Genomic DNA, 71,203 nt, shown 5'->3' on the forward strand with positions numbered 1-71,203 from the left:
CAAAAATACCGATTTCCGATTGTCATGAAAACTTGAAATCGTCCCCGATTAATCGGCCATTCCGATTAATCGGTCGACCTCTATTAGTGACTAATTATATCTCTATTTGGTCGGTTTTGTGATAGCTACCTATGCGGTAGAAACATTGTGAAAATATGCGGTTGAGTCTTTGGCTATTGTGGTTAGCGAATAGAAATACATATTGTGTTTTCGCTGTAAAACATTTTAAAAATCGGAAATGATGGCTGGATTCACAAGATGGTTATCTTTCATTTGCTGTATTGGACTTGTGATTTCATGAAAATTATATTATATGTTATTAAAGTATGCTAGACATTTATAGAATAAATCTAGTTAGATTTTTCTGTGAAAACGTTATTGATTTATATAGCTTTAAATTATAACGATGTGCGCTGAGAGTCGGGAAGCAAGTTCAGGGAGTGAGTGTTTTAATAAAATATACAAAATGCAAACCAAGAACCTCGAACAACGCACAGAGACGAAACAGAAACAATGACGCCTGGGGAAGGATCCAAAGGGAGTGACATATATAGGGCAGGTCATCAAGGAAGTGATGGAGTCCAGGTGAGTCTGACGACGCACAGGTGCGCGTAATGATGGTGACAGGTGTGCGCCATAACGAGCAGCCTGGTGATCTAGAGGCCGGAGAGGGAGCACACGTGACAGAAATGGCATTTTATAGATGTTATGTATTTCTATCAAGTCAGACCTTGAATGTTTACTCAAAGCAAAGGTTGTAAAAGTATAGTAGACATTTATAGAATAACTCATACCTATTTTGATGATTCTGCAACAAACTGTGAATTAGTTGTTATTGATTTATACCACTTTAAATTGAATTTAAAGATTTTGCGTATTTCCATCAAATCAGAAACATAAAAATAGATATCGTTTATTATTTAAATGTCTAGCATACTTTTACAACCTTTGTTTTTAATAAAAATTCCAGTTTTGTGACAATCAATGAATTAGTTATTGATTTTTACCATTTTAAATGGCTTTTGGCAAATTTCTGTTGAATGTTTGATTAATATCTGTTGAATGTTTGATGAATGTCTGTTGAATATCCGAATGTGTGAATATAAAACCAACTTTACCTCGGTTTCCTTGTTTGGGTGTGTCGTCACTTTCTTGTTTGGCCGTTGCTATTTGAAGAGATCCAGAAAGGATACTACATTTTTTTATTTTGAGTGCATGGGAGCATACTAGTTCGGTTTGCCTAACTGACTTCGGCTAGACGCCAGCCGAACTGAAGCTTGCGGACGCATTTACCCTGTCTTACACACTTTATTACACACCGTTATGATGATTATAGATAGTCTGTGGAGGAGGAACGGCACATGGATTAATTACACTCCTGATGGTTTCTTCTCCTCTGCTTTGAGCAGGGTTGCCAGGTCCAGATGAAATGACAATGACCCTTCAAAAACCCTCCCACGGGGTCTGAAAACTAGGTCAACATTTCTGTTGCAGCAAGAAATGATTTGCCACATTTCTCCAACAAACCCTTTCCCATAACGTAACCTAGCGAATTAAGAAAGAATATCGACGTAATTTGTAACGACAGAAGAAAAGTTTTCCATTAAAATGATTATTATTGCGAGCTTAATAATATGTCCCAACGTAAAATATACGTAAATTGCCCTTATTAAACTCACCACAACAATGGATGTCTGACTTGTTTGACTGCGATGATTCAGCAATAAGGCCCGAGGAGGCTTGGTAGGTTAAATGGCCAATATACCAAGGCTAAGGGCTGTTCTTAAGGCACTTGACAGCCCGCTTGGAGTTTGCCAAAAGGCACCTAAAGGACTCGCAAACCATGAAAAACAAGATTCTCTGGTCTAATGAAACCAAGATTGAACTTTTTGGCCTGAATGCCAAGCGTCACATCTGGAGGAAACCTGGCACTAAAACCTGCTCCAGAGCGCACAGGACCTCAGACTGGGGTGAAGGTTCACCTTCCAACACGACAACGCCCTAACCACACAGCCAAGACAACACAGGAGTGGCTTTGGGACAAGTCTCTGAATGTCCTTGAGTGGTCCAGCCAGAACCCGATCAAACAACCTGACAGAGCTTGAGAGGATCTGCAAAGAAGAATGGGAGAAACTCCCCAAATACAGGTGTGTGTGAAGCTTGTAATGTCATACCCATGAAGACTCCAGGCTGTAATCGCTGCTTCAATAAAGTACTGAATACTTCTGTAAATGTGATATTTCCGTTTTTTTTAAATAAATTTGCAAAAATTTATAAACCTGTTTTTGCTGTGTCATTGTGGGCTGTTGTGTGTAGACTGATGAGGGGAAAAAACAATTTAATCAATTTTAGAATAACGCTGTAGTGTAACAAAATGTGGAAAAAGTCAACGGGTCTGAATACTTTCCGAATGCACTGTAGGTGTCTCTATAATGACAAGCTAAATAGCCTACAATTGGTAAAAAGTTGCAAGGAGTGTGCTGCTCTGTCTCCATAAATCAGCTGCAGCGCTCTCTCAACAGTACTCTCCCCACACACACACACACACACACACACACACACACACACACACAACCCCCCCCCCCCCCCCCCCCTTCGGGCCCCCATTCCCTCCCCACCACTCTGTCACTCACTCACTTAGTTCAATTCAAAGGGCTTTATTGGCATTGGAAACATGTGTTTACATCGACAAAGCAAGTGAAATAATAAACAAAAGTGAAATAAACAATAAAAGATGAACACACTCAGTAACAGCCTGCTCACTGCCTGATAGTCAGCAGCAGGTCACAGTGAAATATATATAAAATAATATTATACAAAAGAAAGAGAAATGCCATGGCGGCAGCCGTGCATTTTAGAGGTAGCCAAAAACGTGTCCGCGACCAATACAGTTTTATCACGGACATGGCAACCCTGGCTTTGAGGTAAGCACACGCGCCGATGACGTCAAGTCAGATCACACCTAGTACACAGTGTGATCTAAACAGTTGCAGACGCGTCTCTCTCAAAGCCTGTGATTGGTCAGAAAGGGGTCGCCCGGTCGAATGGGAGGGGAGTGGTGAGTGTCCCAAGTGCTGCTATTAGTTGTCGAGAGAGAGAGAGCGAGACAAAGAGAGGATGAGATAGTGAGAGAGAGAGTTCATTGTGAGGGCTGACGCGCACACTACACAGAAAAACTTTTTTTGCTTCTTGTCTTTGACAGCAGAAGAAGGCTACTATAAAGTAGCGGAGAATGTCAATTTCCATATGGAATTCCGTATCTGCGCAGTAGGCTACATCTCCTCCAAGCCTGAGCAGGTGTCAGATTTTACTGCGTTCACTTGCTGAAGGGGTAAGAGTTTATAATCTCTATGATGCTGTCACTCAGCAAATCCGCTTGACTAATAGCTCATTGATTTTGTTGTGCAGGTAACGTTATATGTCGATTTACAACATGTCATGTAATTTTATAAGCATTATTTGTACGTTATTGGTAGGCATACTATAAGCAAATATGTTCGATCATGAAACATCTGACGTCCCGCAGCAAACTGTTCGCCAAAATGCGCGCCTATGGAGCAGATTGCGCTTCGCTGCAAACTAGGCATTCCCGCATTTCAGTGGCTCCCCCTGTGACTGTCAAGCATAATAATTAATTATTGCTGGTCCTTGATGTAGGCTATTATCAATGATATTCATCAAGTTACTCATTATGTAAACAATTGGTCATTTTATATACCACTTATAATTACATGATTTTACACTAGGTGTACTAATCTTATCGCATCAGACAGTGTCATGCTTCATTGTATCTGTGGCCAGCCCTGTGTCATGACCTACGCCTAATAGACACCACCCTCTCTCCTCATTAAACTCTTTATGCTCTTTAAGTGAGAGAACGTTGCTTTGTTTAACCGTTGCTTTCACTTTATTTCTGTCAACATCAGTATTTCAGACAGTGCCAGTGTTCTACTAATACAACTGCCTTGTAATATAGTTGAACTATAAGATAATGTCTCACTGTTGCTTAGTAACAACTCAAAGGGCCTCAGTCCAACATTCACTCTTTATCCCTTGTTGGAGTCAACAACCAGCTTTTAAACGTTCTGTTCTCCCCTCTTCTCTCTCTCTCTCTCTCTCTCCTTCCTCTTCCCCTCACTCTACTCTCATCTCCCCCCTCTCTCTCTCTCCTTCCTCTCCTCTCTCTCTCTCCCCCCTCTCTAAGCAGGCTTACACTGCATGTGTGCGTGTGTTTCCTTGACAACCTACAGAGTGTCTTTGGCTTCATCCCAAATGGCACCCTATTCTCATGTAGTGCACTACTTCTGACCAGGGCCCAGAGTGCACTATATAGGGAATAGGTTGCCATTTTGGGATGTAGACATTGTGTGGTCTGAGGCCCAAGGATAATGCTGTCATCCCACAAACAGAGTATCTAGGTTGCTGGGCAGTTGCCAGCACAGGTCAGGGGCTAGTGACGTTTAGCTAATGATTGATGTCTGTTTGTTTGCAGGTGCTGACGGAGTTGTCTTGGAATCCCTCTATTCTTTCAATCCATCTCTCATCAACCTGATCTCCCTCCTACTATCCCTATCCCTCATCCCTCCCTCTCTCCTCACCCCTCCATCTCCCCTCTCTCAGACGGTTATGGAGGACCCGGAACCCCCCTCTGTGGTGGATGGTCCGTCCCTGCTCTGGCAGCCTGAAAAGAGGCGAAGCAGGAAGTCGGGATGTTCCAACATCTTCGTGGGGGTAAACCTGCGTCAGCTAAGACGGCTGTTCCATGTGGCCGGGGACCGGGACGCAGAGCAGCGGGCAAGACTGGTGTGGGGCAGAGAAGAGCGAGACAGAGGAGGAGAGGAAGAGGAGGAGAGGGAGGAGGGAGAGATGGATGCAGGGCTGGCCCAGGCGTTGGTGGGGTTCAGGGTGAGAGCCAGAAGCAGGAGTGGTATCAGGACGGAGGGACACAGAGAACCCAAGTTGCTGAAAGCATTTGGACACCTCAGGTAAGAGAAAGAGAGGGATAGAGGGGAGAGAAAGGAGTTAGAGACAGATGGAGAGAGAGAGCACAACGAGAGAAGGAAAGAGGAGACAGACAGATAATTAAAGAGAGTGGAAACCAGGTCAAGGGTATTTGGTCTGGCATCAACAGACAGATCAGCTCAAATCCTTTAACTACATCCTCCACCTGACTAGAGACTCTCCACATTTAACTTCCGTTTAACTGACAAATCGACTAAATTAGTGGTAGTCAGGCTTCTAATGATCTCTATGGTCTCTTCTTCTATCCCATGTCAGTGTTTGCACATTTGAGGCCCTATGTATCAAGCATCTCATAGGAGGAGTGCTGATCTTGGATCAGATCCCCCATGTCCATCTAATCTTATTCTTTGTGATCCAAAAGTCAAAACTTGATCCTAAATCAGCACTACTACTTTGAAAGCTTTGATACATACAGGCCCTGAAGCAACCGCATAGGTAGAAGCAGGGCTGTGCCTGAAATACCACTTCCAGTTGTTTCCACTGTGACTTTGTTTTAAAGAGACTTCCCTCCCTCTCTCTCACTTTCCCTTCTCTCTATCCCTCACTCTCCCTCCTTCTCCTATTTGCACTCTCCCTCCTCTCCTTCCAGGATTAAGGAGGGTTTGGACCACCATGAGGAGGACAATGAAGAGGAGGGCCCCAGTGATATTGGAGAGCTGGACCCCCTCCCTGGAGGGTCGACAGGTGCAGAGGGGGGCGCCCCGTTGACGTACGCACAGAGGCCCTCAGAGAGACCCCATCTGGAGAGGCTGGGGGCCGTGACGAGGCAGGAGGGAACCAGGGACCCAGAACGCTACCTCCATCGCATTCTACACTGAGCCAATGGAGAGAAATGAGCGCTGACCTGCTGAACTTAAAACGTGTCGTAAAGCTGCTCTGTGTAATTGGTCCTTTTTCCATTCCCACCAATCAGAGTGAGGTGTCGTTCCATACAGAGTTGCCATGTGTGGAGTTAAATGAAGTATGTTGTCAACCTAACCTTACTTGTCGAGACGTTGTCACTTTAACCAAAGGAGGGGAGAGAACTGGCGACATCACAGTGACTGTTTCAGAACATTATCAATCCAGTCACTGTTCACTGACTGATCAGACAGATCTACAACAGTATCGGCAGGTGACTATGGCTGTGTTCGAGAGCATCAAAACGACTGCAGGCCACTGTCGAATCTACAAATCACCTTGCATCAAATAACTCATTATTTGTAGATCAGTCGGCCAGTTACAATTTACCCATGATACATTGCGGTTTTGACCCTCTCGAACACGGCCTGTGTGTGTGGTCCAAAAATCCCAAAGGCACGGAGTTCGTAGAAAAGCCAGTAACACTAGAAGTTGTTCTCTCTGTAACAAAGCTGTACCTGGTAGATATCCAAGTCCTTTCGGGTTTAGTTGTAGGCTAGGTGTAAACAACATGGGAAGACATTTACAGAGCATTAACTCATGACAGTTATCACTCTGTACTGAAAGTGGTCCAACAGTGGACTAATGAATAAAACTAAGATTTAAGTTTGAGTGAAATATCCATTTAAGGGTTATGGTTGACATGCAAATCTGTCGAGGTAAACTTGCATATATGTATTTGTGTGCATAGGTTTGTCTGACAAATAGATGAATGTCGTCACCAAATAAAGTGGGGGGAAATAAGAATAAAGTCTTCTCTCTAAATAAAACACATTTATCAAAACAAACGACAAGATACATGGTATTAATGTAATACAGTTTTGTTATAATCTTTCATTAAATATATTACATACAAATTATACAGTGCATTGTCACAATACATTTCAGGTCAGTTAGAATCTGTGGCAACAGCAGGAAGTCCTGATAGTGTGTTTTCAAAAAAACGTGTCCATCTTTCTCCCACAAGTCAGAAAAAATACCAGAAATCAAAGTAAACAGAAGCGATGGGCGACATCTTAAATGTATTTGACTACAGAATGGTAGAGAGAAAAATCTGTTCTACTTTTCCCCTGTTATTTTCAGAAAGGGGGGAAAGTAGTAGTTTCTCCAAATGTGGCCCCCTAAAACTTCAACGCGCTGCAGTACCTTGCAGTTCCTCATCCGAAGACAAAGGGGGCAGTAGAGAGCCGTGAGAGCAATGAGTCCGCATGGCTGTTGCTGTCCACAGAGTGGCCGTCATAAGGAATGCAACACCACCTCTCACCCAAACGGGGGGAGAAAGAGAGAGGGGCTTTAAAACTGCAGTGGCTGAGTTAAGTGTCTGTTTCCCAAATGGAACCCTATGGGCCCTGGTCAAAAGTAGTGCACTAGGGAATAGGGTTCCTTTTGGGACATAGACTGTGTGCAACTCCATAGAAAGGGAGTTTACTAAGCCCCTCATATAGACTCCATTCCTTATAGGAAGATATATCATCTTTGACATCCAAACAAGGCACAGAGACAAACTGACGGAGGGATATGCGTTCTCTTCCTTTGTCCTCAGTCCTCATCTTCCTCAGTCCTCATCTTCCTCAGTCATTCTCAATACCGTCTGTGTCCGTCGGGGGTAGGAGAGGGCGGGGGGCGGAGAGACTCCTCACTCGTTGGCCTTTACACACATACATTTGACGTACACACTTGCTCACTCCTCCTCCTCCTCCTCTACCACCGGGTGAAGAAGGGTCTCCTGCTCTGGAAGCTCTGTGTGTAAGACTCACTGTTGGCCCTCTGTGGTGCTCTGGCTGTTTCTACTATAACTGGAGGCATCTGGACAAGCTGGAGGGGGGTCTTACTGTCCTTCAGAGCCTGGCTGAGGTTCAGGATCTAGGCCACCAGAGGCGGTGGGGGGGGGGGGGGGGGGGTGGAGGAATGAGAGAGAGACCGACAGGTTAGATACTCTCCATAAGGGCATGACATCTGTGATGCATTGTGGGTCAATTGTGACTGACTGATCAACAAAGAATGGGAAGTTATTTCTAAATAAAATAGTTATTTCCAACTTCAATTAAAAATCAATCACTGAACACGACCGGCGCTTATTAGAGACAGGCTTCTATTTCCTTAATGCGCACAGCTTTTGCCCAATCAAAATGTTGAGAAGACTACCACACGGTTTACTGTGACCAGTATACACATTAGAGTAACACATCCAGGGCAGGTTAGGCTTGCAGAGACTGCCTAGTAACCCCAGAGTTCCTGTCTCAGCACCATTCTCTCACTCAGTCTCTCGTATCGGCTATAGTTGAGACGACCACGTCACACCACACTACTGTCTCATCCAAAGACGTTGCTCTGCTTTACGTTACTCACTGACTTTCACTTGTAAACAATTCATCTAGACCCGGCTTTTATTTGCTGAAATGTGTGCCGATGCCCAGGCTATTAAACATGGACAGGCGGCGTTTAGACACTCTGCGTTTAATTGAACTTTTCCGGGATATATTATTTAAAAAGAGGCTTGGCGTATTTAAAACATACCTGTCCTCTCATAACAGCTATCTGCCTGTGGAACTGCCCTCTGTCGAAGCCTGGGTCTTTCTGCAACACACAGGTCAAGGGTCAAAAATAGAAACACCATCAAAGCTTGGATAATCAGTTCAGTTTGAAGTTAGCTCCCTCCCTCCTCCTCACCTTAAACAGTTCGTACAGGTCTTCCTCCAGATCTTTGATAAAGTTGGGATCGGCCAGTTTGGGCAGAACCAGCTCTCTTATCTCCTGGGAGAACGGAACCTTGGCTTGGGACAGCCACGCCCAGTAGAACGGGTCTACGATTGGTCAAAAAATTAATCAACTTCAGTAAGAAATGCAATGATTGGTCACAGAGAAGGTGCATCTCTATAGGGTGCTCTGTGATTGGTCAGTGGGAAAGTGTGTCTCTACAAACTGCTCTGTGATTGGTCAGAGCATCTCTACAAGCTGTTCAGTGATTGGTTGAGGAGGCAGAGGGCGGTGCTTACAGGCTCTCCAGGAGTCGGGGTGTTTGAGAGGGAAGGCCAGTCCGTTGTCTATAGCAGCTAGTTGGATGATAGGATCCTTCACTACTACCCAGTCTGTGTCCTGGACAGAGAGAGTGGAGGGGAGAGAGAGAGAGGAAGGGAGAGAGAGAGAGATACAAGAGAGAGAGAGAGAAGGGACAGAGAGAGAGAGAGAGGAGGGGAGAGAGAGAGAGAGGAGGGGTGATAGACAGGGAGGGGGTAGACGGAGAGGTGGAAAGAGAGCACTCTGAGTCAGACATAAGTGCATAAGAGTACTACCCCCCCCAGAACAGACACCGAAAAAGGAACAGACACACGAGGTTTCGGTGCCTGTTCTGGTGTGTGTGTGTGTGTGTGTGTGTGTGTGTGTGTGTGTGTGCTTACCCTGCTTCCCTGGTCCATGGGACAGTCATATTTTAGAAGCCAGTTATCGTTTCCCCGATCTGTGGAGACAGAGAGGTGTTAGAGTTTAATGTACCTTCCACATCACCATTTCTAAAAGGGATTGACATGTCACATATTCACACAGGTGTCAGTCGGCCTGCTTGTCCTTCACTGTCATCGCCTTGGTTACGTACCTGTGTTCCTGATGATGTAATCGAGGACCACCAGCCTCTCAAACTGTAGTTGCATCTGTCTGTTGGTGTTCTCTGGCAAGGGGTCTGCCTCAAACCTCCGCAGCCAGAAGTCTGCATCCTTAAAGCCCTCAACGAAGATCTGGAACGAACCCAACTGGAGGACAGGAGGGAGAGAGAGGAGGGAGAGAGAGAGAGGGTGGAAGGGGTGGGAGAGAGAGAGGGTGGAAGGGGTGAGAGAGAGGGTGAGGGTGAGAGAGAGAGAGAGAGGGTGAGAGAGAGAGGTCATCATAGGATCTGTGATTTCCTCTAGATTTAATGGAGAAGTTTTAGAGTAAAGTCTAAACTTTAAAACTTTAATCTGCTAAATCTCTTTACTTCAATTAAGGATTCACTTTAAAAACCCTTCATCCTGCATTTCCCTCTGGGCGGCCTGTAGTTCAAGAATTAGTATGTGAACTAAGTAGTGCACTATAAAGGGAATAGGGTACCCTTTGGAACACAACCAGGAAGCAGCAGACGTACCTTGGGAGGCAGGCCGATCCTGTGGAAGTGTTGTCCCACTTTGGGTACCTTCTCCAGAGCCAGCCTCTTACCCCTGGACTTGACCCGGTCTATAGCGTTATAGTTAAACGTCTCACTGGCCAGGTACACCACCTAGTGGAGAGATGGGGTGGGGGCAAGAGGGTGGAGAGGGTGAAGAAGATGTAGAGAGAGAGCGAGAGAGAGGACAGGAGAGAGAGTGTGTGAAGGAAATCAAGAGAGAACCGTGACGCAGGACCTCCCAGTACCTGCGTGTCTAAGTGTGTGTGTACCTGCGTGTCTAAGTGTGTGTACCTGCGTGTCTAAGTGTGTGTGTACCTGCGTGTCTAAGTGTGTGTACCTGCGTGTCTAAGTGTGTGTACCTGCGTGTCTAAGTGTGTGTGTACCTGCGTGTCTAAGTGTGTGTGTCTAACCACTACCGTGGCCCCGGGGACTGTATTTAGTTTCTGATCGCACAGGCTTCAGACAGACAACCCTGGTTCAGTGTGTGTGTGTGTGTGTGTGTGTGTGTGTAACCCCTCCCTACCTTGGTCCTGGGTACTATGTTAAGCTCTAGTTTCTGGTCCACCAGACTGGCCCCAGCCTCAGACAGATAACCCTGGTTCAGGACCAGACAGTCCCGTCCAAAACAGCAGGGACAACACAGCTTCTGGAGCCACTTGGTCCACTTTGGGTTCAGCTGACCGTAAGGCTCCTCATTCTTAGGCTTGAACACACCGATGATCTTCTACAGAGAGAGAGAGAGAGAGACAGAGAGAGGAGAGAGAGATTTAAGTAGACATTTTCTTCTTGCAAACTCACCTGTGCTGTGAGCAAATGTAACATTGGTAAAAGATGGGATGAGTGAAGTTAAAATATGCAGAGGAGACAGAGAGGAATTTCTCCACAGGTGCTGCATGTTAACTACTACCATGCTTCATACTGTACCAACACTGTTCTGTTAACTACTACCATGCTTCACACTGTACCGACACTGTCCTGTTAACTACTACCATGTTAACTACCACCAAGCTTCACACTGTACCAACACTGTCCTGTTAACTACTACCATGTTAACTACTACCATGCTTCATACTGTACCAACACTGTTCTGTTAACTACTACCATGCTTCATACTGTACCAACACTGTTCTGTTAACTACTACCATGTTAACTACTACCATGCTTCATACTGTACCGACACTGTTCTGTTAACTACTACCATGTAAACTACCACCATGTTGTCGCTCTGGATAAGAGCGTCTGCTAAATGACTTAAATGTTAAATGTTAAACTACTACCATGCTTCATACTGTACCGACACTGTTCTGTTAACTACTACCATGTTAACTACTACCATGCTTCATACTGTACCAACACTGTTCTGTTAACTACTACCATGTTAACTACTACCATGCTTCATACTGTACCAACACTGTTCTGTTAACTACTACCATGTTAACTACTACCATGCTTCACACTGTACCAACACTGTTCTGTTAACTACAACCATGTTAACTACCACCATGCTTCACACTGTACCAACACTGTTCTGTTAACTACTACCATGTTAACTACTACCATGCTTCATACTGTACCAACACTGTTCTGTTAACTACTACCATGCTTCACACTGTACCAACACTGTTCTGTTAACTACTACCCTGTTAACTACTACCATGCTTCATACTGTACCAGCACTGTTCTGTTAACTACTACCATGTTAACTACCACCATGCTTCATACTGTACCAACACTGTTCTGTTAACTACTACCATGCTTCATACTGTACCAACACTGTTCTGTTAACTACTACCATGTTAACTACTACCATGCTTCATACTGTACCAACACTGTTCTGTTAACTACTACCATGTTAACTACTACCATGCTTCATACTGTACCAACACTGTTCTGTTAACTACTACCATGCTTCATACTGTACCAACACTGTTCTGTTAACTACTACCATGTTAACTACTACCATGCTTCATACTGTACCAACACTGTTCTGTTAACTACTACCATGTTAACTACTACCATGCTTCATACTGTACCAACACTGTTCTGTTATCTACTACCATGTTAACTACTACCATGCTTCATACTGTACCAACACTGTTCTGTTAACTACTACCATGTTAACTACTACCATGTTAACTACTACCATGCTTCACACTGTACCAACAATGTTCTGTTAACTACTACCATGTTAACTACTACCGTGCTTCATACTGTACCAACACTGTTCTGTTAACTACTACCATGTTAACTACTACCATGCTTCATACTGTACCAACACTGTTCTGTTAACTACTACCATGTTAACTACCACCATGCTTCATACTGTACCAACACTGTTCTGTTAACTACTACCATGCTTCATACTGTACCAACACTGTTCTGTTATCTACTACCATGCTTCATACTGTACCAACACTGTTCTGTTAACTACTACCATGTTAACTACTACCATGTTAACTACTACCATGCTTCATACTGTACCAACACTGTTCTGTTAACTACTACCATGTTAACTACTACCAACACTGTTCTGTTAACTACTACCATGTTAACTACTACCATGCTTCATACTGTACCAACACTGTTCTGTTAACTACTACCATGTTAACTACTACCATGCTTCATACTGTACCAACACTGTTCTGTTAACTACTACCATGCTAACTACTACCATGCTTCATACTGTACCAACACTGTTCTGTTAACTACTACCATGTTAACTACTACCATGCTTCACACTGTACCAACACTGTTCTGTTAACTACTACCATGTTAACTACTACCATGCTTCACACTGTACCAACACTGTTCTGTTAACTACTACCATGTTAACTACTACCATGCTTCATACTGTACCAACACTGTTCTGTTACCTACTACCATGTTAACTACTACCATGTTAACTACTACCATGCTTCATACTGTACCAACACTGTTCTGTTAACTACTACCATGCTTCATACTGTACCAACACTGTTCTGTTAACTACTACCATGTTAACTACTACCATGTTAACTACCACCATGCTTCACACTGTACCAACAATGTTCTGTTAACTACTACCATGTTAACTACTACCGTGCTTCATACTGTACCAACACTGTTCTGTTAACTACTACCTTGTTAACTACTACCAACACTGTTCTGTTAACTACTACCATGTTAACTACTACCATGTTAACTACCACCATGCTTCACACTGTACCAACACTGTTCTGTTAACTACTACCTTGTTAACTACTACCAACACTGTTCTGTTATCTACTACCATGTTAACTACTACCAACACTGTTCTGTTAACTACTACCACGTTAACTACTACCAACACTGTTCTGTTAACTACTACCATGTTAACTACTACCAACACTGTTCTGTTAACTACTACCATGTTAACTACTACCAACACTGTTCTGTTAACTACTACCATGTTAACTACTACCAACACTGTTCTGTTAACTACTACCATGTTAACTACTACCAACACTGTTCTGTTAACTACTACCATGTTAACTACTACCAACACTGTTCTGTTAACTACTACCATGTTAACTACTACCAACACTGTTCTGTTAACTACTACCAACACTGTTCTGTTATCTACTACCACGTTAACTACTACCAACACTGTTCTGTTAACTACTACCACGTTAACTACTACCAACACTGTTCTGTTAACTACTACCAACACTGTTCTGTTAACTACTACCATGTTAACTACTACCAACACTGTTCTGTTAACTACTACCATGTTAACTACTACCAACACTGTTCTGTTAACTACTACCAACACTGTTCTGTTATCTACTACCATGTTAACTACTACCAACACTGTTCTGTTAACTACTACCACGTTAACTACTACCAACACTGTTCTGTTAACTACTACCATGTTAACTACTACCAACACTGTTCTGTTAACTACTACCATGTTAACTACTACCAACACTGTTCTGTTAACTACTACCATGTTAACTACTACCAACACTGTTCTGTTAACTACTACCATGTTAACTACTACCAACACTGTTCTGTTATCTACTACCATGTTAACTACTACCAACACTGTTCTGTTAACTACTACCACGTTAACTACTACCAACACTGTTCTGTTAACTACTACCATGTTAACTACTACCAACACTGTTATGTTAACTACTACCAACACTGTTCTGTTAACTACTACCATGTTAACTACTACCCTGCTTCATACTGTACCAACACTGTTCTGTTAACTACTACCATGTTAACTACTACCAACACTGTTCTGTTAACTACTACCATGTTAACTACTACCATGCTTCACACTGTACCATGCTTCATACTGCACCAACACTGTTCTGTTAACTACTACCATGTTAACTACTACCAACACTGTTCTGTTAACTACTACCATGTTAACTACTACCATGCTTCACACTGTACCAACACTGTTCTGTTAACTACTACCATGTTACCTACTACCATGCTTCATACTGTACCAACACTGTTCTGTTACCTACTACCATGTTAACTACTACCATGTTAACTACTACCATGCTTCATACTGTACCAACACTGTTCTGTTAACTACTACCATGCTTCATACTGTACCAGCACTGTTCTGTTAACTACTACCATGTTAACTACCACCATGCTTCATACTGTACCAACACTGTTCTGTTAACTACTACCATGTTAACTACTACCGTGCTTCATACTGTACCAACACTGTTCTGTTAACTACTACCTTGTTAACTACTACCAACACTGTTCTGTTAACTACTACCATGTTAACTACTACCATGTTAACTACCACCATGCTTCACACTGTACCAACAATGTTCTGTTAACTACTACCATGTTAACTACTACCATGCTTCATACTGTACCAACACTGTTCTGTTAACTACTACCAACACTGTTCTGTTATCTACTACCATGTTAACTACTACCAACACTGTTCTGTTAACTACTACCACGTTAACTACTACCAACACTGTTCTGTTAACTACTACCATGTTAACTACTACCAACACTGTTCTGTTAACTACTACCATGTTAACTACTACCAACACTGTTCTGTTAACTACTACCACGTTAACTACTACCAACACTGTTCTGTTAACTACTACCAACACTGTTCTGTTAACTACTACCATGTTAACTACTACCCTGCTTCATACTGTACCAACACTGTTCTGTTAACTACTACCATGTTAACTACTACCAACACTGTTCTGTTAACTACTACCATGCTTCACACTGTACCATGCTTCATACTGCACCAACACTGTTCTGTTAACTACTACCATGTTAACTACTACCAACACTGTTCTGTTAACTACTACCATGCTTCATACTGTACCATGCTTCATACTGCACCAACACTGTTCTGTTAACTACTACCATGTTAACTACTACCAACACTGTTCTGTTAACTACTACCATGTTAACTACTACCATGTTAACTACTACCATGCTTCATACTGTACCAACACTGTCCTGTTAACTACTACCATGTTAACTACTACCAACACTGTTCTGTTAACTACTACCATGTTAACTACTACCAACACTGTTCTGTTATCTACTACCATGCTTCATACTGTGCCAACACTGTTCTGTTAACTACTACCATGTTAACTACTACCAACACTGTTCTGTTAACTACTACCATGCTTCACACTGTACCATGCTTCATACTGCACCAACACTGTTCTGTTAACTACTACCATGTTAACTACTACCAACACTGTTCTGTTAACTACTACCATGCTTCATACTGTACCATGCTTCATACTGTACCAACACTGTTCTGTTAACTACTACCATGTTAACTACTACCAACACTGTTCTGTTAACTACTACCATGTTAACTACTACCATGTTAACTACTACCATGCTTCATACTGTACCGACACTGTTCTGTTAACTACTACCATGTTAACTACTACCAACACTGTTCTGTTAACTACTACCATGTTAACTACTACCATGCTTCACACTGTACCATGCTTCATACTGCACCAACACTGTTCTGTTAACTACTACCATGTTAACTACTACCAACACTGTTCTGTTAACTACTACCATGTTAACTACTACCATGCTTCACACTGTACCATGCTTCATACTGCACCAACACTGTTCTGTTAACTACTACCATGTTAACTACTACCAACACTGTTCTGTTAACTACTACCATGTTAACTACTACCAACACTGTTATGTTAACTACTACCAACACTGTTCTGTTAACTACTACCATGTTAACTACTACCAACACTGTTCTGTTAACTACTACCATGTTAACTACTACCAACACTGTTCTGTTAACTACTACCATGTTAACTACTACCAACACTGTTCTGTTAACTACTACCATGTTAACTACTACCAAAACTGTTCTGTTAACTACTACCATGTTAACTACTACCATGCTTCATACTGTACCGACACTGTTCTGTTAACTACTACCATGTAAACTACCACCATGTTAACTACTACCATGCTTCATACTGTACCAACACTGTTCTGTTAACTACTACCATGCTAACTACTACCAACACTGTTCTGTTAACTACTACCATGTTAACTACTACCATGCTTCACACTGTACCATGCTTCATACTGCACCAACACTGTTCTGTTAACTACTACCATGTTAACTACTACCAACACTGTTCTGTTAACTACTACCATGCTTCACACTGTACCATGCTTCATACTGCACCAACACTGTTCTGTTAACTACTACCATGTTAACTACTACCAACACTGTTCTGTTAACTACTACCATGTTAACTACTACCAACACTGTTATGTTAACTACTACCAACACTGTTCTGTTAACTACTACCATGTTAACTACTACCAACACTGTTCTGTTAACTACTACCATGTTAACTACTACCAACACTGTTCTGTTAACTACTACCATGTTAACTACTACCAACACTGTTCTGTTAACTACTACCATGTTAACTACTACCAACACTGTTCTGTTAACTACTACCATGTTAACTACTACCAACACTGTTCTGTTAACTACTACCAACACTGTTCTGTTAACTACTACCATGTTAACTACTACCCTGCTTCATACTGTACCAACACTGTTCTGTTAACTACTACCATGTTAACTACTACCAACACTGTTCTGTTAACTACTACCATGTTAACTACTACCATGCTTCACACTGTACCATGCTTCATACTGCACCAACACTGTTCTGTTAACTACTACCATGTTAACTACTACCAACACTGTTCTGTTAACTACTACCATGCTTCATACTGTACCAACACTGTTCTGTTAACTACTACCATGTTAACTACTACCAACACTGTTCTGTTAACTACTACCATGCTTCATACTGTACCAACACTGTTCTGTTAACTACTACCATGTTAACTACTACCAACACTGTTCTGTTAACTACTACCATGTTAACTACTACCATGCTTCATACTGTACCATGCTTCATACTGCACCAACACTGTTCTGTTAACTACTACCATGTTAACTACTACCAACACTGTTCTGTTAACTACTACCATGTTAACTACTACCAACACTGTTCTGTTAACTACTACCATGTTAACTACTACCATGCTTCATACTGTACCAACACTGTTCTGTTAACTACTACCATGCTTCATACTGTACCAACACTGTTCTGTTAACTACTACCATGTTAACTACTACCATGCTTCATACTGTACCAACACTGTTCTGTTAACTACTACCATGCTAACTACTACCAACACTGTTCTGTTAACTACTACCATGTTAACTACTACCATGCTTCACACTGTACCATGCTTCATACTGCACCAACACTGTTCTGTTAACTACTACCATGTTAACTACTACCAACACTGTTCTGTTAACTACTACCATGTTAACTACTACCATGCTTCATACTGTACCAACACTGTTCTGTTAACTACTACCATGTTAACTACTACCATGCTTCATACTGTACCAACACTGTTCTGTTAACTACTACCAACACTGTTCTGTTATCTACTACCATGTTAACTACTACCAACACTGTTCTGTTAACTACTACCACGTTAACTACTACCAACACTGTTCTGTTAACTACTACCATGTTAACTACTACCAACACTGTTCTGTTAACTACTACCATGTTAACTACTACCAACACTGTTCTGTTAACTACTACCATGTTAACTACTACCAACACTGTTCTGTTAACTACTACCACGTTAACTACTACCAACACTGTTCTGTTAACTACTACCATGTTAACTACTACCAACACTGTTATGTTAACTACTACCAACACTGTTCTGTTAACTACTACCATGTTAACTACTACCCTGCTTCATACTGTACCAACACTGTTCTGTTAACTACTACCATGTTAACTACTACCAACACTGTTCTGTTAACTACTACCATGTTAACTACTACCATGCTTCACACTGTACCATGCTTCATACTGCACCAACACTGTTCTGTTAACTACTACCATGTTAACTACTACCAACACTGTTCTGTTAACTACTACCATGTTAACTACTACCATGCTTCATACTGTACCAACACTGTTCTGTTAACTACTACCATGTTATCTACTACCATGTTAACTACTATCATGCTTCATACTGTACCAACACTGTCCTGTTAACTACTACCATGTTAATTACTACCAACACTGTTCTGTTAACTACTACCATGTTAACTACTACCATGCTTCACACTGTACCATGCTTCATCCTGCACCAACACTGTTCTGTTAACTACTACCATGTTAACTACTACCAACACTGTTCTGTTAACTACTACCATGCTTCACACTGTACCATGCTTCATACTGCACCAACACTGTTCTGTTAACTACTACCATGTTAACTACTACCAACACTGTTCTGTTAACTACTACCATGTTAACTACTACCAACACTGTTCTGTTAACTACTACCATGTTAACTACTACCAACACTGTTATGTTAACTACTACCAACACTGTTCTGTTAACTACTACCATGTTAACTACTACCAACACTGTTCTGTTAACTACTACCATGTTAACTACTACCAACACTGTTCTGTTAACTACTACCATGTTAACTACTACCAACACTGTTCTGTTAACTACTACCATGTTAACTACTACCAACACTGTTCTGTTAACTACTACCATGTTAACTACTACCAACACTGTTCTGTTAACTACTACCAACACTGTTCTGTTACCTACTACCATGTTAACTACTACCATGCTTCATACTGTACCAACACTGTTCTGTTAACTACTACCATGTTAACTACTACCAACACTGTTCTGTTAACTACTACCATGTTAACTACTACCATGCTTCACACTGTACCATGCTTCATACTGCACCAACACTGTTCTGTTAACTACTACCATGTTAACTACTACCAACACTGTTCTGTTAACTACTACCATGTTAACTACTACCAACACTGTTCTGTTAACTACTACCATGTTAACTACTACCATGCTTCATACTGTACCAACACTGTTCTGTTAACTACTACCATGCTTCATACTGTACCAACACTGTTCTGTTAACTACTACCATGTTAACTACTACCATGCTTCATACTGTACCAACACTGTTCTGTTAACTACTACCATGTTAACTACTACCAACACTGTTCTGTTAACTACTACCATGTTAACTACTACCATGCTTCATACTGTACCAACACTGTTCTGTTAACTACTACCATGTTAACTACTACCATGCTTCATACTGTACCGACACTGTTCTGTTAACTACTATCATGCTTCATACTGTACCAACACTGTCCTGTTAACTACTACCATGTTAACTACTACCAACACTGTTCTGTTAACTACTACCATGTTAACTACTACCAACACTGTTCTGTTAACTACTACCATGTTAACTACTACCATGTTAACTACTACCATGTTAACTACTACCATGTTAACTACTACCATGTTAACTACTACCATGCTTCATACTGTACCAACACTGTTCTGTTATCTACTACCATGTTAACTACTACCATGTTAACTACTACCATGCTTCACACTGTACCATGCTTCACACTGTACCAACACTGTTCTGTTAACTACTACCATGTTAACTACTACCAACACTGTTCTGTTAACTACTACCATGTTAACTACTACCAACACTGTTCTGTTAACTACTACCATGTTAACTACTACCAACACTGTTCTGTTAACTACTACCATGTTAACTACTACCAACACTGTTCTGTTAACTACTACCATGTTAACTACTACCAACACTGTTCTGTTAACTACTACCAACACTGTTCTGTTAACTACTACCATGTTAACTACTACCCTGCTTCATACTGTACCAACACTGTTCTGTTAACTACTACCATGTTAACTACTAACAACACTGTTCTGTTAACTACTACCATGTTAACTACTACCATGCTTCACACTGTACCATGCTTCATACTGCACCAACACTGTTCTGTTAACTACTACCATGTTAACTACTACCAACACTGTTCTGTTAACTACTACCATGTTAACTACTACCAACACTGTTCTGTTAACTACTACCATGTTAACTACTACCAACACTGTTCTGTTAACTACTACCATGTTAACTACTACCAACACTGTTCTGTTAACTACTACCAACACTGTTCTGTTAACTACTACCATGTTAACTACTACCCTGCTTCATACTGTACCAACACTGTTCTGTTAACTACTACCATGTTAACTACTACCAACACTGTTCTGTTAACTACTACCATGTTAACTACTACCATGCTTCACACTGTACCATGCTTCATATTGTACCAACACTGTTGTGTTAACTACTACCATGTTAACTACTACCAACACTGTTCTGTTATCTACTACCATGTTAACTACTACCATGCTTCATACTGTACCAACACTGTTCTGTTAACTACTACCATGCTTCATACTGTACCAACACTGTTCTGTTAACTACTACCATGTTAACTACTACCATGCTTCATACTGTACCAACACTGTTCTGTTAACTACTACCATGTTAACTACTACCAACACTGTTCTGTTAACTACTACCATGTTAACTACTACCATGCTTCATACTGTACCAACACTGTTCTGTTAACTACTACCATGTTAACTACTACCATGCTTCATACTGTACCAACACTGTTCTGTTAACTACTACCAACACTGTTCTGTTATCTACTACCATGTTAACTACTACCAACACTGTTCTGTTAACTACTACCACGTTAACTACTACCAACACTGTTCTGTTAACTACTACCATGTTAACTACTACCAACACTGTTCTGTTAACTACTACCATGTTAACTACTACCAACACTGTTCTGTTAACTACTACCATGTTAACTACTACCAACACTGTTCTGTTAACTACTACCACGTTAACTACTACCAACACTGTTCTGTTAACTACTACCATGTTAACTACTACCAACACTATTATGTTAACTACTACCAACACTGTTCTGTTAACTACTACCATGTTAACTACTACCCTGCTTCATACTGTACCAACACTGTTCTGTTAACTACTACCATGTTAACTACTACCAACACTGTTCTGTTAACTACTACCATGTTAACTACTACCATGCTTCACACTGTACCATGCTTCATACTGCACCAACACTGTTCTGTTAACTACTACCATGTTAACTACTACCAACACTGTTCTGTTAACTACTACCATGTTAACTACTACCATGCTTCATACTGTACCAACACTGTTCTGTTAACTACTACCATGTTAACTACTACCATGTTAACTACTACCATGCTTCATACTGTACCAACACTGTCCTGTTAACTACTACCATGTTAACTACTACCAACACTGTTCTGTTAACTACTACCATGTTAACTACTACCATGCTTCACACTGTACCATGCTTCATACTGCACCAACACTGTTCTGTTAACTACTACCATGTTAACTACTACCAACACTGTTCTGTTAACTACTACCATGCTTCACACTGTACCATGCTTCATACTGCACCAACACTGTTCTGTTAACTACTACCATGTTAACTACTACCAACACTGTTCTGTTAACTACTACCATGTTAACTACTACCAACACTGTTCTGTTAACTACTACCATGTTAACTACTACCAACACTGTTATGTTAACTACTACCAACACTGTTCTGTTAACTACTACCATGTTAACTACTACCAACACTGTTCTGTTAACTACTACCATGTTAACTACTACCAACACTGTTCTGTTAACTACTACCATGTTAACTACTACCAACACTGTTCTGTTAACTACTACCATGTTAACTACTACCAACACTGTTCTGTTAACTACTACCATGTTAACTACTACCAACACTGTTCTGTTAACTACTACCAACACTGTTCTGTTAACTACTACCATGTTAACTACTACCCTGCTTCATACTGTACCAACACTGTTCTGTTAACTACTACCATGTTAACTACTACCAACACTGTTCTGTTAACTACTACCATGTTAACTACTACCATGCTTCACACTGTACCATGCTTCATACTGCACCAACACTGTTCTGTTAACTACTACCATGTTAACTACTACCAACACTGTTGTGTTAACTACTACCATGTTAACTACTACCAACACTGTTCTGTTAACTACTACCATGTTAACTACTACCATGCTTCATACTGTACCAACACTGTTCTGTTAACTACTACCATGCTTCATACTGTACCAACACTGTTCTGTTAACTACTACCATGTTAACTACTACCATGCTTCATACTGTACCAACACTGTTCTGTTAACTACTACCATGTTAACTACTACCAACACTGTTCTGTTAACTACTACCATGTTAACTACTACCATGCTTCATACTGTACCAACACTGTTCTGTTAACTACTACCATGTTAACTACTACCATGCTTCATACTGTACCGACACTGTTCTGTTAACTACTACCATGCTTCATACTGTACCAACACTGTTCTGTTAACTACTACCATGTTAACTACTACCAACACTGTTCTGTTAACTACTACCATGTTAACTACTACCAACACTGTTCTGTTAACTACTACCATGTTAACTACTACCATGTTAACTACTACCATGTTAACTACTACCATGTTACCTACTACCATGTTAACTACTACCATGCTTCATACTGTACCAACACTGTTCTGTTATCTACTACCATGTTAACTACTACCATGTTAACTACTACCATGCTTCACACTGTACCATGCTTCACACTGTACCAACACTGTTCTGTTAACTACTACCATGTTAACTACTACCATGTTAACTACTACCATGCTTCACACTGTACCAACACTGTTCTGTTATCTACTACCATGCTTCATACTGTACCAACACTGTTCTGTTAAGCACCAAAGTAAATGCAAAAAGGTTAGTAGTATTTCTGGTTGTCACAATGTCCTAGTAAACCACTAGAAGTGGGTGGTTGACATCCCCCAAAAATAATTTCACTCTTTCACTTCCACAGGCAGTGTTTCAGTTGTGACAGGCAGGAGAGGACAAAGACGTTATCACTATTTCAGTTGTGACAGGCAGGAGAGGACCCAGACGTTATCACTGTTTCAGTTGTGACAGGCAGGAGAGGACCCAGACGTTATCATTGTTTGTTGTGACAGGCAGGAGAGGACCCAGACGTTATCATTGTTTGTTGTGACAGGCAGGAGAGGACCCAGACGTTATCACTGTTTCAGTTGTGACAGGCAGGAGAGGACCCAGACGTTATCACTGTTTCAGTTGTGACAGGCAGGAGAGGACCCAGACGTTATCACTGTTTCAGTTGTGACAGGCAGGAGAGGACCCAGACGTTATCACTGTTTCAGTTGTGACAGGCAGGTGAGGACCCAGACGTTATCACTGTTTGTTGTGACAGGCAGGAGAGGACCCAGACGTTATCATTGTTTGTTGTGACAGGCAGGAGAGGACCCAGACGTTATCACTGTTTCAGTTGTGACAGGCAGGAGAGGACCCAGACGTTATCACTGTTTCAGTTGTGACAGGCAGGAGAGGACCCAGACGTTATCACTGTTTCAGTTGTGACAGGCAGGAGAGGACCCAGACGTTATCACTGTTTCAGTTGTGACAGGCAGGTGAGGACCCAGACGTTATCACTGTTTGTTGTGACAGGCAGGAGAGGACCCAGACGTTATCACTGTTTGTTGTGACAGGCAGGAGAGGACCCACACCGTATCATTGTTTGTTGTGACAGACAGGAGAGGACCCAGACGTTATCACTATTTCAGTTGTGACAGGCAGGTGAGGACCCAGACGTTACCAGTGTTTCAGTTGTGACAGGCAGGAGAGGACCCAGACGTTATCACTGTTTCAGTTGTGACAGGCAGGAGAGGACCCAGACGTTATCACTATTTCAGTTGTGACAGGCAGGAGAGGACCCAGACGTTATCTCACTTTATCAAGTCATGACTCATCTGAGGTACTGTAGGTGAACAGGAATGCTCCATTTCATTTTAGTCACGGTAGCATAGCCTATGTAGCATGCGTAAGCCTATGGCATGTGGACGTACGTACGTATACCACAGGAGGCAGCTGAAGGGAGGACGGCTCATAATAATGGCTAGAATGGAGTGGTATCAAACACATGGAAACCTTGTGTTAGACGTGTTTGATTCCATTACATATATTTCGCTCCAGCCATTCCTTTGAGCCAGTCCTCCCTAATTAACTTGTTATGGATAGGGGGCAGCATTTTCACATTTGGATGAAAAGCGTGCCCAGAGTAAACTATCAAATCAAATGTTATTGGTCACATACACATGGTTAGCAGATGTTAATTCGAGTGTAGTGAAATGCTTGTGCTTCTAGTTCCGACAATGCAGTAATAACCAACGAGTAATCTAAGCTAATAATTTCACAACAACTACCTTATACACACACAAGTGTAAAGGGATAAAGAATATGTACATGAAGATTTATGAATGAGTGATGGTACAGAACGGCATAGGCAAGATGCAGTAGATATAATCGAGTACAGTATATACATATGAGATGAGTAATGTAGGGTATGTAAACATAAGTGGCATAGTTTAAAGTGACTAGTGATACATGTATTACATAAAAATGGCAAGATGCACTAGATGATATAGAGTACAGTATATACATATGAGATGAGTAATGTAGGGTATGTAAACATAATATTAAGTGGCATTGTTTAAAGTGGATAATGATAAAAAATGTACATCAATTTCCATTATTAAAGTGACCTGGAGTTGAGTCAGTATGTTGGCAGCAGCCACTCAATGTTAGTGCCTGCTACTCAGTCCCAGTTGCTAATATATGCATATTATTAGTAGATTTGGATAGAAAACTCTGAAATTTCTAAAACTGTTTGAATGATGTCTGAGTATAACAGAACTCATATGGCAGGAGAAAACCTGAGAAAAATCCAACCAGGAAGTGGGAAATCTGAGGTTTGTAGGTTTTCAACTCTTGGCCTATCAAATACACAGTGTCTATGGGGTCATTTTGCACTTCCTAAGGCTTCCACTAGATGTCAACAGTCGTTAGAACCTTGTTTGATGCTTCTACTGTGTAGTGGGGCCGAGTGAGAGGGGATTGAGTAAGGTCTTCCATGACCTGAACATGTGCTGACCATACGAGTTCATGTGAGAGCGAGCTCTGTTCCATTGCATTTCTGAAGACAAGGAATTCTCCGGTTGGAACATTATTGAAGATTTATGTTAAAAACATCCTAAAGATTGATTCTATACGTCGTTTTACATGTTTCTACGGACTGTAATATGACTTTTCGTCTGAACTTTTGCCTGGACCTGCCCGCGCGTTGTGAGTTTAGATTGTGTACTGAACGCACGAACCAAAAGGAGTAATTTGGACATAAATTATGGACTTTATGGAACAAATCAAACATTTATTGTGGAACTGGGATTCCTGGGAGTGCATTCTGATGAAGATCATCAAAGGTAAGTGAATATTTATAATGCTATTTCTGACTTATGTTGACTCCAACATGGCGGATATCTCTTTGGGTTGATTTGTCGTCTGAGCGCCGTACTCAGATTATTGCATGGTTTGCTTTTTCCGTAAAGTTTTTTTGAAATCTGACACAGCGGTTGCATTAAGGAGAAGCATATCTTTAAATCTGTGAATAACACTTGTATCTTTTATCAATGTTTATTATGAGTATTTCTGTGATTTGATGTGGCTCTGTGCAAATTCACGGGATGTTTTGGAGGCAAAGCCGAATGTAAACTGAGGTTTTTGGATATAAATATGAACTTGATTGAACAAAACATACATGTATTGTGTAACATGTTGTCCCGGGAGTGTCATCTGATGAAGAATATCAAAGGTTAGTGATTAATTTTATCAATATTTCTGCTTTTTGTGACTCCTCTCTTTGGTTGGAAAATCGCTGTATGCTTTCTGTGACTAGTTGCTGACCTAACATAATGATATGTTCTGCTTTCGCCGAAAAGCTTTTTTGAAATCGGACACTGTGGTTGGATTAACGAGAATTTTTACTTTAAAATGGTGTCTAATACTTGTATGTTTGAGAAAATTGAATTTTGAGATTTCTGTTGATTGAATTTGGCACCCTGCAATTTCATTGGCTGTTTCTAAGCGGAACCCCAGTCCTAGACAGGTTAAAGGTGCCACCGGCCGCCTGTGACGTACACACACACACATTATAAACCTAACCCTGCTTGTGGCGCGGATTAGCCTAACAGAGAGTTACCACCACTGTACTGATGACTGTTATATAAGTAGAGGGGCTGGACTAGAGGGAGAGGAGGGGTTAGACTAGAGGGAGAGGAGGGGTTAGACTAGAGGGAGAGGAGGGGTTAGACTAGAGGGAGAGGAGGGGTTAGACTAGAGGGAGAGGAGGGGTTAGACTAGAGGGAGAGGAGGGGTTAGACTAGAGGGAGAGGAGGAGTTAGACTAGAGGGAGAGGAGGAGTTAGACTAGAGGGAGAGGAGGAGTTAGACTAGAGGGAGGGGTTAGACTAGAGAGAGAGGAGGAGTTAGACTAGAGGGAGAGGAGGAGTTAGACTAGAGGGAGAGGAGGGGTTAGACTAGAGGGAGGGGTTAGACTAGAGGGAGAGGAGGGGTTAGACTAGAGGGAGAGGTTAGACTAGAGGGACAGGGGAGGGGGTGAGAGTAAAGGGGGCAATGAAGGGGGGGATTGAGAGGTAGACAGAGTGACCCAGAGTTCAGGGATAAAATACTCTCACTTCTGTGTTAAATCCTGTGACTGTATGCGAATAGCACAGATCCCTAACACACGTTACTGTAGGCCTCGGCTCACAGATCCCTAACACACGTTACTGTAGAACTCGGCTCACAGATCCCTAACACACGTTACTGTAGAACTCGGCTCACAGATCCCTAACACACGTTACTGTAGGCCTCGGCTCACAGATCCCTAACACACGTTACTGTAGGCCTCGGCTCACAGATCCCTAACACACGTTACTGTAGGCCTCGGCTCACAGATCACTAACACACGTCACTGTAGGCCTCGGCTCACAGATGCCTAACTCCCGTTACCGTAGGACTAGAAAGTCCTGGCCTTGGCTCACAGCCCTCACGTTTCTGCAACTGAGGCTAATAACGTCCTGCTGTTGATACTGTGGAGACCCTGTGTTTATATGTGCGGATATCGACTGCCACAGGAGCATGTTTCATGGCAGAGCAGATCTCTGCGCTTATAAACACAGGGTCGCTACAATACTATAGACAGACCTGGCTGAATACCGGTAGACAACGGGCTGGTTAGGAATTACACATACAGGAAGTGAAATCTGGTGGATTCCCCCACACGTCAGGACTTCCAAAGTCCCCAGAGACACTTCCATTTTTAACCAACAAATGTGACCGCATCGTGGAGTTTCAGATGATGATAAATGTTGGGTAAATTGCTACTAGTACTAGGTCTATGTCTGTGCACCAAGTCACCATAGTTTGCTTCTCCCTCATGTTTCTATCCAAAGATTAGATTTTGGTTAGAATTCTCTAGTCTGGAGTTCAATCAAATAGAAAGAGCACTATTTTCCATCCCAACAAAACCTTGTGACCATTCATCATTATTACCAAGAGTGTGTGGGTGATTACAACCCCATGAGTTCAGCGCAACAATGACAATGCGGATGCAGACGGATAGACTGTGTTGCGTGGACTGTGTGGGAGTGTACGTGTGTATTCGGGCTCTGGTCAAAAGTAGTGCACTATATAGGGAATACAGTGCCATTTGTGAGTCATTTGTCCCTGCGTTACACACACACAAAGTCTATCCGTGAGTCGAGGCCAACACATGAGAGTGAGTAGAGGGCACTAGGCTCCTCAGCTGGTGTTGCCACAGTGACACAGCTGTTCCAGATAAGAGATTGGCTAGACTGTAACTGGGTCAACTCTACTGTATGGAAGTACAGTCAATAAACAACACCAAAACTAGGCCATATTGGAGACAACAAACAGTACAATGGAGGTTGAAGTTAGACACCTGTTTCCCCAGGCGGTTTCTCCGGTGGGAGGATATATTTACAAGTCATACTGAAGGAAATAAACCAGAGGCCTTGTCCACGTTTAGAGTACATAGTGAGATGGGAGTAATTTACCTGCAATAGTGTAGCCTTCTGGACAATAAAAAGACGCACAAAACATCATTACTCAAGGATGATAACTAATGGACTTGTCAATCTCATTGTTGTCATTCATAAACAATAAAACAAAGTGTTGTACTTATCTTTGATATATGCTAGCTAAATATGACGACATGCAATCCATAGTTGCGTAGGTGAGCTAGCTAAATCGATCGATTGTGATCTCCTTTTCACTCTTTCTTACCCCTTGTGAATCTTTGACAAAGTAGCTGCCGCTGGATCCCTGGTAGATTCTCTCCGGATATATCCCTTCGTCGATGGCGCGTTCCGCCTTGCGGATGATCTCTCGAAACTCGGGATCCTCCGGGAAGTCGTTTCTATGCGGATCACGCGGTGAACCTCCTCGGTCCCGGTCCAACAACGGCTGTCTCTCCCGGCTGCGCTCCGGACTCCCGGCCGGGATGCGAACCACCGAGCCCGGCGTGCCTCCAAATCCGCCCCGGGGACTGGTGGGCTCGGTGGGGCAGAAGCCGAAGTCGTTAGAGTCCCGTAGCGGGGAAACCAACGGACTAGTTTCGTCCATACCGGGGGACGCGGAGGAAAGACTGGTAGAGAGAAAAGAGGGAAAGACGAAGGGATGAGCTTTTGTGTTCAGGATATTTACCGATAATGTAATGTCACCGTTGTCAATAAAAACAAATCAGCTGGCAGTCAGCTTCCGGGAAGAGGCGGGCCCAGTTGGTGATTGCTGGAGTGTTTGGCCAATCAGAGCTATCATCCGGCCGCAAAGGATCTTTGTGCACGCAACTATTGGCTGGAATCATAACGCCCCCTTGAAGCATGTGACAAAAAAGTGCCACACAATTTAAATACAGGACAACGAATCAAAACTCTTTGTAAATCAGTGGTATTCAAACTTTTTCATCGGGGACCGCCTTTTTTCACAAATAAGTTCTGCGGACGCCATATTTACATAAACAAATAACCTTACATTCATTGCATTTGACCTTAAATGCAACAAACCCTACCCATACTAGATTACGGAGACATAATTTATACTTCGGCAGGTAAGGGTGCTCTCGAGCAGCTAGATGTTCTTTACCATTCGGCCATCAGATTTGCCAACCAATGCTCCTTATAGGACACATCACTGCACTCTATACTCCTCTGTAAACTGGTCATCTCTGCATACCCGTCGCAAGGCCCACTGGTTGATGCTTATTTATTAAACCCTCTTAGGCCTCACTCCCCCCTATCTGAGATCTACTGCAGCCCTCACCCTCCCCATACAACCCCCGTTCTGCCAGTCACATTCTGTTAAAGGTCCCCAAAGCACGCACACACATCCCTGGGTCGCTCGTCTTTTCAGTTCGCTGCAGCTACCAACTGGAACGAGCTGCAACAAACACTCAAACTGGACAGTTTTATCTCAATCTCTTCATTCAAAGACTCAATCATGATTACTTCCGGCGCCGACAGAGATGGCCGCCTCGCCTAGCGTTCCTAGGAAACTATGCAGTATTTTGGGCCATCACTAACATTGAGTGGCTGCTGCCAACATACTGACTCAACTCTAGCCACTTTAATAAGGGAAAAATGTATGTAAGAAATGTATCACTAGTCACTTTAAACAATGCCACTTTATATAATGTTTACATACTCTACATTACTCATCTCATGTGTATATACTGTACTCTATACCATCTACTGCATCTTGCCAATGCCGTTCGGCCATCACTCATTCATATATTTTTATGTACATATTCTTGTTCATTCCTTTACACTTGTGTGTATAAGGTAGTTGTTGTGAACTTGTTAGGTTAGATTACTTGTTAGATATTACTGCATTGTCGGAACTAGAAGCACACGCATTTCGCTACACTCGCATTAACATCTGCTAACCATGTGTATGTGACAAATAATATTTGATTTCATTTAATTTGATTTCATGGACACTTCCTGACAGTTGTGGCTGCTATGCGTGATGTATTGTTGTCTCTACCTTCTTGCCCTTTGTGCTGTTGTCTGTGCCCAATAATGGTTGTACCATGTTTTGTCCTGCTACCATGTTGCTGTCATGTTGTGTTGCTATGTTGTTGTCGTATGTCTCTCTTTGTGTAGTGTGGTGTTGTCTCTTTTGTCGTGATGTGTATTTTGTCCTATATTTATATGTTATTTAATTTATTTTTAATCCCAGCCCCCCTCCCCGCAGGAGGTTTTTTGCCTTTTGGTAGGCCGTCATTGTAAATAAGACTTGCCTAGTTAAAATAAAGGTGAAATTAAAAAAATATATACAAATTATATTTTTCAAATTATCTTTCTCAAAAACGTTTGCATATTGTCCCGTACAATTATCTGTACTCTTAATTGTTTGTAAGTGTTATTTTAATACATTTTGACGACCACACTGCAGTGCCCCGGAACACCACTAGGAGTAGCGACCTCGTCTTTGAATTTAATTTAACCTTAATTTAAACTAGGCAAGTCAGATGATGGCTTTTGATAGCACTGAAAATAACTATTGTATTGATAACATAGCCTACTATCAGTCATGGAAGAAGACTGCTATAAGGTTAACTTAATGCAAAATGCATATAGCCCTATAATAAGCCAACTATAGGTAGTCATTCTGTAGAGGTGAGATGTTTACATTGTGTGCAAGCAGCATATAGCGTAGCCATAGTATAGGGCCTTAGGCTAATAGATTTTGTAGAATGGCTGCAGATCAATGGAATAGTGGTAAATGATGACCAACTGAATGCATTTCCAGAGGGAGAACAATTAGAATGTAATTTGTTATTTAACCAGGAAGTTGAGAGATAATAAAACAGTGTCTGGTTAGTATCAGGTAGGACTTGTGTCAGAAATGATGAAAACATGAAATGCCTGATATTGCATTATATCTTCATACATCCAAACACCTTTAAATTACCAACTTTAGCCTACTGTTCAGTGAAGGACATAGGCAACCTTTTGGAAGTGTCAACATTTATTTTTCGTACTTAGCCTGTAGGCTATTGTGTAACTTTTTATTGTTTTTTTAATTGTGTAACTTGATATGCCCCCATGAGGTGAAGGAGCTCCTCATAATAACAACAAATGCCGCATCATCCCGCGGATGCGTTACCAGGGGAACGAACCACCACCAACACAGTCACCGTGGGTGGCCGCCTGGCCTGCCAGTGTTTTGGGTTGGTGAATCGGCTATGTGTGCGTCCCATCTCCTTTCTCCTGAAGTCTGCACTCGTTCACAACTTCCCACAAATCTAAAAGCACTGGATTGGTGGAGGATGGGATAGAGGGAGAGTTTCTGTAAGTATTCATTAAAGGACTGTATGTGTATAGGCTAAACATAACCAACAGTATATTTCTTAGTAATTTCCTTTCAAATCAGTGAAGGGAAGTGAACAAGTAAACACTTTGGGGGAAAGGAGAGATAAACAGGGCCGCTTGGTTGGTGAGGGTGGTGGGGACGTGCCCCATGCATGCCTGGTCTAGCTGGCTTGTTGTAGCAACCACGGTTGCCACGGGGAAGGGTCAGAATGAAACATCCCTGCTGTGATGGTAGGATGGAGACCCATAACATAATCATCATCACACAGGCGAGACCGGTGAACACTTTTGGAAAAGCTTTACGCAAATAGTGTATCTTGATAGTATGCATATTGTGTAGACTTAGATATGTTCGCTGGTTATAATTTGACGCATGATTGTAGTTTTACGCATGCATTTTACGCATGACGTTTAACAAAATTGAGGCACATCTTGATTACTTCTAAATAAGCATAATTCGCTGCTCTTGTTTTATGATAGAATAGGCTACGAGGAATGGAGACATTCAATGTACTTGGGAATGAAATCTCTCCGGGAGACACACTACCTCGGCCGTCACACAACGAGACCGTTTGGAGCTTCTCACATTCACCGGGCACCGGACCTTCACCTGTATCCGAGCTCTCTTTCAGCCTAAAGAGCCTTCGATGCCACGACGGCGCGTGAGTACACACACAGTTATCACGGTTACTTAAAAGCAAAAGAAAGCTATGTGTAGGCTAGGAGATGTGGAATAATATAAGTAATACAATGTGGGCACTTTGGGACGTTGTGCGCAACAGAGCGACTGGAGACTATCAAGTCCAGTTGTTATATAGTTGGAAATCTTTTGATCTTTGTTAGTTAAAAAAATACTTCAATTTCATCCTCCACAGCGACACCCCACGCAGAAAGCTGCGACTGACGCCGGAGCTAGTGACTCCCAGTCCCCCTGGGCCCACACCGGGTTCGACGTGTGGCAGAGGGCTTGCCCCCAAGGGAGAGGAGACGCCGACAGGTCTGGGCAAGCACTGGATGACTGGCGGAGAAATACCCTATGAATGATTAGCGTTCCTCATGGCTTGATGACGCTGGGTAGAGTTAGAATGCATTAGAGGCAGAACTATTGGTTCAATCCCAAATGGGACACTGTTCCCGACATAGTGCACTACTTCTGACTAGAGCCCTATGTAGGCCCCTGTCAAAGTTAGTGCACTATTAGAGAATAGGGTGCAATTTGGGACAAAAACATTGAGATTTAAATCCAGTTTGTCCAGAATGTAAATCTCTGTATATCTTATGTTGAGCATGACTTTTCAGTTTGTGGATCATTTACATGTGTAGCTTCCCTTTTGATAAATACATTTTTCTCAAAGATTTTAAGTCAGATTTTTTTCTCACAATATTCCCTCTATGTAGGTAATGTCCTGACAGACTCCGGGAACAGGAGAAGAGGAGAGAGGTGAGGACACATGGATTCTATAAGCAAAAATTGCAAAGTGATTAGTAGGTGCCTACAAATAACAGGCGTCTGGTGACCCCTTAATTGGGGAGGACGGCTCATAGTAATGGCTGGAACGGAATGGAATGGTATGGAACACATCAAACACATAGTTTCCATGTGTTTGATATCATTCCATTCTCGCCATTCCAGCCATTATTAGGAGCCGTCCTTCCCTCAGCAGCCTCCTGTCTGCTGTCTGAATTACATTTTCAATCATTGTAGTACCATTATACTTTATAGGTTTCTCTCCCCTGCATGTTCTGCTCCTAAAATGGTGAGTGTTTACAAAGAAACTGAGGGAATAATAATCAATAAGGTACTGGAATTGGAACAGAGTGACCTGACTGGAAAAACTCTGGGCTCTAACTATATTCAGGAACATTATCATGTGATGTTCTGGTTCTGGTTGTCCAGAAGCGTCTGCGTGTGAAGCTGTCGACCCGGTTCTGCAGCGTTGCAGTTCAGCGGTCAGACCCAGGGGTCAGGGGTCTCAGATGTCAAGGTCAAAGTTCCCCGCCAGGAGGCGGAGCCTTGCATGTCCGTCAGGGTGACGTGGAGCTGCCAGATGTTGAGGTGAGATCCATTTGCAGTGTTCCAATGTTCCACCTGCTCCCTGAAGTTTGCACCCCTACATACAAGTGCATACTTCGGGGAGGAGGGTAGAGAATGATAAACATAGGATCCCCCTATAAACCTGGGGCCCATTTGTGTCATGTTAGTTTTATGAAGTCTGGTTAAAAACAGTGTATCTCATCAGGCATTGCTCTCTGTACGGCGGGTCAGGTCCAGGAGGCGGCATTTCCCTCCCAGTAGCCTCCTGGGTTCTACCATGGAGGACCACACCCTGACTGGAGATTACAGCAAGGTGTGCAACCTCACATCAACATTTTCACAACGTTGTAAAATTTGTTTAAAAAATTCCAGCTGGGTGATAGTAGGCTAGGACAAGCCCTTGATTGGCTGAATCAGGTGTGTTAGTGCTGTGCTAGAACAATATGTTTAATGTGTGTGTGTGTGTGTGTGTGTGTGTGTGTGTGTGTGTGTGTGTGTGTGTGTGTGTGTGTGTGTCCACAGACACTACTGTTACCAGTAGAGAGAGTGGAACACCAGGATCTTCACTGCATCTCAGCCCAAACAGTAAGTCCTCTTCTTTCCTCCATCTCTCCTTCCTTCCTTCCTTCCCTCCTTTCCTTGTTCCTCCACTCCCACTCTCTATATTCTCCTTCATCCTCTTCATCATAATCATAAAGGATATCCACAGCACACATGTGGACTACAACACTGCTTATTGGACTTCAACATCCTGTTAGCGATGGTATCTAGAGGGTAGTCTCCTGCTAGTACTGTTGCCAGGTTGTTACCGTTGCTGTGGTAAACTGGAGGTGCATTTCTCCTGATGGCCTGCAGGTGGCGTCTCTGCTAAGAGGACAGTACAGCGGTACAGTGGGAGACTTCCTCATCATAGACTGTCGCTACCCTTATGAGTACCACGGTGGACACATCAGGGTGAGGTTTTTTGAGTAAACCAAATAGAGAAATAAACCAAAACCTTGACCATAATATTGATGAAATGTATTTTATTATACATAATAAGTTAACGACTGACCGGTCTGATAACTTATAACCTATTGTATAGGCCTGCTCATCTGAGTCCTCTACACACATATATATATATATATGTGTCCTCTACACACATATATATATATATATATATATGTAGAGGACTCAGATGAGCAGGCCCATACAATAGGTCATAAGTTATCAGACCGGTCAGTTGTTAACTTATTATGTGTAATAAAATACATTTCATCAATATTATGGTCAAGGTTTTGGTTTATATATATATATATACACAGTACCAGTCAAACGTTTGGACACACCTACACATTCAAGGGTTTTACTATATTTTGACTATTTTCTACATTGGAGAATAATAGTGAAGACATCAAAACTATGAAATAACACATGGAATCATGTAGTAACCAAAAAAGTGTTAAACAAATCAAAATATATGTTATATTTGAGATTCTTCAAAGTAGCCACCCTTTGCCTTGATGACAGCTTTGCACACTATTGGCATTCTCTCAACCAGCTTCATGAGGTAGTCACCTGGAATATATTTAATTTCAATTAACAGGTTTGCCGTGTTGTGTTGTGACAAGGTATACAGAAGATAGCCCTATTTGGTAAAAGACCAAGTCCATATTATGGCAAGAACAGCTCAAATAAGCAAAAAGAAATGACAGTCCATCATTACTTTAAGACATGAAGGTCAGTCAATCTGGGAAATTTCAAGAACTTTGAAAGTTTCTTCATGTGCAGTCGCAAAAACCATCAAGCGCTATGATGAAACTGGCTCTCATGAGGACCGCCACAGGAAAGGAAGACCCAGAGTTACCTCTGCTGCAGAGGATAAGTTCATTAGAGTTACCAGCCTCAGAAATTGCAGCCCAAATAAATGCTTCACAGATTTCAAGTAACAGACACACCTCAACATTAACTGTTCAGAGGAGACTGCGTGAATCAGTCCTTTATGGTCGAATTGCTGCAAAGAAACCACTACTAAAGGGCACCAAAAATAAGAAGATCTGATGAGTCCAAATTTGAGATTTTTGGTTCCAACCGCCGTGTCTTTGTGAGACGCAGAGTAGGTGAACGGATGATCTCCGCATGTGTTTCCCACCGTGAAGCATGGAGAAGGAGGTGTGATGGTGTGGGGGTGCTTTGCTGGTGACACTGTCTGTGATTTATTTAGAATTCAAGGCACACTTACTTAACCAGTATGGCTACCACAGCATTCTGCAGTGATACGCCATCCCATCTGGTTTGCGCTTAGTGGGACTATAATTTGTTTTTCAACAGGACAATGACCCAACACATCTCCAGCTGTGTACGGGCCATTTGACCAAAAAGGAGAGTAATGGAGTGCTGCATCAGATGACCTGGCCTCCACAATCACCTGATCTCAACCCAATTGAGATGTTTTGGGATGAGTTGGACCTCAGAGTGAAGGAAAAGCAGCCAACAAGTGCTCAGCATATGTGGGAACTCCTTCAAGACGGTTGGAAAAGCATTCCAGGTGAAGCTGGTTGAGAGAATGCCAAGAGTGTGCAAAGCTGTCATCAAGGCAAAGGGTGGCTACTTTGAAGAATCTAAATATATTGTGATTTGTTAAACACTTTTTTGGTTACTACATGATTCCATGTGTTATTTCATAGTTTTGATGTCTTCACTATTATTCTGCAATGTAGAAAATTTTTAAAAAATAAAGAAAAACCCTTGAATGAGTAGGTGTGTCCAAACTTTTGACTGGTACTATATATACATTTATATATTTATGTTGTTCTCCATGTGTCCCATAGGGGGCAGACAACCTCCACACCGAGGCTCAGATCCAGGGGGCTTTACTCCAGCTCCCTGCCCTCTACCAGCTGTCCTCCTGGGGCAGAGCTCCCACCAGCCCCCCTGGACAGGCTCCAGATCCAGGTGTCAGTGGTACTTCCATGGGTGGAGTGTTACAGAGGTCCAGCTCACAGTCACATTCACCTGGAAGTGGTACCACTCCACCAGGACAGGGGTCACCCATGGAGGGGTCGTCGCCACGGAAACTGATTGTGTTCCACTGCGAGTTCTCGTCAGAGAGGGGCCCACGGCTGTAAGAGAACAACACACACACTCATCTGAACATAGGCTGCACACAAACACACACACACACACACACACACACACACACACACACACACACACACACACACACACACACACACACACACACACACACACACACACACACACACACACACACGCTGCATGCACCCCCTCATCCCACAAACATACTCAACTTCTTGATCCTGATACTGGCTTTTCCCACCTTTCCCCTGTAGATGTCATTACCTGAGAGAGCTGGACAGAGCGCTCCATGCCTCCCTCTACCCTCTGCTCTTCTACCCTGAGCTCTACCTGCTGGAAGGGGGCTACAGACACTTCTACTCCTGCTACCCGGTACGGTTCCTCAGTACATCACTGTAGCGAATTCAGGGGTAGCTCCGATCGCTGTCACTACAACAACTTAACCAGCGTTACGCCAAGAGGGTTGTCCAGTCGCTACATTATGAAGCATGTCTTAAACTGAGATGTAATAGGACAGTTTCTTCATAATCAATGTATACTTCCTACTTATAATAGTGTAGCAAATTTTAGGGGGGAAGGATAGTTACGACTGACACTTGAACCTGGATCCCTGTCAGTCCAACAGCTTACCTATCGACAAGGTTGCTAGAGGAGTTGTACTAAAATCACTACGGTATCAACTAAAACAGTGTCTTCTTCATATTCAATGTCTCAGAGCAGTGAATCACAAACTGTCTTTTAAGCGTTTCTCATTTCCCCTTGACTCTCTGAATAAACAAGAGCATTGTTTCTAGTTACAACGCAGAGTGTTGTTGACACAACCCTGAAGGTCTCAGCCATGACCCCCCACTCCCATGATTTAGACATTTAGGGGGGGGGGGGGGGTATTCATTTCCAAATGATCTTCTATTCAGCCTAGTCATAAAAGCTTTCAATGCATTTTCCCTCTGTTCCTCTGCCTGACTGACTGCCTGACTGTCTGTCTGTCTGTCTGTCTGTCTGTCTGTCTGTCTGTCTGTCTGTCTGTCTGTCTGTCTGTCTGTCTGTCTGCCTGCCTGCCTGCCTGCCTGCCTGCCTGCCTGTCTGTCTGTCTGTCTGTCTGTCTGTCTGTCTGTCTGTCTGTCTGTCTGCCTGCCTGTCTATCTATCTGCCTGTCTAGGAGCTGTGTGAGCCGCGCGGCTATGTTCCCATGCTCCACAGGGAGTACAGAGAGCAGCTGGGACGATTCAGACGGAAGACCAAGGCACGACTCCACAAGAGACTGCCGCTCTACAAGACTCACTGATTGGACACTTGCTTTGCATACCAAGTTTCTACGGTTCCCTTTACACAATGGTGACTGCCACCCTTATAGTCTGCTGTCAGATTGGATATATTGGTATCAGGGGGCCGTCTAACAACCACCTGATGCAGATCTCTTTTGAAATTAGTTATCAATAAAGTTGTTTCAATACAAAAAGAATGTGTCATTATCATGGCCTTATATTGTGACATAATAAACTTCCTTTTTCATGCAAGTGACAGAGAGAGGATGATATGGCAGCATATGAGTAGCCTATAATACATGTAAAAACAAGCAATACAATAATAGGGTACCCATAAAGTATCTCAATACTACGCATACACCAAACATAGGCCTAAAATTTCATCACTGTGATACGATGGTCGCCTAGGCTACTGTGCTTTCTATCCACTGAACATCACTGGCTGACGTGCTCCACTGCGCGTTCGCTTCCCCCGCACCGCACACGAGAGGGTTTCTGATTGGTCTAGCGCGGCAGGAAGTCTGTCGGCATTATTCAGAAGGAGCTTTCAAGTTCACAACAGAACAGCCAGCCTAGGTAACCTCTCGAACAGAATCCTCATTTCATATCAGCCACGACACTACTGCGGGGCTTTTCTCCGCATTTGACAACAAGATTGTTGCTCTTAAATTCCCGAGAATACAGCGGAGGTCGATTCAAACGTCACGGATTCGAGATGGCTGCGTACAAGTTGGTTCTGATCCGTCATGGAGAGAGCTGCTGGAACCAGGAGAACCGCTTCTGCGGATGGTTCGACGCGGACCTCAGTGAAACCGGGGAGCAGGAGGCGAAGAGAGGAGGACAGGCGCTAAAAGGTGACCCGGTCTATAATGTTACACAGTATAATGTATCTCTCTTTCGTTCTCTCATAGAATTACGACAGGGCATGGAGGGCCATGGAGCGTTTTGCTGACAGATAGTAGGGCAGGCTATTCCCGTTACGCAAGGCGCGGCTTGAGGAAACAGGTAGTTGTGTCACTGCGGCATTATCTAAACCACCACTTGAAGGACTTGCCCGGTGGCATAATGTGAACTGTTATCAGCCCCTACAACCTGAAAGCATGTCTGCTCTCTGTGTAGTGTAGCTGGTCAAATTGAGGTTGTGTTAGGCTTATAGCCTAGCCTGGATAGCCTAAAGCAACTTGCCCCCCAAAACAGGAAATAAGGGTAAATCTCAATAGTCTGAAGTGGACTCCTCTCCTTGTCTCCTCTCCTTTACCTGCATAAGTAATATGGTGGTGGTGGATGCCTACCAGCTATTTACTGTAACCTGTAATTCTTTCACCTCTGTGCGGATTAAGGAAAGGAGACGAGGAAACCACTTGAGACTTAAGATGTACCCACAAGTAAAGAACCATATGTGTACATCACTCATTGACGCACTCACGCCCCCCCCCCCCCCCCCCCCCACACACTCTCTCTCTAACACCTACTCTCTCTCTCTCCTCAGATGCTGGCTATGAGTTTGACGTGTGCTACACCTCAGTCCTGAAGAGAGCCATCCGGACTCTGTGGTTTGTCCTGGACGGGATCGACCAGATGTGGCTTCCTGTCCACCGCACCTGGCGCCTCAACGAGCGCCACTACGGAGGCCTGACGGGGCTCAACAAGGCAGAGACAGCGGAGAAGCACGGCGAGGCCCAGGTTAAGATTTGGAGGAGGAGCTATGACACCCCGCCTCCTCCCATGGAGGAGGAGCACAACTTCTACAACAACATCAGCCAGGTGAGAGGGATGCGGACACACACTCACACACACACACACACACACACACACACATGGGATGCGGATACAGACAGGCACTCACGTACGCACACAGAGGTACACACACAGAAGCATGCACATAGAGGCATACACACATCTACAACATCACTGAACATCACTGAACTTTGCAGCACTAACATTCTCTTTCCTGCAGGACCGTCGCTATGGCGACCTGACGGAGGATCAGCTGCCGTCCTGTGAGAGCCTGAAGGACACTATTGCCCGGGCACTGCCCTTCTGGAACGATGAAATCGTGCCCCAAATCAAGGACGGGAAGAGGGTTCTCATCGCCGCCCACGGCAACAGTCTCAGAGGCATTGTCAAGCACCTGGAGGGTAGGTCACTAGGGGCAGTGGGGTGGGGATGGGGAGAGGGAGAGAGAGAGAGAGAGAGAACCTCCCTACATCTCAACGCTTACTCATGTTCCAGTGGTCATGCCAGAGTAATGGTATGTTACTGATATTGTTGTTTTTCTGATTGTTATTGTTGACCTGTTCTTGTTATTTACCTCAAGGTATGTCAGAGGAGGCCATCATGGAGTTGAACCTTCCTAGTGTTTAGTTGTATATGTTACTGATTGTTGTTGTTATTGTTGACTTGTTCTTGTTATTTACCTCAAGGTATGTCAGAGGAGGCCATCATGGAGTTGAACCTTCCTAGTGTTTAGTTGTATATGTTACTGATATTGTTGTTTTTCTGATTGTTATTGTTGACTTGTTCTTGTTATTTACCTCAAGGTATGTCAGAGGAGGCCATCATGGAGTTGAACCTTCCTAGTGTTTAGTTGTATATGTTACTGATTGTTGTTGTTATTGTTGACTTGTTCTTGTTATTTACCTCAAGGTATGTCAGAGGAGGCCATCATGGAGTTGAACCTTCCTAGTGTTTAGTTGTATATGTTGCTGATTGTTGTTGTTATTCTGATTGTTATTGTTGACTTGTTCTTGTTATTTACCTCAAGGTATGTCAGAGGAGGCCATCATGGAGTTGAACCTTCCTAGTGTTTAGTTGTATATGTTGCTGATTGTTGTTGTTATTGTTGTTGACTTCCAGGTATGTCAGAGGAGGCCATCATGGAGCTCAACCTGCCTACAGGGATCCCCATCCTGTATGAACTGGACAAGAACCTGAAGCCTGTAGGGCCCATGCAGTTCCTGGGAGACGAGGAGACGGTGAAGAAGGCCATGGAGGCTGTGGCTGCCCAGGGCAAGGCCAAGAAATAGACACAGCGCCCCCGCGTGGTCAGGAGGCGTCGGTGCGGCTAGAACACGTTATAATAATAATCACACACACAGAGTGACATTACATTATCATGTTTACACGCAGACAGATATGTGTGTGTATATATACATACATACATACATACATACACACACACTTCAAATACGCACTCACACACATCACATTACACTATAGGTGGATTTGATAGGTCTTTGCTTTCCTGCACATATATTTTTCCTGCACATTGAGACGTCAGTATTACACAGCCAATAGGAATCAGTAATACTGGATTGTACGGATCATCATAATATGAGTTGATCAAGATTGTTTGAGTTGACCAAAAACACACAGGATAGGGACCAGCTAATAGGGTATTTACAGTATCCAAAAACACAGGATAGGGACCAGCTAATAGGGTATTTACAGTATCCAAAAACACAATCAGGACCAGCATATATAGTATTTATCTAAATGGGGAACATGATAGTGTGCTTTCTACTGCCATGTAGTTTTGCACTGAGTGAACATGTATGTAAACATTGACGGGCACGTTTGAAAAAGGAAACATTGAATCTCATTGTTATTGTTGTAGCTCTACGGCAACAGTATGTTATCATGGTTATAGTGGTTATTGTTAAAAGGGGCAGGCGGACCTGTTCTGTACTGCTGACCTTAGAATTGGTAGAGTGGGTGTCCTCATTCAGGAGAGGTTCTATACCCCTTCCACTCATTCTAATTCCATGCTGCTGACCTGTGCTTAGTGTTCTGTGTGGAATAAATAAAGATTAATCTTATTATTTATGAGCTGTCAAATGACTGTGACCCATGTCTGTTTCACAAGCTGCATATTTCTTGACTTGGCAGAGTTCTGATTACATGTATGTTGGACTATTGAGCAATTTAGTGCTGGACTTGGACTGATATAGGTGCCAGTACTCATTTTGGGTGCCGGTACTGTTTATATTTAGTTGCAGGAGCTCCACAATACTTTTGTGCTAATATTCTATAAGAGGTTCAGGAGCTCAGGCAGTAGAACAATGTAGGTGCCGGTACTCAGCTCCTGCCCAAGTCAAGCTCTGGAGCAATTACAACAAACGTGAGCCCTGCAGCTGTTCTCTCTCCTCTTGCCTGTTAGTTTCTGTCTCACATGTCCGGCTGCACTATTTTCTAATTTGCTCTAAAACAAATACATTTCCGTTGATGATACTGGATACATCTCTCGTTCTTTATTCCCTGTCTGCGCTCATCTTAAATGAGAGTTCTAATGAGTGTAGCCAGAGTGTAGGTGAAGGAACGGAGAGAAGGTCGCTTTAGACTTGATGCATTCAGAACCAGGACACTGACTTTATCCGGAAAACCACAACAAAGATGGCGGACCAACCTTTCCGTCAAAGACTTGAGCTCAGGTCACATCCAATCGGCTTGCGTTCTGCTCTTCTTGAAAACATGTCGCCCATGAAGCTGTGTGTTCCAGGTGAGTCTGACATTACAAACGTTTAAATGAGTTGATAACGGCATTCTTTTCACATTTGAGACCATTAGACAAATACGTTAGGCAATATGTTTTTGAAGGTTATATTGCTATTTATAGCTTTCTAGTACGGGAAATGCGTGCCGTGCGACCACATGCTCGTTTACGTTCTAGCCTAGCTCGGTAGCTAACTAACACACACAGTCTATTTTACTGTTTTCTAGCGAACTAACGTGACCCAATCTAGTGTATTTATTCCACATTATGTGAAATACAAACGCAATGTATAGTCACTTGGTACAACGCATGACATCGTTTGCTAAATGACGAGCTTGTGAGGTCTAGCTAGCGATGCTGACTTTCAGGTACTTTTCAAGCCCATCACATTTTTTAAGGTGCCCTGCCCACCGCCTCGGGGAGGAGCCCACTAATTCCAAGCGTTCCATCTCTTGTTGTGATCGACTCTACGTGCAAATGTTGAATTAACCCCGGGGACTTGGACTAAATGTCAGCGAAATGTAAACTATAAGGGCAGTGATTTATTTTGTTTGTCGTTTGATATACACATATGTTTGTCAGGAACTGGGACGAGAAACTCTTGAGTGATTTAGCGATTCTGATTGTTTTTGTCAGACCATTATTATATTCTACTATTGGAAATGTGATAGATCAGCAGGACTCTGTTAACACGAAAGATGTCTGTCTCTCTACCCCTGTCTCTCTCCCTGTGTCTGTGTCTCTACCCATCTCTGTCTGTCTGTCTCCCTGTGTGTTTACTTGTAATGATAGTGGATGTCTTACCTACCTTAGTTGAAAGCAGCGACTGTAAGTCTCTGGATATCTGCAAAAAGTAAAAATGTTTCTCACCCTGTGTGTGTATACATCTCTCTCTCCCTGTGTGGTGTGTGTGCAGGTGATAGACTATGCAGCACAGAAGACTGTATGCCCGGTACTGGGGTGTACCTACGACACGGCTACATCTACTCCTCGCTAGCAGGCTACGTACTCAGGAAGAACGAAGGAGAGGAGGTGAGACGGGGGGCAGCAGAGTACTAGGGTGTATTCATTAGTCACAGAACATAACAAAACATTTGGTCTCGTGCTAAATATTTACTTAAAAACCTTTTGCAAAAAAAACAAGTTTCTATTGGATAAATTCAGGTAGTTTCCTCCCCGTTCCGTTTGTTTCCTAGATTAAACAGTAAACACTAAACAGCCAAACATTTTGCTACAGTCTGCCACTAATGAACACACCCCGGTTGCGCTGGTCTTTTAAGCACTAACAACACTTGTCTTTTCTGACTAGCGCTGATTATAGCTGCTTTATTGAGGGTTTTACTTCTTGTGTTATGTGGTTCTTACATTTTTTACATTTGACTAAATGACCCAAATGTGATTTATGAGGTGTGACGGGGAGGGACGATGAGAGGAGGTGAAAGGCGGAGGAGGGGATAAGAGGGGAGTGGCTGGTTCATTGGCATGGGGGAAAGCAGTTGGGGCTGGTTTTGGGTGTGGGACTCATGTCAATGGTTATTTATTGTGTAACATTCCTGGAAGTAGAGAAACCACTCCAGGTTTGTTCACTTGGAACCCCTGAGGAATTATGCGGTGTTGTGGGAACGAAATGTAACATGTTCACACCTTAATCCTTCCTTGTCTTTACATTGACACTTCAGTCGTGTGTGTGTGTGTGTGTGTGTCTGCAGCTACCAGTCATCTCGGTGGTGAGAGAAACCGAGGCTCAGCTACTACCAGATGTAGGAGCCATAGTCACCTGTAAGGTGAGGTTTGGAGAGCTCTTGATGTGCGTGTGTAAACTTTTTCTACACCCTGGTAGTTGTTGTAGACCTACGTAGTGCTAAAAAGCTGTGCATATCACCTGGATTAAACCGGACAGAATAATTTTGAGACTTGATAGATGAGGTGCTCCTGTCACTGATCCAAGCTCTCAACAATAGGTGTGTGTGTTTAACCTCACTGATAACAGCCCTGATCGGTCTCCCTTCCTGTCCAGGTGACCAGTATCAACCCCAGGTTTGCCAAGGTCCACATCCTCTACGTTGGTTCCACACCACTGAAGGACCGTTTTAGAGGAACCATCAGGTAACAGGGATTGTCTTATTACTGTTATTCTCATGGAGTGTCCCAAATGCCCCTCTAGTCCCTATTCAGTGCACTACTTTTGTCTGGGGTCCAAATGGCAACCTATGGGCTCTGGTCACAAGTAGTACACTACATAGGATACCATATGGGATTATATAGGGAATAGGATGCCATTTGGGACTATATAGGGAATAGGATGCCATTTGGGACTATATAGGGAATAGGATGCCATAACTGTCAAGACTGTTCAATACTAATCTACTGTTTACTACACTAATATACACAGGAAAGAAGATGTAAGAGCAACAGAAAAAGACAGGGTATGTTTTTGAATCAATCTAAAGTTCCCCCACTGTTTGACCAACATTTTATATTGTGAAAATATAATTTTTGGTATCATATAGACCCATCTGTTACTGTTTGTCATGGCGTCATACCGTCTGTTGCTGTTTGTCATGGCGTCATACCGTCTGATGCTGTTTGTCATGGCGTCATACTGTCTGATGCTGTTTGTCATGGCGTCATATCGTCTGATGCTGTTTGTCATACCGTCTGTTGCTGTTTGTCATGGTGTCATACCGTCTGATGCTGTTTGTCATGGCGTCATACCGTCTGATGCTGTTTGTCATGGCGTCATACCGTCTGATGCTGTTTGTCATGGCGTCATACCGTCTGATGCTGTTTGTCATGGAGTCATACCGTCTGATGCTGTTTGTCATGGTGTCATACCGTCTGATGCTGTTTGTCATGGCGTCATACCGTCTGATGCTGTTTGTCATGGCGTCATACCGTCTGATGCTGTTTGTCATGGCGTCATACCGTCTGATGCTGTTTGTCATGGCGTCATACCGTCTGATGCTGTTTGTCATGGCGTCATACCGTCTGATGCTGTTTGTCATGGCGTCATATCGTCTGATGCTGTTTGTCATGGCGTCATACCGTCTGATGCTGTTTGTCATGGCGTCATACCGTCTGATGCTGTTTGTCATGGCGTCATATCGTCTGATGCTGTTTGTCATGGCGTCATACCGTCTGATGCTGTTTGTCATGGCGTCATATCGTCTGATGCTGTTTGTCATGGCGTCATACCGTCTGATGCTGTTTGTCATGGCGTCATATCGTCTGATGCTGTTTGTCATGGCGTCATACCGTCTGTTGCTGTTTGTCATGGCGTCATACCGTCTTAGCTCATTCTTAAATTGTAATAGACTGGGAACCACTATAACCTTTGACCTCTGTTGCAGGTGGAGACGTATAAAAGCTTCCGACCTGGAGACATCGTCCTGGCTAAAGTCGTATCCTTCCATTTGACAGTCTTTCCAGTTCAGTAACTAGGTAGTAACACAGGGACAGTCAACCAGTGACAGTCAACCAGTGACTGATGTTGGTTCTATTCCCTTAGTGCAGCTTTCACCATATTCACAATTTGACATTTTAATCAATGTTAGACATCAGCCAAACAGAACGCACCAAACCACTGATCTACCAATCACCTTGCATCCCAAATAACTACTCATCGTGTGATCCAGATGACTGATTCTGTGCCTTTCCAGGTGTTGTCCTTTAACCTCCTGACCCCCAGATCTCCCTGGGAGACGTGCAGTCCAACTACTTGTTGACCACAGCAGAGAACGAGCTGGGGGTGGTGGTAGCCCACAGTGAAGCAGGTGAGACTGGTCACATGACAACAACACTGCTGTCCTTAACCCTAGGTTACCCTCCTTAACACAACACTTGGTTAACTAAAACCAACTGACACTTTTGTCAAGTAGTATATTTCTGTTTCCCTCCACTCAGGAGCCCAGATGGTACCTATCAGTAGTATATTTCTGTTTCCCTCCTCAGGAGCCCAGGTGGTGCCTATCAGTAGTATATTTCTGTTTCCCTCTCAGGAGCCCAGATGGTGCCTATCAGTAGTATATTTCTGTTTCCCTCCTCAGGAGCCCAGATGGTGCCTATCAGTAGTATATTTCTGTTTCCCTCCTCAGGAGCCCAGATGGTGTCTATCAGTAGTATATTTCTGTTTCCCTCCACTCAGGAGCCCAGATGGTACCTATCAGTAGTATATTTCTGTTTCCCTCCTCTCAGGAGCCCAGATGGTGCCTATCAGTAGTATATTTCTGTTTCCCTCCACTCAGGAGCCCAGATGGTGTCTATCAGTAGTATATTTCTGTTTCCCTCCACTCAGGAGCCCAGGTGGTGCCTATCAGTAGTATATTTCTGTTTCCCTCTCAGGAGCCCAGGTGGTGTCTATCAGTAGTATATTTCTGTTTCCCTCCACTCAGGAGCCCAGGTGGTGCCTATCAGTAGTATATTTCTGTTTCCCTCTCAGGAGCCCAGATGGTGTCTATCAGTAGTATATTTCTGTTTCCCTCCACTCAGGAGCCCAGGTGGTACCTATCAGTAGTATATTTCTGTTCCCCTCCTCTCAGGAGCCCAGGTGGTACCTATCAGTAGTATATTTCTGTTTCCCTCTCAGGAGCCCAGATGGTACCTATCAGTAATATATTTCTGTTTCCCTCCCCTCAGGAGCCCAGATGGTGCCTATCAGCTGGTGTGAGATGCAGTGCCCGCGGACGCACGCCAAAGAGTTCCGCAAGGTGGCCAGGGTGCAACCTGAGTACCTGCAGGCCTGAGCAGGGACCAGCGGGCGGCGTGCACACCTCACCTCCCCAGCCCCCCCGGCAGGGACCCCTTTCCCTTCCTCAAGGAACACACAGCTTCCCTATCTCTGACAGAGACAAACACACTCACTCACACTTGGATTGTAAACAATGCATTGTGAGTACAAAGGACCAAAATATTCTAGAGGTCATGTACAGATGCTTGGACACGAATCCATGGGTATTGACTTGACACACACACACAGAGCCTTATGTTCAGGGGGGATACCTCGACACATACGCACACAGAGCCTTATGTTCAGGGGGATATCTCAACAGTAGATTCCTCCCTCTACAACCTACAGCAAGGCAGCATTTCTTTCTCTCCTGGTTCTACAAGGCTACAGTAGAGGTGCAGGATTATGTTCCAACCCAGCACTAGGACACCTGATTCAAATGATCACTGGGGCCTTGATTGGCTGAATCAGTCTCGTTAGTGCTGGGCTGGAACACAAGCCTGCACCCCATGTACCCCTTCAGAAGCAGGAATAAATAACACTGATCCGGGGTTACCTTCTGATCCCATACCCTTCTCCCTGAAGTGTGCTCTCGTGTATTCCCCCCATGGATTTACTAGCATATGTCTTCCACCAGTCCTTTCCTTTTAAATCCATGAGGGGTAGTGAATTAGTGCACACTTTTGGGGGGGGGGGTGTAGAATCAGACCACAGCCCTGGTGTGACAGTCACCAGTACAGACAGGCCCAATTCCAAATCGACCCTTAAACCCTACACGCTAGTGAGTAGGGCTTGATTTGGGCTTGGGCCTTAGACGTCTAACACTTGGGATGTTGAAGTAAAGCGCTGGAATTGAAACTGTCATTTTGTGGCGGCACCGTTAAAGACTCATACGACCACGTGGTCCTTTCTGCACCAAGTCAGAGAAATGGAGATGTCTTGTTGGTTTCTCTAAGAGTTGTTTCTTCTGTCGTTTCAAAACAATACTTCTTGTTTCTTTGTCTCGTTTCTTCCTGTACTTGTCAGCAGAGGCACATGTGTTTTTAAGAGTCAAATAAAGTGAATACCAAAGTGCATCATGTATGAACTACTCAACCTATTCCAATGTTACTTATTTACCTGTGTTATCAGATGTTAGTTATTTACCTGTGTTATCAGAAAGGTTAATTTTAAAGAATTTTTTATTTTTATGAAATTCTTTAAATAATAGAGAGCCCCAACTGACCATCATTCATAGATGTCCATTTGTTGACTGTGTAAACAATTCTATGCTGTTTAAATGTGTCTAATTGACAGCGTATCACCTGCCAGTTTTTATCATGTCATGTTCAGTTAAGGCATTAGTTGACCTAGACAATTACCTATATAGTACACTACAGGGCCGCTGGTCAAAAGTAGTGCACTACAGAGCCCACAGGCCGCTGGTCAAAAGTAGTGCGCCATTCAGGATGCCAACAACCTCATATGATACTGGACCAGTCAGAAGGCAGAAACACACACAGCTCTGCTCTCATTGGTACCACAGGTGGATAGGTGCAGCTTTCAGTTCAATCAATGTCAGCAGCTTTATGTCACACAGTACTCCTATACACTGAACAAAAATATACATGTGTTGGTCCCATGTTTCATGAGCTGAAATAAAATATCCCAGAAATGTTCCATACACACATTAACATCCATGTTAGTGATCATTACACAGGTGCACCTTGTGCGGGGGGGGGGGGCAAAAGACCACTCTAAAATGTGCAGTTTTGTCACAACACAATGCCACAGATATAAGTTTTTTGAGGGCGTGTGCAATTGACATGCTGAATACAGGAATGTACACCAGAGCTGTTGGAGAAGATTTGAATGTTCATTTCTCTACCATAAGCAGCCTCCAATGTCATTTTTGAGAATTTGGCAGTACGTCCAACCAACCTCACAACCACAGACCCCGTGTAACCAAGCCAGCCCAGGACCTCGACGTTCAGTCTTCACCTGCGGTATCGTCTGAGACCATCCATCCGGACAGCTGATAAAAGGGAGTATTTCTGTCTGTAATAAAGCATTTCTGTGGGGAAAATCCCTTTCTGATTGGGTGGGCCTATGCCCTCCCAGGCCCATCCATGGCTGCACCCCTGCCCAGTCATGTGAAATCTATAGAGTAGGGCCTAACTCATTATAATTGTTGCATTTATATTTTTGTTACCAGTCAAAAGTTTGGACACACCTCATTTCAGTTTTTTTTTTTTTTTTTTTTTTACCTTTTTCTACATTGTAGAATAATAGTGAAGACAAACTATGAAATAACACATGGAATAATGTAGTAACCAAAAAAAAGTGTTCAACAAATCAAAATATATTTGCCAAGAGTGTGCAAAGCTGTCATCAAGGCAAAGGGTGGCTACTTTGTAGAATCTCAGATAAATTTTGATTTGTTAAACACTTTTTTTGGTTACTACATGATTCCATATGTGTTATTTGATAGTTTTGATGTCTTCACTATTATTCTACAATGTAGAAAAAGGTAAAAAATAGAAAAAGAAAAAAAAGAAAAACCCTGTAATGAGTAGGTGTGTCCAAACCTTTGACTGGTACCGTATATACATTCATAAACACCCCATCCACAGACAGACAGACACTCCCAAGACTCTGCAAGAGAAAAGGTACACACACACTCATCCACATCCGTTTGGGATGCTAGACACACTCAAGGGTCCCGACTCAGTCATCGAAGCGCACCGATCGGGTTTTGTTGATGTCAATCGAGAACTTGTTATTAGACGGCGCCGAGAACCCAAGTCCCGCCCCCCTTCCTGTGAAGTCCATGCGGCGCGACTGAGCGCGCTCAAATTCCCCCAGTAGGCCTTGCTGCAAGCTCTGCTGTCCGTCTTTAGTCAGCGCCATGTTGGCCCGCCCTCCCGTCGCACCGCTCGCTGCCATTGGCTGCCCGCCCTTCTTGAAGCCGCCCATCAACCGCAGGAACTTACTATGTTGGTCGGAACTGTCAAACTGGGCAGTGCCCCACTGGCCCAAACCCTGGAAGGGAAGAAGAACAATGTTTGTAATATTTATATTCGACATAATGATTTGTAACAGAGAAGAGTTGGTATGTGACCCCATATTTGGGATACACCTTGGTGTCCTGACATCGTAAGAGTACTGACCGATGGTACCGGTGCTGCTATGAGTTGGACTGGATTGGACTTCTGGTCGATCTCATTCTGCAGGGCCAGGCGTCTCCCCTATGGAATATAATAGGACCATCGTTTTATATTAAGGCCATGTTATATAGTACAAAACATATACTGTATAGTCCATGTTATAGAGTACACAACATATACTGTATAGTCCATGTTATAGAGTACACAACATACTGTATAGTCCATGTTATATAGTACACAACATATACTCTATAGTACACAACATATACTGTATAGGCCATGTTATATAGTACACAACATATACTCTGTTATATGGTACACAACATATAGTCTATAACATGTGGTTGGTGATTCTATTTACTGTACTCCTAGTCTAAAATATAAAAATACTCAAATCCACGTGTGCTTCAATGGCTGCCCATTTGATTTTTTGACCAGTTATTGGCAAAAGATCTGATTATTGGCAAAACAGCAGAATCACTTTGCAATCACTTGGGAGTATCCCTGACACAGACCAGGGTATTACGTAATCAGTATAGAGCATGTATATTGGTTGGTGTGTGTCCAGCATGTTTGACTGCAGCACTGTGTAAATCAATGACAACAGCATTCACTAATAAGCATTTGTATAATATAATGCATTCATCATTTATTCATAAATAGTTACATAATCAATATACTATGTTTAATTCAGACCAGGAAGAAATTACATTTATCTTTCTCACAGTGACAGAGGGATGGAATGGAGACTTGGATTGGTGGACTGGCAAGTGGGATTCACAGGATCCAAACAGATCTAATGGGTCGTTAGTGATCTACCTGATCAATATGGATCTCGAAGGCGTTTCCCCTGGTCTCCGACAGGAAAACCACGTCCGTCTGGTCCCTCTGGGGGTTGGAGAAAAACAACATATCAGACAACTACAGACAATCATACTGATACTGTCAGTGTTTTAATACCTTTAAGTAGAAACAATTAAGTAAGAAAGTCAACACTGTTTTACCCATTCGATTGTTGGGAGCATATATTCATTTAACAGTTAACTATTCTGTTAGTCGGCACCTCCAGCATTTTGGGTGCGTGTCAGCGCATGCTTTTTACAGTACTTTCAACAAGGACCCCCCTTTCAAATGGCTCTAGAATCAGGGCCACCTTCCATAGGCAAACATTGTGGACCGTTTCAGATAGAAATGTCAGGAATAGAGTCGACATGATTCCTCATTCTACATGTCAGAGAGACATGTTTGTTCTACATCATATATGTCTATCTGAACGTTCCACAACGTTGTACCCTGCTGAAGGAGTGCCATGATTTGATAACCTCTTCACCTCTGACCCTTAACCCCTTTAACTCACCTCCTGGTCTTCAGGGGCGCAGCTCTCCACCTTTATCTTCTTTTTCCCCTTCGTCGGAATCTTCTTCCCTTTCTTGTGAGGGGTGCTGCCCTCCATTTCTGTCTCTACCCCAGAGGAGCTCTTCTTTACCTTTTTCCTTCCCTCGCTCTCTCCGTCCTCCGCCTGTTCCACTACTCCTTTCGTATCCACCCTTTTCGTCTGTTTGGGCTTCCGCTTGTCCACCACCATCACATCCTCCTTCTCTGCTAGTGCAGAGGCCTTTCTCTTCTTCATCTTGCCCTTCTCCTTTCCTTCCGTCTCCATGGTGGTGTCTGCAGCGCTGCTGGAGGACTTGGGTTTCTTCTTTTTCTTTTTGGTGTTATTCTGTTCCTCCTCATGTACTGCTACTGTAGCCTCAGTTCCCTTCTTCTTCTTTACTATCACTTCTTTCTCTGCCTCTCTGCTCTCTTTCTCTGCGATTGCTCTCTTCTTACCCTTCTTTTTCTTCTTCGTCTCCCCCTCCTGACTCTCCTCAGTTGGTTCAGCAGCTTTAGGGATCTTTTTCACTTTCTTTTCTTCCTCTGTTTTTCCCTTCTTTTTCTTGCCTTCCTTTATTTCTATCACCTCTCCTTCCTGTGTCTTGACAACGCTGATCTCTGTCTCTTCTGCCTGAGAGAGCTTCTTTTTTTTCTGCTTCGGCCCATTTTCCACTACTCCTTTCTCGTCCTTTAATTCACTCTGTTCTGTCTCTTCCTCCGTTTTAACACCTTTCTGTTTTTTCTTCTTCTGGCCACACCTTCTGTCATTTCCATTAGTCATGGCTTCCTCACCGTTGATGTCAGTCCCAGACGACAACTTATTCCTCTTCTTCCCTTTCTGTTTCTCCTGCTTTTCTTCCGTATTCCCCCATTCCCCATTGGATGACACCTGCTCTTCTTCTACCAGAGTCTCTACTTTCGTCTTCTTTTTCTTCTTCACTCCTTCGTTATTCCCTTGGTTTATGGAAGTGTTTTCTGAGATCTCTTCCTCAGCGTGGGTGTCCTTCCCACTCTTCTTGTTCGTCTTCTTCATGGTAACCATCCTGTTGCCTGTGTCGGCTTGGACCATCTGAGAAAAATAAACATCCCACAATATGTATCTGTTAGAAAGAAGCAGTCACTTCAAAGGACATAGTAGAGAATGCATTTTAGGTTTAAAATGGACACAATATTGATATTGACAGCGTATGTCCTAAATGGAACCCTATTTTCTATATAGTGCACTTCTTCTGACCCAATGTGTCCTGGTTCAAAGGTGGTGCACTAAATAGGGGATATGGTGGCATTTGGGATGCAGTCAGTGTCATTTTGGAGAGCAACACAGAACCAGATACAAACCAGTGATCTGACCGAAACCGTGGACAGGGACTCCTTGTCTATCTCCCTCTGTAGGGCCAGACGTTGAGCCTACAGGGGATAAAGCCTGGATTAAAAACTAACAGTACACTTTAACAGTAGATGTTGGCTCAAGTACTATGTTTCATAGGTTGTCTATCCAAATTGGCAGCCAATCCCAGCACATGTGGAGGAAGGTGTCTTAAAATCAGTGATTCACATACACTGACTGGTGATCCATTGATAACGATTGTTGTTGATGTGATTTGATAATGTGATTTATTTTACGGTGATCTCATCTAACGTTAGTAGCTACCTGATCAATACCTGATCAATAAAGACATTTGCCACGGTGTTGTATCTTCCTGTCTTCTCGGACACGAAAACCACTTCGTCATGAAAAGCCGTCTGCAGAATCAAACACAGACAGTTCAGTTAACGCAGGTAAGTTATACAAAAAATAACATTTACCAGTCTATTTGCCTAGGTTATAATGTAGTTTACAAAACAACTAGTTCAGTGTAAGTCAAGTTATGCTAGCAAGCAGCATCGATTGAATGTGTGCATGGGGTGTTAAGGGTTAGCTAGCTTGCCATGTTAGCTGGCCAAATAACCGTCACCGGTGATAAAACACTTTGCAACGGGTGAACACAGCAATTCGATACTTGAAAGACTACTTGAACGCTTGATCGTTCAATATTTAGAAATAACGGCATTAAAGTTTACTTACTTTGAAGACTCACGTAGAAACGTGTGTACACCAGTGCTGTACTGCTCCTTGACCCGGAAGTACTGTGAGATTCTCTTCTAGTAATCGTCCTCGTGTGTCTATAGCAACAAAGCTCAACGGCACGCTCCTCCTGTCCCTCTCCTATCTCCTGATTCTCTCCCTTCTTTACACCTCGTATTTTCTTTATCTTTCTCTCTCTCTCTCATATGCTGTGTGTGTGTGTGAGAGAGAGAGAGTCGAATGGTTCTCTCTCTCAAAAACGTGCAGAACAACATATCCAATCAGAGCAGAGCTCTGGAAAGCCCATGTGCTTATTGCTCCACTACTTTTGACCAGAGTTCCCATGTGGGATGCAGCCATGCAGTGTGGGCAAACACTCACTCCATAATTTGCTCACACACACATACATTTATACTGACTCTACACACACACACACACACACGACTTACATAAAATCATCATATACACTGCTGCTGTTCTGTTTATCATATATCCTGATGCCTAGTCACATTACCCCTATATATATATCTACCTCTATAGATCCAGTATCCCTGTCACCTTACCCCTATACATATCTACCTATATATATCCAGTATCCCTGTACATTATAATATGGTACTGACCCTGTATATAGTATGTTTACCCCTATGCATATCTACCTCTAGATCCAGTATCCCTGCACATTGTAAATATGGTACTGGAACTGACCCTGTATATCATACGTTTACCCCTATACATATCTACCTCTATAGATCCAGTATCCCTGTACATTATAATATGGAACTGACCCTGTATATAGTATGCTTACCCCTATACATATCTACCTCTATAGATCCAGTATCCCTGCACATTGTAAATATGGTACTGGAACTGACCCTGTATATAGTAACCTTACCCCTATACATATCTACCTCTATAGATCCAGTATCCCTGTCACCTTACCCCTATACATATCTACCTCTATAGATCCAGTATCCCTGCACATTGTAAATATGGTACTGGAACTGACCCTGTATATAGTATGCTTACCCCTATACATATCTACCTCTATAGATCCAGTATCCCTGCACATTGTAAATATGGTACTGGAACTGACCCTGTATATAGTATGCTTACCCCTATACATATCTACCTCTATAGATCCAGTATCCCTGCACATTGTAAATATGGTACTGGAACTGACCCTGTATATAGTATGCCTACTTACTTTATCATGTTCTTCTTATTTTTTATTTACTGTGTGTTTTTGTTCTACCTTGTTATTCTCAGTATTACATTGTTATTGATTACTGCATTGTTGGGCTTAGAGCTGTGCAATAAATGTATTTTACTGTCCTTGTGCATGTGCCATTAAAAACCTCTAGCTTTATGGAACCCAAATAGACTCTGTAACCAACAGCAGAGGGCGTTAGGGTGTTGTAGCCTAGCTGTTACTTTGTGTGTGTCCATTATGGCATCCTATTCCCTATATAGTGAACTACTTTTGACCAGGATGCCATTCAGGATGCTCACTAGCAAAGCCTGTAGCTTATTAGAACTGTCAGCTCATGACAGTCACTTACCATGCCAGTGGCTTTTACCAGAGATAGATAGAAGCCCTAAGCCTACAAGGTTTGGAACCTTTTCTGTTAAGCTTTCCATGCTACATACTATTATTACCAAGACAGCATGGCTGCTGCAGGTATATCATGTTAAAACTTAAACAATCTGTCATTTTAGATAGAAGCAAAATAAACCTTCCAAACAGTTTCATATAGAAATGTTTCTGCCTGTAAATTTGCATGCTACAAAGCCTTCTACAGACACCTCAATAATGTGTCGATCCAAACAGTTTAATCTATAATCTATATTTTATTGAATTGAGTTTGTGTGAGAATTGTGTTTAAGAGACATGCAACCAAGCCCTCCTCTGTATTAGGACATAGGATGATAATATAATAGCCTTATACAGGAGTACACGACGGGTCAGAGTAAAGCCACTAATACCAATCCCCCCCTATCAGTTTCCCTAAATGGGTTATTCCAAGGTTAGAGCACCATGGGGATTAAGAGGCAGCAGATTAGTCCAATCAAAGACAAGGGGGTGCCTCACTGTTCAGGTGTTGGGAGATAAAACACGCAAAGAGCAAAGAAGAAGTCTCTGAAATATATAACAATAGTATGAGGTGCAGATCCTACCATTAATTCATATACTGTATATTCTGCCATATATTCATACTGATATTGCACTCCCTGTTAAAATCTCTCAAAATGTGTTACAACAACCCCATAACAAAACTACTGATATCATAGAACCACACCAAAAAAATACAGTACTCGTTTGTGACACCAATAATAAGTTCAATTTCACCATCATAACATTCACCATAGAAATATGCCACACGAACATTATATCCCAAATAGTGACAGCAGAGATTAACTTAATAAAGTGCTTGATCACAACGCCTCCGGTGGACCGAACACAAAGCCGAGAGTCTTAGATAAAACACTTGTTTACGTGTCCCAACACATCTAATAGAGTCATAATCATCAGTAGGAGCAACTCTCGTGTTCCGCATCCCAAATGGCACCCCATGCCCTACATAGCGCACTACTTTAGAACCCTTTGGATCCTGGTCAAAATTTGTGCACTAAATAGGAAATAGAATGCCATTTGAGACGCGTCACACAGTCTGTAGAGAACATGAGTGGGCAGGCGAGGTTAGTGAGCACGGTGGATGGATGGAATTTACATAAATACTGAATGCCTCCAGAATGGAACCCTATTCCTTATAATGCAGTGCTTCAACCAGAACCAGAACCGTACGGCTCTGGCCAACAGTAGTGCACTTTATAGGCACTCTATTTGGGACGTGACCACTGTTCTCCTGTACCTGGTGTGTCATATAGGCTTTTTTCCCCCTTTTTTAAAACAACAAAACAGAAAAGCTAAAAATATTTTTTTTAAACAGAAGTCTGTATGGTTGTATCCCAAATGGAACTCTATTCCTATGTAGTGCACTACTTTTGACCAGAGCCGGTACCATTTGGGACGCAGCCGATAACTGTTCGTTCACTGAGCGAGCTTGACGGTCATCATCATCATCGGGGATATATTCCAGTCTGCATGGGTTAAGAAGGGGCAGGCAATGTCTTTGTTACCCATCTCTGAATCTCGTGTAGTCAATCCTGGAATGACATTTCTTGTGAGCACTGATCTCAAGTCAGTTCTTCCCTTTTCCTCTCAATGACCAAAGTGTATAAAAAGTTAGTGTGAGCTGATCCTAGATCTGTGGCTAGGGGTAAATGCCTTGTTGCAGTGCTTTGTACAGTCAATGGTGAGGTGAGGTAGAGGCATTGATGGGGTTATGAGTGACATTGGAAACATTCCGGAGCATTCCGGCACCATAATATGCCATGTTGCCATGGAGACCGGTTCCAAGGTTCCCCTCTCACCACAGCTGTCTCCCTGTGTAGTTCACCGGAGCGGTAGGCATCTGTTACAGACAGACAAGTGGTTAGGGTGTGTGTGTGTGTGTGTGCAAATCAAATCAAATGTTATTTGTCACATGCTCCGAATACAACAAGTGTAGACTTTACCATGCAATGTTTACTTATGAACCCTTTCCCAACAATGCAGTTAAAAAGTAAGAACATTTGCAAATAGATAAAAATAAAATATTAAGACAATAAAATAACAGTAACGATGTTATATACAGGCTATATACAATGAGTACCGGTACCGAGTCAGTGTACTGGGGTAAGAGGTAGTTGAGTTAATATGTAATAATATTATATAATATTATAAACTGGGTGGTTTGAGCCCTGAATGCTGATTGGCTGACAGCCAGGGTATATTAGACCGTATACCACGGGTATGACAAAACATGTATTTTTACTGCTCTAATTAGGTTGGTAACCAGTTTATAATAGCAATAAGGCACCTTGGGGGTTTGTGGTATATGGCCAATATTCCACGGCTAAGGTCTGTATCCAGGCACTCCACGTTGCGCTGTTCCTAAGAACAGCCCTTAGCCGTCGTATATTGGCCATATACCACACCCCCTCGGGTCTTATTGCTTAAATATAATATGAACATGGGTGTTGTGCGTTTGTGTGTGTGAGATAAGACACACTAACCGTTCCTCCGTTCATCACCAGGGCCATCTCAGTGGGCTGGTACATGTGGCCTCTGAAGGGGATCCCAGGACGCATCCCCCCATGTCCGTTATGGTACGACCCACCTCTCAGTGCTGAGACTCGACCCAGGGAGAGAGCAAACACAAATCAAGTGGATGCTACTAGTTAATCGTTAGTTCATTTTTTTTCTGTAGACAATCCTTCTATTTCGACTTAAATCTTTTGCATATACACAAACATTTGCATAAACCCACACATAGCCTTTCACACAACCAACACACACACACACACACACACAGTGTACCTGCGCTGTGTTCCTCGATAGAGTAGGTCTGGTTATCTGCGTAGGGCCTGTGTGTGAGGGTGTGTGTAGGTAATGGCACCTCCTGTTGGAAGCAGGGCTGCTGGGGCTGGCTGGTGTCAAAGTAGTCCTGCTGGATGGGGACCGGCGGGTCTCTCAGACACAGGTGGGCTTCTGGGATAGCGTGAAATAATAGGAGGATCCAACCTTGCGCCACCAAGGCAACTGCCAACGCCGGCTCATCCCAGTCCAGTCGCCGCCCTTCCCCACCACCCGTCCGCGCCCCCCTCAACACCATGTCGCCATAGAGATAGAGCACAAGCCAGGAAACCCATAGCAACAGGGATGCCAGGCAGGACAGGAAGAGCCATACGGCATTGCACTTCCAACGCCGCTCGCACCCTCCGTCACTCCCCTCCTCTGCCTCGTCCTCTCCCCCTTCCCCTCCACACAGCACCACAGCCAGGGAGAGGCCAAGCGCCGTCAGGAGCAGCCCCAGGGCGTAGCTGCAAACCAGGGCAAAGTCTAACGGTGGGTAGTCGCAGGCCCCGTGGCCCTCCCTCACCACTGTCAGCAGCAGCCACTCTCCAGAGATGATCCCCTGGACCAGGGCCAGGGCCATGCCAAGCCCAGCCAGGGAGCTCCCTTTGGGGCTAGACTTTCCAGACACCAGCCTCTTCAACCGCACCGCCTGGGCCAGGAGGCAGGAGAAGCACAGGGCGAACAGGGGGCCCCAGAGGACCCGGCGGACCACACACAGGGCCTCGTTACGCCCCACCAGGAAGACCAGGGACAGGGAGAAGAGAACCAAGAGGGAGGCCAGCAGGAGGAGAAGAGGACCCAGGCCGGAGCGCCGATCTGGGTCAAGGATGGAGTGGCGCTTGGCTAGGAGAACCACGGAGAGGACCAGGGAGGTGATGGCTCCACCACAGGCCACGGCCTCCAACACCACCCCCCACACAGACTCCAGGTCACACAACGTCCGGTAGAGGGGGTCCACGTTTACACCGCAACCCAGAGGAGGGGGAGGGGCCACGCCGGGGTCGATGATGTCATCCTGGGAGTGGCCGCAGCCAATCAGAGAGAGGAGAAAGAGAAGGACGGGACTGAGGGCCATCTGAGATAGAGAGAGAGAAATTAAGAAGAGGGAGGGAGAGAGAGAGAAGCAAAACGTTGTTACTGAATCATGTCAACAACACAGCACCAAAATGGCCTGTCTCTTGCTATCACTTGTTTAGTCACTTGTTTAGTCAGTGTATCATTCAGACCACAAGAGACTGTGGAAGGAGTTTCTGCTAGAGGGAACTAACTGTTCCTGGTACGTCTTTCATTTCACAAATGTATCATTATTATGTCATGTCCTTTCTCTATCTCTAACTGCTTGGAAGCGCACGCACGCACGCACGCACGCACGCACGCACACACACACACACACACACACACACACAGCATGGCCCTCAGCAGCCCACTCAGCCTGTGCCAGCCAGGGCCACGGTTCCCATAGTAACGAGCAGCCAAGTGGGTTGGCCTACATAGCGCTGGGTTTTCACAACACAGGCTGAGTGACAAGTACACGCACACACACAAACACACAGACACACACAGTTCAACATTGGAAGAAAACACTTTTTTTTAAAGTGTCATGGCCCGGGGCGGGGCTACGATAGGGGCTATCAAAAAGTTGTAATTAAGCTGTCAGTCTTTACATCTGACACCAAAAAACAACAATAATCCATAAACTTACTCTACATATTAATCCTTGAAATATTCATTTGTTCAATTGTTGTGAACTGAACTCACCTTGAGAGATTAGTTGAATGTCCCGTTAGGTTACTTAATAACTTTCATGACTTCGAAAAAATAAAGAGGTCACATCTCTAGTCCCACATAGTCGATATCCAAAACTCATAATTCATCTTGGGTCCATGTTAGTTCAACGACGTTTGTTCAGCAGATTCATTTAAGATCTTCTTCATTTACAGGCGACTACAAGGTGACCGTTATCTGACGTGATGGCGAGCTGTGCGCACAGCAGATCGCACGCTCACCATAAATAACGGACTGTATAAAAGGTGAGTCACTCGTTGACTATTCCGTTTGTATTCCATCCGTTCCCCGGTGGCGCGAGCTGTGACGGTTATTATGTCCGTTAAAATCACCCCTGTCTGTAGCATCTCTCTGGTGCGTTTCCGTTATTTTCCTATTGTATCACGTTATATCACATCGTTGTTTTGGCAACGCTACAGCGCGCTATGAGCACTCCAAAAAAGTGTCAGGTGCACGCTTGACTTCACTCCCCCACATAGCTAAATATAACAAACCCGACTAAAAGTTCTCTCTCTCTCTCTCTCTATCTCTCTCTCTCTCTCTCTTTAAATCTGCGGGGGATGTAAACAGCAACTTGGTTGCAGCTGTCAGCTTGAGGCTCACAGGGATGCCGCAATGCTACTTCCAAGCACTGCTCTCCTCTGCTCACCCACTGTCAGAAGTGCATTTACACTGGTCTTCCTCCAAGCAGAGGTCAACAGTTCAGTATCCAAAGATTCCTCAATTTCTCTATCACTTTCACAATGCAATAATAAAGTATATAATCAGACCGGCGTTTAATGTTGGTTCCTTCCAACTGCAGCAGCTTTCAACTTTTAATGGTTTACATTTGACATGTTAGTCATTTAGCAGATGCTCTTATCCAGAGCGACATACAGGAACAATTAGGATTAAGTGACTTGCTCAAGGGCACATCGGCAGATTTGTCACCTAGTCATCTCAGGGATTCTAACTACCAACCTTTTGGTTACTGGTCCAATGCTCTTAACCGCGAGGCCACCTGCCGCCCCCAAATACATTCAATCAACCGTTACAATCACATATTAATAGTGGAATCATCCATCCCCACTTTCCTGTCCTCTTCCGCCCGGCTGTCTCCTCCTGGCGGAAGGTTTCAAGGACAGGGTAAAACACAGGCTGGCCAAGCACAGCAAAAGTAGTGCACTATATATAGGGAATAGGGTGCACGGTATAGCAGAACCCTATAACAGAGACCTATATTCAATACAAGGTGAAACATCTTCAGAAGAATCAAATCGAAGGGGGAAACCAGAAGGCAGCTAGAGCAGGTATGCTGAGAGGAGAGGAGAGGAGGAGAAGAGGAGGAGAGGAGGAGAGGAGGAGGAGAGGAGGAGAGGAAGAGAGGAGGAGAGGAGAGGAGGAGGAGAGGAGGAGGAGAGGAGAGGAGGAGAGGAGAGGAGGAGGAGAGGAGGAGAGTCCTGAACACCGGTGAGTGTCAGGTCCACGTAACCACTGTCTCTTTAGTTTAGTGAGTGTCTTGGTCCAAAATGTCACCCTATTCCCTGTGTAGTGCACTACTTTAAACCAGAGTCCAATGGGCCCTAGTGCACTACTTTAAACCTAAGTCCTATGGGCCCTAATGCACTACATAGGGAATAGGGTGCCATTTGGGGACTGAGACAGGGTGTCACGTAACAGAGAAAATCCATGACTCAGTCGCATGCTGCTTTCTCCTTATACTGACATGGGGGTAATCCCCACTCTGTGACCGTGTGTGTGGTGTGTGTATGTGTGTGTGTGTGTGTGTGCGTGCGTGCGCGCGTGCGTGTGTGAATAAGATTACATGGACATGGGGAACCTGTTCCTAGATCAGCACTCCTACCCTGAGACTGTTTATTAGTACAGCCCCTGTACTGTACTGAGAGAGTCGTTACCTGGTCCTAGATCAGCACTCCTACCCTGAGACTGTTTATTAGTACAGCCCCTGTACTGTACTGAGAGTTGTTACCTGGTCCTAGATCAGGACTCCTACCCTGAGACTGTTTATTAGTACAGCCCCTGTACTGTACTGAGAGAGTCGTTACCTGGTCCTAGATCAGCACACCTACCCTGAGACTGTTTATTAGTACAGCCCCTGTACTGTACTGAGAGAGTCGTTACCTGGTCCTAGATCAGGACTCCTACCCTGAGACTGTTTATTAGTACAGCCCCTGTACTGTACTGAGAGAGTCGTTACCTGGTCCTAGATCAGGACTCCTACCCTGAGACTGTTTATTTGTACAGCCCCTGTACTGTACTGAGAGAGTCTTTACCTGGTCCTAGATCAGCACTCCTACCCTGAGACTGTTTATTAGTACAGCCCCTGTACTGTACTGAGAGAGTAGTTACCTGGTCCTAGATCAGCACTCCTACCCTGAGACTGTTTATTAGTACAGCCCCTGTACTGTACTGAGATAGTCGTTACCTGGTCCTAGATCAGGACTCCTACCCTGAGACTGTTTATTAGTACAGCCCCTGTACTGTACTGAGAGAGTTGTTACCTGGTCCTAGATCAGGACTCCTACCCTGAGACTGTTTATTAGTACAGCCCCTGTACTGTACTGAGAGAGTCGTTACCTGGTCCTAGATCAGGACTCCTACCCTGAGACTGTTTATTAGTACAGCCCCTGTACTGTACTGAGAGAGTAGTTACCTGGTCCTAGATCAGGACTCCTACCCTGAGACTGTTTATTAGTACAGCCCCTGTACTGTACTGAGAGAGTTGTTACCTGGTCCTAGATCAGGACTCCTACCCTGAGACTGTTTATTAGTACAGCCCCTGTACTGTACTGAGAGAGTTGTTACCTGGTCCTAGATCAGGACTCCTACCCTGAGACTGTTTATTAGTACAGCCCCTGTACTGTACTGAGAGAGTCGTTACCTGGTACTAGATCAGCACTCCTACCCCGAGACTGTTTATTAGTACAGCCCCTGTACTGTACTGAGAGAGTCGTTACCTGGTCCTAGATCAGCACACCTACCCTGAGGCTGTTTATTAGTACAGCCCCTGTACTGTACTGGGAGAGTCGTTACCTGGTCCTAGATCAGCACTCCTACCCTGAGGCTGTTTATTTGTACAGACCCTGTACTGTACTGAGAGAGTCATTACCTGGTCCTAGATCAGGACTCCTACCCTGAGACTGTTTATTAGTACAGCCCCTGTACTGTACTGAGAGAGTCGTTACCTGGTCCTAGATCAGGACTCCTACCCTGAGACTGTTTATTAGTACAGCCCCTGTACTGTACTGAGAGAGTCGTTACCTGGTCCTAGATCAGCACTCCTACCCTGAGACTGTTTATTAGTACAGCCCCTGTACTGTACTGAGAGAGTCGTTACCTGGTCCTAGATCAGGACTCCTACCCTGAGACTGTTTATTAGTACAGCCCCTGTACTGTACTGAGAGTCGTTACCTGGTCCTAGATCAGCACTCCTACCCTGAGACTGTTTATTAGTACAGCCCCTGTACTGTACTGAGAGAGTCGTTACCTGGTCCTAGATCAGCACTCCTACCCTGAGACTGTTTATTAGTACAGCCCCTGTACTGTACTGAGAGAGTAGTTACCTGGTCTTAGATCAGCACTCCTACCCTGAGACTGTTTATTAGTACAGCCCCTGTACTGTACTGAGAGTCGTTACCTGGTCCTAGATCAGCACTCCTACCCTGAGACTGTTTATTAGTACAGCCCCTGTACTGTACTGAGAGAGTCGTTACCTGGTCCTAGATCAGCACTCCTTCCCTGAGACTGTTTATTAGTACAGCCCCTGTACTGTACTGAGAGAGTCGTTACCTGGTCCTAGATCAGGACTCCTACCCTGAGACTGTTTATTAGTACAGCCCCTGTACTGTACTGAGAGAGTCGTTACCTGGTCCTAGATCAGCACTCCTTCCCTGAGACTGTTTATTAGTACAGCCCCTGTTCTGTACTGAGAGAGTCGTTACCTGGTCCTAGATCAGTACTCCTACCCTGAGACTGTTTATTAGTACAGCCCCTGTACTGTACTGAGAGAGTCGTTACCTGGTCCTAGATCAGTACTCCTACCCTGAGAGTGTTTATTAGTACAGCCCCTGTACTGTAATGGGAGAGTCGTTACCTGGTCCTAGATCAGCACTCCTACCCTGAGACTGTTTATTAGTACAGCCCCTGTACTGTACTGAGAGAGTCGTTAGGAGCAGTGATGTTAATGAGACAATGGATTTCTTCATAGATGCCTGTAATAGAGGCTAAACATAGAAGGTTCCTGTCATCATCTCCAGTAGCTCACACACACACACACACACACACACACACACACACACACACACACACACACACACACACACACACACACACACACACACACACGCCCGCGTCAGTAGTGCAGATTAGTGTGTCTAATAATGTCTCAACTAGCCTAGTAACAACATGATGACCTGAATGAATGGGGCCAGTGACGGACCACAAATTGTCCCAGGTATTTCGGACCATTTTGTTCCTCTGGGCCCCCACACCGGCCCATTATGTTCCTCTGGGTCCCCACACCGGCCCATTTTGTTCCTCTGGGCACCGAGACCGGGCCTTTATTTCCCTTGAAGCCTCCATTATAATATATAATGGTCATTCTGCAGAAGAAAAAACTATCCAGACCGGCCCACTAGGCTACAGATGGACCTGCCCATCTGGCATTTGCCAGAATTGCCCAGTGGCCAATCCGTCCCTGAGTAGGGCTGAGCAGGAGAGCTCTGGGTGAATGGACTGCTATGGCTTTATACAGTGTTGGGTCTTTCTCAAACTCAAAGCACTTTGCGTTGGTGTAACTCAACTCCAATGTGTAGCAATGTGTGAAGGTGTAGTGAGCCGAAAATCAATCAGTCAATTTCAATGACTATGTGTGTCAGTTAACAACACTTAAACAGTTCAACAAATTGCAAATCGGGATATAAGCACCATGCAACAGGTGTGAACGATGTCGACTTCTGAGCAAAGGGGAGAGAGAGGGAGAGAAGAGAGAGGGGGAGAGGGAGAGAGAGAGTGGGAGAAAGTGTGAGAGAGGGAGAGAGAGACAGAGAGAGGGAGGGAGCGGGAGAGAGAGTGAGAGGGAGATTGGGAAAGAGAGAGAGCGAGATGGGGGGGAGAGAGAGAGAGCGAGAGAGAGAGGGAGAGACAGTCTGAGACAGAGTGAGAGAGAGGATAATGACTATAGAGGAGTAGAGTGCTGGCTTGGTGATTACCTCGTCATTACCCTGCGGTTGTGAAGTATGGGACATCCCATAATCCTCCCTTCCCCCTCACTCCATCCCTTCTTCTCTCCCTCCATTTCATTCCATTCATCCACTCTTTCTCCTGTCTATTTTTTATTTTATTTTATTTTATTTATTTATTTATTTTTTAAATTTTATCCCCTTTTCTCCCCAATTTTCGTGGTATCCAATCGCTAGTAATTACTATCTTGTCTCATCGCTACAACTCCCGTACGGGCTCGGGAGAGACGAAGGTCGAAAGCCATGCGTCCTCCGAAGCACAACCCAACCAAGCCGCACTGCTTCTTTAACACAGCGCGCCTCCAACCCGGAAGCCAGCCGCACCAATGTGTCGGAGGAAACACCGTGCACCTGGCCCCCTTGGTTAGCGCGCACTGCGCCCAGCCCGCCACAGGAGTCGCTGGAGCGCGATGAGACAAGGAAATCCCTACCGGCCAAACCCTCTCTAACCCGGACGACGCTGGCCCAATTGTGCGTCGCCCCACGGACCTCCCGGTCGCGGCCGGCTGCGACAGAGCCTGGGGGCGAACCCAGAGACTCTGGTGGCGCAGTTAGCACTGCGATGCAGTGCCCTAGACCACTGCGCCACCCGGGAGGCCTCCTGTCTATTTTTTGTAAAGCTGGGAGGTTGACGTTTTGATCGAGCCCCCCATACGCACACGCCAGTACACACACACACACACACAGTATAGTAGGTGTGCGTGTGTAGAGGGGCTAAATAGCTTGGACATTACTCTAGGTCAAAGGTCATTGTGGGTCATTCTAAGGTCATCCTCTCCTGTCTGACCTCTCCTCAACCACTTACTTACTAGTGATTAGCTGTTTTGAGATGTTAAAGTAACTTGTAAACAGTTAGTACAGGAAGTGATTCATTTGTCCATATACATTACTCTCTCCCTCTCTTTCTCTCTCTATATATATATTTATCTCTTTCTTTCTCGCCATCCCTCTCTTTCTCCGCTCTCTCTCTGCTCCTTCCTTCTCTCTCTCTCTCTCTCTCTCTCTGCTCCTCCCTTCTCTCTCTTTCTCTGTCTCTCTCTCTATCTCTCCAGCCAGAGAACCTCTCAGCACCATATAGATAAGGGCCAGTATTCATAAAGCACTGATGATCTAGGATCAGTTTGGACTTTAAGATCATCATGAATAACATTACATGGACTCTGAGACTCTTAGTGAACACAGGCCCAGATCAGCCCAGTCCAATCCAGCTACATCATTAACACCACTACAGGTGGTTTGGAGGTGGTGTGGTTCATGTGGAATAGCACCACCATGTGGAATAGCACCAACATGTGGAATAGCACCACCATGTGGAATAGCACCAATATGTGGAATGTGTGAGTGTGTGTTTCTGGAGAAGAAAAATACAACCATTATCATCTCAAAAGTCAAAGTCATTATTGAGATGATTCAAATCCTTGTTATTCATCAGTCATTTAAAGCAAACAACCAATCAATAAAAGTGACCGTTAATTAATTGCAAAGAACAATACGTTCTGTTTAATTGAAAAACTTCATTACAATTAGTATAAAAACCTATTAAACGTGGTCTTTGCACGTACATTTGTATGGTTGTCTACTCTTTAACCTGTTCCCCCTAATTAGGGGCAGGTTGGCATTTCTTGTCATGATTCTTACCCAGGAGGCAGCTCTGGTAGAGGGGTCACTAGCTGGCACAGCCACAAAGTCATCAAATATAACCACACTGCTGACCATAATACCTAACCTTAACCTGAAATTAAGACCAAGAAGCACATTTTGTTTTCATGAATGTTTACGATATAGTAAATGATGACTATAATAATACCCTGTTACACATTCCCAGTAGATGAAAAGCTGGTACTGCAGTAGTGATGTCAGCGACAGACAGTAGCCCATTGTCTTTCCAATCCTGGTGCATTAAACCGGGTTTGCAGTTTCCCTAAGAGGATCAACACTACTGGAATAGATTAATATAGGTAAGGATCCCTTTGTGGCAGAAGTGTCTGTGGATCACTTTGTGGCAGGTGTCTCATCTTGGTCTGTTCACATGCGTTTGTGGATGTAGATCACTGTCTTGCAGTTGGGGCAGCGGTGTTCTACGTCCTTACAGGAGTCAACACAGAACGGAATCCAAGAGAATATCATGCACCTAGAGATAGAGAGAGGGGGGACGGACAAAGAGAGAGATAGATAGAGAGGGGGGGGTGGGGGACAAAGAGAGAGAGCGAGAGAGAGTGGGGTGGGGGACAAAGAGAGAGATAGATAGATAGAGAGGGGGGGTGGGGGACAAAGAGAGAGAGCGAGAGAGAGGGGGGTGGGGGACAAAGAGAGAGAGAGATAGATAGAGAGGGGGGGTGGGGGACAAAGAGAGAGAGCGAGAGAGAGGGGGGTGGGGGACAAAGAGAGAGAGAGATAGATAGAGAGGGGGGGTGGGGGACAAAGAGAGAAAGTGAGAGAGAGGATATTTAGTGTGTGTGAGAGAAAAAAAGCTACAAATACTATGTGTGTGTATTCCTGTATGTACGTGTGTGTGTATTCCTGTATGTACATGTGTGTGTGTGTCGGCCCGTGTGTGTGTCAACTCACAGGAAGCAGAAGAGGACTCCACAGATGAGCCAGGCGAGACTCCCAGCGATGTGTGTGGTCTCTGTCAGAACCTGGACCTGACAGTGGGGACACGTCATCTGGCCGGGTACGTCTCTAGGCAGCGGCTGCTGCATCACCACCACCTGGGTTACTGCAGAGGGAGGAGAATACTGGTTAGAACCAGATATAACTGGTCAGAACCGGATAGAACAGGACAGAACCACCACCTGGGTTATTGCAGAGGGAGGAGAATACTGGTTAGAACCAGATATAACTGGTCAGAACCGGATAGAACAGGACAGAACCACCACCTGGGTTATTGCAGAGGGAGGAGAATACTGGTTAGAACTGGTCAGAACGGGATAGAATAGGACAGAACCACCACTTGGGTTACTGCAGAGGGAAGGAGGGAGGGAATACTGGCCAGAACCAGATAGAATCAGATATAACTGGACAGGACCATATAGAACCCCTTAGGATGGAGTAATACTATAGTAATACTTGATAGGACTGGACAGGACAGGACAGGACTGAACAGGACTGGACAGAACCATGTAGAACCCCTTAGGATGCAGTAATACTATAGTAATACTGGATAGAACTGGATAGAACTGGACAGGACTGGACCATATAGAACCCCTTAGGATGGAGTAATACTATAGTAATACTGGATAGAACTGGATAGGACTGGACTGTACAGGACCATATAGAACCCCTTAGGATGGAGTAATACTATAGTAATACTTGACAGAACTGGATAGGACTGGACTGTACAGGACCATATAGAACCCCTTAGGATGGAGTAATACTATAGTAATACTTGACAGAACTGGATAGTATTGGACAGGACTGGAGAGGACCATATAGAACCCCTTAGGATGGAGTAATACTATAGTAATACTTGATATAACTGGATAGGACTGGAGAGGACCATATATAACCCCTTAGGATGGAGTAATACTATAGTAATACTTGATATAACTGGACAGGACTGGAGAGGACCATATAGAACCCCTTAGGATGAAGTAATACTATAGTAATACTTGATATAACTGGACAGGACTGGAGAGGACCATATAGAACCCCTTAGGATGGAGTAATACTATAGTAATACTGGATAGAACTGGACAGGACTGGACCATATAGAACCCCTTAGGATGGAGTAATACTATAGTAATACTTGATAGAACTGGACAGGACTGGAGAGGACCATATAGAACCCCTTAGGATGGAGTAATACTATAGTAATACTTGATATAACTGGACAGGACTGGACCATATAGAACCCCTTAGGGTGGAGTAATACTATAGTAATACTTGATATAACTGGACAGGACTGGAGAGGACCATATAGAACCCCTTAGGGTGGAGTAATACTATAGTAATACTTGATATAACTGGACAGGACAGGACTGGACCATATAGAACCCCTTAGGATGGAGTAATACTATAGTAATACTGGATAGAACTGGACAGGACTGGACCATATAGAACCCCTTAGGATGGAGTAATACTATAGTAATACTGGATAGAACTGGACTGGACCATATAGAACCCCTTAGGATGGAGTAATACTATAGTAATACTTGATAGAACTGGACAGGACTGGACCATATAGAACCCCTTAGGATTGAGTAATACTATAGTAATACTTGATAGAACTGGACCATATAGAACCCCTTAGGATGGAGTAATACTATAGTAATACTTGATATAACTGGACAGGACTGGAGAGGACCATATAGAACCCCTTAGGATGGAGTAATACTATAGTATCAAATCAAATCAAATCAAGTTTATTTTATATAGCCCTTCGTACATCAGCTAATATCTCGAAGTGCTGTACAGAAACCCAGCCTAAAACCCCAAACAGCAAGCAATGCAGGTGTAGAAGCACGGTGGCTAGGAAAAACTCCCTAGAAAGGCCAAAACCTAGGAAGAAACCTAGAGAGGAACCAGGCTATGAGGGGTGGCCAGTCCTCTTCTGGCTGTGCCGGGTGGAGATTATAACAGAACATGGCCAAGATGTTCAAAATGTTCATAAGTGACAAGCATGGTCAAATAATAATCAGGAATAAATGTCAGTTGGCTTTTCATAGCCGATCATTAAGAGTTGAAAACAGCAGGTCTGGGACAGGTAGGGGTTCCATAACCGCAGGCAGAACAGTTGAAACTGGAATAGCAGCAAGGCCAGGTGGACTGGGGACAGCAAGGAGTCATCATGCCCGGTAGTCCTGACGTATGGTCCTAGGGCTCAGGTCCTCCGAGAGAGAGAAGCTACATTGGCTCAGGTCCTCCAGCCTGGAAGCTACATTGGCGGTTAGCTTGTAATCTCCACAAATCCTGATATTTCCATCAGGCTTCATTACTGGGACAATGGGGGCAGCCCACTCAGAGTAGGTGATTGGTTAGAGTATTCCAGTGGTCTGGAGCCTGTCGAGCTCTGCCTCGACCGTCTGTTGTAGTGCGAACGGCACTTGGTGGGCTTTTGCAGAAGCGTGGTCAAACGGATTGGTCCACATGAATTTGCACTTCAGTCTCTTTTAATTTTCCAAGTTCGTTATCCTTACCAGTCTCCCAGTCCCTGCCACTGAAAAGCATCCCCATAGCATTATGCTGCCACCACCATGCTTCACGGTAGGGATGGTGTTAGATGGGTGATGAGCTGTGCTTGGTTTTTCTACAGTCATAGCACTTTGCATTCAGGCCAAAGAGTTCCATTTTTGTCTCATTAGACCACAGAATCTTGTACCTTATGATCTCAGTCTTTCGCGTGTCTTTTTGCAAACTCCAGGCGTGCTATCATGTGCCTTTTCTCAGGAGTGTCTTCCGTCTGGCCACTCTCCCATAAAGCCCAGATTGGTGAAGTGCTGTAGAGACTGTTGTCCTTCTGGCAGGTTCTCCCATCTCAGCCAAAGAACTCTATAGTTCTGTCAGAGTGGTCATTGGGTTCTTGGTCACCTCCATGACCAAGGTCCTTCTTG

General features: G+C 43.9%; 7 protein-coding genes across 8 annotated transcripts in view; 3 read left to right on the forward strand and 4 right to left on the reverse strand.

The window, feature by feature from the left end:
- Positions 1-6,681: 6,681 nt before the first annotated feature.
- LOC120032503 (phosphatidylinositol 4-kinase type 2-alpha) lies at positions 6,682-29,376 on the reverse strand. Its single transcript, XM_038978614.1, has 9 exons — positions 28,895-29,376; positions 10,581-10,781; positions 10,037-10,168; positions 9,515-9,668; positions 9,321-9,379; positions 8,919-9,018; positions 8,593-8,726; positions 8,440-8,499; positions 6,682-7,785 (listed from the first exon to the last, which is right to left on the reverse strand). Exons 1-9 carry the CDS (start codon positions 29,231-29,233, stop codon positions 7,624-7,626), a joined length of 1,341 nt encoding a protein of 446 aa, XP_038834542.1. The 5' UTR covers positions 29,234-29,376; the 3' UTR covers positions 6,682-7,623.
- A 4,851-nt stretch (positions 29,377-34,227) lies between these two features.
- Positions 34,228-38,396, forward strand: LOC120032404 (M-phase inducer phosphatase 1-A-like). Its single transcript, XM_038978484.1, has 6 exons — positions 34,228-34,331; positions 34,541-34,603; positions 34,874-34,972; positions 36,829-37,121; positions 37,351-37,468; positions 38,256-38,396. Exons 1-6 carry the CDS (start codon positions 34,296-34,298, stop codon positions 38,379-38,381), a joined length of 735 nt encoding a protein of 244 aa, XP_038834412.1. The 5' UTR covers positions 34,228-34,295; the 3' UTR covers positions 38,382-38,396.
- Positions 38,397-38,882: 486 nt separating this feature from the next.
- LOC120032792 (phosphoglycerate mutase 1) lies at positions 38,883-42,194 on the forward strand. 2 transcript variants are annotated; one of them, XM_038978973.1, is made up of 4 exons: positions 38,883-39,215; positions 39,851-40,125; positions 40,319-40,499; positions 40,679-40,740. In XM_038978973.1, the coding sequence occupies exons 1-4, from the start codon at positions 39,077-39,079 to the stop codon at positions 40,723-40,725; spliced, it is 642 nt and encodes a 213-aa protein (XP_038834901.1). In that variant the 5' UTR covers positions 38,883-39,076; the 3' UTR covers positions 40,726-40,740. The 2 variants fall into 2 exon arrangements, with proteins under 2 accessions (XP_038834901.1, XP_038834900.1); XM_038978972.1 differs by lacking the exon at positions 40,679-40,740 and adding an exon at positions 41,218-42,194 and having other exon boundaries at positions 38,884-39,215.
- Positions 42,195-42,797: 603 nt separating this feature from the next.
- LOC120032796 (exosome complex component CSL4-like) lies at positions 42,798-48,674 on the forward strand. Its single transcript, XM_038978977.1, has 8 exons — positions 42,798-42,859; positions 43,770-43,885; positions 44,563-44,637; positions 44,871-44,959; positions 45,246-45,279; positions 46,204-46,254; positions 46,542-46,626; positions 47,489-48,674. Exons 1-8 carry the CDS (start codon positions 42,832-42,834, stop codon positions 47,593-47,595), a joined length of 585 nt encoding a protein of 194 aa, XP_038834905.1. The 5' UTR covers positions 42,798-42,831; the 3' UTR covers positions 47,596-48,674.
- A 1,390-nt stretch (positions 48,675-50,064) lies between these two features.
- On the reverse strand, positions 50,065-54,349 carry LOC120032599 (lysine-rich nucleolar protein 1-like). Its single transcript, XM_038978757.1, has 7 exons — positions 54,165-54,349; positions 53,762-53,842; positions 53,438-53,506; positions 52,083-53,168; positions 51,545-51,613; positions 50,729-50,806; positions 50,065-50,600 (listed from the first exon to the last, which is right to left on the reverse strand). The coding sequence occupies exons 4-7, from the start codon at positions 53,166-53,168 to the stop codon at positions 50,286-50,288; spliced, it is 1,548 nt and encodes a 515-aa protein (XP_038834685.1). The 5' UTR covers positions 53,438-53,506; positions 53,762-53,842; positions 54,165-54,349; the 3' UTR covers positions 50,065-50,285.
- A 3,246-nt stretch (positions 54,350-57,595) lies between these two features.
- LOC120032409 (G-protein coupled receptor family C group 5 member B-like) lies at positions 57,596-59,701 on the reverse strand. Its single transcript, XM_038978492.1, has 3 exons — positions 58,588-59,701; positions 58,284-58,396; positions 57,596-57,640 (listed from the first exon to the last, which is right to left on the reverse strand). The coding sequence occupies exons 1-3, from the start codon at positions 59,699-59,701 to the stop codon at positions 57,596-57,598; spliced, it is 1,272 nt and encodes a 423-aa protein (XP_038834420.1).
- Positions 59,702-67,676: 7,975 nt separating this feature from the next.
- LOC120032452 (lipopolysaccharide-induced tumor necrosis factor-alpha factor homolog) overlaps positions 67,677-71,203 on the reverse strand; it is a 5,545-nt gene continuing 2,018 nt past the window's right edge. The window contains exons 3-4 of the mRNA XM_038978556.1: positions 68,220-68,370; positions 67,677-67,782 (exon numbers count right to left, since the gene is read on the reverse strand). Coding sequence (XP_038834484.1) covers positions 67,677-67,782; positions 68,220-68,370 — 257 coding nt within the window. The remainder of the gene's footprint in view (positions 67,783-68,219; positions 68,371-71,203) is intronic.

This window comes from Salvelinus namaycush, chromosome 39, assembly GCF_016432855.1.
Source record: "Salvelinus namaycush isolate Seneca chromosome 39, SaNama_1.0, whole genome shotgun sequence".
Lineage (NCBI taxonomy): Eukaryota > Metazoa > Chordata > Actinopteri > Salmoniformes > Salmonidae > Salvelinus > Salvelinus namaycush.

Bases quoted from the DNA above. Each gene is read 5' to 3' on its own strand.
- LOC120032792 (XM_038978972.1), top strand. From the start codon at position 39,077: ATGGCTGCGTACAAGTTGGTTCTGATCCGTCATGGAGAGAGCTGCTGG. The intron at 39,216-39,850 runs GTGACCCGGTCT...CTCTCTCCTCAG, and splicing joins AGGAGGACAGGCGCTAAAAG to ATGCTGGCTATGAGTTTGAC. The intron at 40,126-40,318 runs GTGAGAGGGATG...TCTTTCCTGCAG, and splicing joins TCTACAACAACATCAGCCAG to GACCGTCGCTATGGCGACCT.
- LOC120032503 (XM_038978614.1), bottom strand. From the start codon at position 29,233: ATGGACGAAACTAGTCCGTTGGTTTCCCCGCTACGGGACTCTAACGAC. The intron at 10,782-28,894 runs GTAAGAAAGAGT...CTCTCTCTGTAG, and splicing joins TTGTCAAAGATTCACAAGGG to AAGATCATCGGTGTGTTCAA. The intron at 8,727-8,918 runs GTAAGCACCGCC...GACCAATCGTAG, and splicing joins CCCCGACTCCTGGAGAGCCT to ACCCGTTCTACTGGGCGTGG.
- LOC120032796 (XM_038978977.1), top strand. From the start codon at position 42,832: ATGTCGCCCATGAAGCTGTGTGTTCCAG. The intron at 43,886-44,562 runs GTGAGACGGGGG...GTGTGTCTGCAG, and splicing joins GGAAGAACGAAGGAGAGGAG to CTACCAGTCATCTCGGTGGT. The intron at 44,960-45,245 runs GTAACAGGGATT...TAATATACACAG, and splicing joins CGTTTTAGAGGAACCATCAG to GAAAGAAGATGTAAGAGCAA.
- LOC120032599 (XM_038978757.1), bottom strand. From the start codon at position 53,168: ATGGTCCAAGCCGACACAGGCAACAGGATGGTTACCATGAAGAAGACG. The intron at 51,614-52,082 runs GTGAGTTAAAGG...TCCAACCCCCAG, and splicing joins GCGCCCCTGAAGACCAGGAG to AGGGACCAGACGGACGTGGT. The intron at 50,807-51,544 runs GTAGATCACTAA...TATATTCCATAG, and splicing joins TCGAGATCCATATTGATCAG to GGGAGACGCCTGGCCCTGCA.
- LOC120032404 (XM_038978484.1), top strand. From the start codon at position 34,296: ATGGAGGACCACACCCTGACTGGAGATTACAGCAAG. The intron at 34,604-34,873 runs GTAAGTCCTCTT...GATGGCCTGCAG, and splicing joins ACTGCATCTCAGCCCAAACA to GTGGCGTCTCTGCTAAGAGG. The intron at 37,469-38,255 runs GTACGGTTCCTC...CTGCCTGTCTAG, and splicing joins ACTTCTACTCCTGCTACCCG to GAGCTGTGTGAGCCGCGCGG.
- LOC120032409 (XM_038978492.1), bottom strand. From the start codon at position 59,701: ATGGCCCTCAGTCCCGTCCTTCTCTTTCTCCTCTCTCTGATTGGCTGC. The intron at 58,397-58,587 runs GTACACTGTGTG...GTCGAGTCTCAG, and splicing joins TATCGAGGAACACAGCGCAG to CACTGAGAGGTGGGTCGTAC. The intron at 57,641-58,283 runs GTTAGTGTGTCT...TGTCTGTAACAG, and splicing joins TGGTGATGAACGGAGGAACG to ATGCCTACCGCTCCGGTGAA.